Source organism: the organism of the source record quoted next, unplaced genomic scaffold, assembly GCF_019419815.1.
Source record: "Pyrus x bretschneideri cultivar Hongxiangsu unplaced genomic scaffold, Pyrus_bretschneideri_v1 Contig100, whole genome shotgun sequence".
Taxonomy (NCBI): Eukaryota; Viridiplantae; Streptophyta; class Magnoliopsida; order Rosales; family Rosaceae; genus Pyrus; species Pyrus x bretschneideri.
In genome coordinates this window covers 964,195-1,036,283 of record NW_025999392.1, presented here as the reverse complement: position 1 = coordinate 1,036,283, position 72,089 = coordinate 964,195, and the positions used below count along the sequence as shown (strand labels likewise).

Genomic DNA, 72,089 nt, shown 5'->3' with positions numbered 1-72,089 from the left:
AATTTCATTATTTTGATTCTACTTTGTCGAATAAATTTTCTTTCATAGTTGATTCAATTTGTAGATGAGTGAGTGTTGGTGCCTCTCTGCTTCATCTCCGTTCGTCCCCCTCCACATCCACTCATCACCTGCCACGTCTCCCCAACCATAGTGCGCCCCCACCATCTGCTTCAGCACCTCCACAAGTACCAGCAGCACTACCTTCTCTCTCGCTGAGCCCTAGCTCAACCCCTTCTCCGCTGTCGCTAACCTGCGCCCTCTATTGCCCGCACTTTGAATTGTAACTCTCAGCTCAAATCCCTTTAAGTTTATTTTCTCATAATTATTGTTCGACTTGATTTAAATTTTCTTTTCTATTCAGTGTATAATCAGGTGCTCCGGGTGTACGCATGAGTTCAATCTCCACCGTCTAGTCATCGATGAGGCGACAGAGTTCTTCAAGACAGTTGGAGTCTCATATTTCACTTTTAATAGTTGCAAATTGGTGCTTTACTTAACTTCTTTTGCCCCTTAATTTCGTAAAGTTTAGGCCTTTTCTTAAAATTTAAATAAAAAGAAATATCTTTCTGGTATTGGTTAGGGTTTTGATCTTGATATTATTTGGGTTTGGGGTTAATGGGGATGGCGGTGTCGTGCAAAGTTAACCGTTCATGGCTCACCTGAAAACCCCAAACCCCCTAATTGGGCTTTATCCGGAGGGAACTCATAATGTAGTAAATATTCCTCAATGCTAAGGTCCCAATCCTAATGACTTTATATTTGATATTTAATCCTTGTATTAGTGTTAAATTCTATATTTTTAGTTTAATTTGTGTTTTCTTTTCTGTTTTTGCAGCTCATCATCGAAGTACAAATGCTACTATGGAGCTGCTTAAACAAAGTCCCTTTTCGGTTACTAAAACTCAATGTTACCTGCTTTCATTTCCAGTTTTTGATCTTCTTTTTGTTTGCTTGCTGCAATTATTCAACTTATGCAGCTATAATATTTGTTTCCTTCTGTTTTGTCTTCTGCATTAACTACCATTTGGATCATGTGAATGACAACTTTCATGTATATTTTAGTAGCATCTGCACATGATCAGGACGTCTTCAACTTCTATGAAGATGAGCAACATTGTAATGGTTAAGAGGAAGTATTGACACGATATGGAGACATTGTTCCCTATCTTCGACTTGCAGGTGTTACTGCCTCTAGCCATTGTAAAGGTTAATCTGTATCTTTTTTGTTTCTTACTGTAGAACCTACATCTTTGTACCATTTATTGAGATGACCATGACAACAGTAGAGATAAAGAAAAGGAGCAAGATGATCAAAAGTAACGATCTGCAACACATTTCTTTATTAAAAATATTGAACTGATCCTAGGTGAGAAGAAGCGTTGATACACAATAATTTAGTTCCTAAGAAGGTAATGTTGAATATACTCTTAATACATGTTCAATTTATAATTTAATCTTAATTTGTCTTCAATTTCTTTTAGAAATAAGAATTTCGATTTCAATTTTATTTTGAGAATTCATATACTTACCTTTCTTTTACAGATTCCTGAAGCTTATGACAAGCCTTCCTCTTTAGAATGAAGCAACGAAGAAAATATCATCTACGGGTATTTTGTTTTATCTTTTTACCAATAAGCAGGTTTAGTACTGTGGTAAAAGTCTCAGCCCTTCTCACATTGATTTTTAAATACAATTGTCTTATCTTAAAGTGCAAATTGCTAAAATATAGGAATCCAATCCATTTCTAAAACTATTGAGAAGCATGCTATAAGACAATTTGGTTCTTCAGCCCACCATCTTCTAGGATATTATTCTACATGTATGCCCTTCTCCAGTACAACATTGTACATCAATGTCTTCTCTATTTTAACATTTCTTACATGTTACTCATTCGTATGTTGTTGCTCTCAAACCATATATTCCTCATTTGCTTTTTAACACTCTATATGTTGCATTGTTTGCACTGGATTCCTTTATATATGGTTTCTTCATGACATTAACCACATCATATGAAATTAGAGGGAAACAAAAATTTTGTTTGTGTTGAAAAACACGCCCACTAGACCTTGTTCTTTAATGTAACCAACGACAATAGACTAAACTAGCAAATATAGAAAACTTAGAAACACACAAGACTTATACTGGTTCGGCAGAACTTTTGCCTACGTCTAGTTGTGATTTCTCTAGGTTAATAATAGAGAATTACAGAACTTTTGCAAACCCTAGAACTAATCTCAAAACTCTCGACTATCTCTGGCTGTTTTCTCTCTATGAAAAATTAAGCCTTGCCGCACCCTATTTATAGGCATAGGGTAGGCTTACATGTCCCAAGGCTGATTGAATTTCTATTTCTAAGTGGATTAGGAAAATACACTTATTCAAATCCAAATAGACTTCTAGAAATCCAAACCTAAATTGAATAAGGAAAACTGAAATTCTTTCCTAAACCCTCTGGGACAAGAATCGGTATACCTCTAATTTTCCTAAAACAAACCCAAACCGACTAGGAAAATACACTTATCCAAATCCAAATAGACTTCTAGAAATCCAAACCTAAATTGAATAAGGAAAACTGAAATTCTTTCCTAAACCCTTTAGGACAAGAATCAGTATAACTCTAATTTTCCTAAAACAAACCCAAACCGACTAGGACATTCCTTCTCAGTTTTACCTATATGCCCCCCTTTTGTTTTCTTATGTGTCCATACTAACAACTCATTTTTTTCAAAATTTGTAGAAACTAGCTGAAATCGTGAACCTTAACATTATGAACATGAAGATGAGCCGGAAATAGTGAAGTAAGAAAATTTAGATTCAGTAACATGTTCATAGTCTATCTAAACATTTCAAATAATGAGCAGTTTAATGCTGTTAATCTTTTGATCACTGTATATGTTGCTAATTTACCTTCTCAAACAATGTACATGTAAACATTGATATATAATACTTATTTATATGTTAATAGTATTGTCTTAAATGTTATCCTTAAAACCCGCAACAAAAATTAAATTCCTAGGTTGCATCCTTAATTAAGCAACCAAGGAATCACCCTAGGCAGTTTCTTGCTAACTGACCAAAATTGCAACAATGGTTCATATCCTTCAAGTAAGGTGATGATACACATCGTTGACTATAGATTTTCCTCCTCAAGTACTTTCTATAATTGGTAAAAATTTTGAATTATTATTCCTATTTTGGTTACTGGGATTTGGAATTTACCTTTTCTTGCTGGGTTATCAACACTATATATATATATGCATGACAAGTATAAACAATATTTTAGGGCAAATTTAGTTGTTTAATTTTTTATTTACCTTATGGGGTTTTTCCACTTTTCGGCAAATAAAAAAAAATAGTATTGAACTGAGGCATAGGTGTAGTATTAATGACAGGACAGTGTAGTTTCTGGATTATTTAAGGAAAAATATTTATTGGGTTGAAGGAAATTGTTCATTAGATTTATCAAGTTTTGTGTTTTCCCTGTTAATATCAATTTTTAAAAAATATATATGTCATGGTTTGTTGGGCTATTTCCCACTTCTGGGTTTTTGTTTTTAATCCATATGGGTTTTTTATTTCATCTACGAGAGCTGTTAATTCTTTTTTTTATTTTTTGTTTTGATTGTATCGAATTCTGTGTGGGGGTGCTTACAGTGCAAAAAAAAAGGAGTTGAAGAACAAGCAGAGGGTAGAGGAGAGGCGCCGAAAAGAGGGGGAGAAAGCAAAGCAGGTACCTTTTGTCTTACAATGCTATTATTTTTTCTTTTAGTTATAGATTGGTGGCGCAATTCTAGATGAATTCATATATTGCGTATTGTAAATTGACATATAGAGTTATGAATGTTTAAATTTATGTTAGATAGTTCAACAATTATACATAGTGGTCAATTTGTTTTGACTTTAATTTGAAGCCAAATTTTTGTCTTGACCCTCTCTGCGGTGAAATCGGCCCTTTACCATTTTCGAATGGAAAACACAGATGGTCAATTCATGACTTACTATGTTGGTTTGATTATTACTTGGATTCTTACTTTCAATAGGCATCATCTTTTCTCCTTGGTTTAACGCGAGCTTTCAAGATTTACCTCTCTTTTTATTTTCCTTGATGAACTGGATGGTGTGGAAAATCCACAAGACAAAAGATCACTGTTTTCTTTTTAATCAACGCTCTGCCCCACTGTTTTTATCCATGACAATATGATGTTAAGGGTTTTGTTTCAACCTTTTTGCCCTTTATGTGTTCTCACCACCAACTGCAGTGTGAAATATTGATATTGGGGAAAACACAAGAGGTGTGCTTGGTTATTGCATTTCTTAATGGTGATTATTTTTTATTCATTGGTTTCAAGTATGCCGTTGACAGGTTTTTAAACACTTGCACAGGTTTGTATTTCTGTGAAAAAATTCTAGGAAAAACAGAAGGAGGTTGAACAGATCTATGTAGTGAGTCGAAAGAAAAATTAAACTCAAGAGCTACAGAATGAGAACGTTGGTCTGATAAAAAATAGAAAGTGAACACATATCAGGATAATATCACAAGGTGAGATTTCAGTATGAATTTTCCATTGCCATACTAACTGCTGCTTTTAAACCAATCGGTAGAGATTCTATTTTCAGTTTCCTTTTGCTTTATCAATTTACCTTACTTCTTTGAACCAAATGCAAGTTCCAATATCGCATTGTTAACAAAATAAATTACATGAAACTGAAGCTCTCTCTGATTGAGAAATCTCTTTTTGTTTAAATAGTGTTACAAGTTTTGTGTTTATTTTTTTCCCAACAGCTGGCCTTAAAAGGAATCAAGTACGCAGGGAAATGGCAGGTCAACATATCAAAGGTAGAGATCGACTCCTCCTCTGATGTTAAACTTCTACTGTGATGTTTTTTGTTATTAAATTTTGGTAAAATCATTGCTTATCATAAACCTTATCACTACACCAAATAACAGGGAGAGATGAAAAATAGAGAGGTGTGTATTTGAACATATGTTTACTTTGGAGATTTTGGATAATGATCATATTGTCGTGTTAGTGCATCTCTAATTTTTTTTTTTTTTTTTTCCTCGTTTCTGCATGAAGTTTTATTAATTTTTTATTCATTTTTGAACTGTTACTCTGCATGAAGTTTTATTAATTTTTGATTCATTGGTTTCAAATTTTTTGGTTCGCTGTGTCTATCTTTTTTCTTCCCCTTCAATACACCAAAAGATGTGTGCTTTTCTGTAATGTTGTTCTTACCCATGCCTCTCTTCTTATTTTCTCTGGCATGACTCTTAATAAGCTACTGAGCTATTTTGGTATGTTTTTGTGCTCACCTCCCAGGTTTTAGACATTACTTTGTGATTTCTCTTTTTCTTTCGATTCAATAAAAGAGGGCATTTGAAGCTTTTGTCATGCTTTGGTATATATGTTTTCATGAAGGGCCATGAAGAAATATTATAGAACTCATTTCAGAAATCACATCATGCAATCTGTTTTCAAATCACTACAGTTGTTAGGCATGTTTTCTTGGTTTGGAGATAGTTTTGACAGATTATATGTGTAGTAATTTTACTACTGCTCAAAATTTATTGAATTGTTTCCTTTTAAATTTTCTTATTGCTTTTCAGTCTTTTTTTTTTTTTTCTTTCTTTCTTTCAATTCGGAATTATTTCTTTTTTTTTTTTTTTTTCGAATTTATAACGTTGAGGATATAGGTGAATGATGAAGCAATTTGTTTGGTTTCGGAGACGGTGATTTTAGATTATGGGCCTTTTTATTCAAGGTGAGAAATTTCAATGTCTTGGATTATTGAATAATTATCGTGAATGATGTGGAGTTAGTTTGAATGATTTCTATGAATTTACAGTTAGACTTTCTGGAATTTGGGTTTTAATTTCAGTAATTCCAAATTTTTTCGTGGTCTATGCCCCTCTTCCTTCTTTATTGTTTATGAAGCTATTTAATTTCAGCGATTACCCAAGTTATTTAGTTTTGACTGTTTAGCTATAACATAAAATCTATGGGTGTTAACTTGGTTTGTAGATTGATTGTTTAGCTATAACATAAAATCTCAATATTTACAATTTACAATATAAAATGCACTGATCTAAATAAGAGACTATTTAATCACTTAAAAAAAAGTCCTCTCTAACTGGTATAAAACCAAATTCTTTTCCACCCAAAAAAGAAAACCTATTGATGTATAAATTAATTGCATGTATTTTAATATTTCATATTTTTCCTTGCCTAGGTTGCTTGACACGCCCCGATCCAAAAATTGGGGCTTGCTGGCCGTCACGTGAGGTGACGTAGTCAAGTGCGCAATGCGGAAGTAAAAGAGTGAAAATACAAGGAAAATAAAGTCGACAATATAATTTACAATAAGAAGATCAGTGAGTGCTAGTGACAAACATAGAAGGAAAAATGCAAAGTAGAAGTTCAAGTATCCTAGTTGTAGTCCAGAATAAACAAACACTACACAAGTGATAACTAGAAAATCGTACATGGAGGGTGCTCTGTCAGAAATGCCTCGATGCCTCTTTCATCACCCACGTCCTCGCTACCTACAACCTTGGAGGGGCGCAAAACAGAAAACATGAGTGGGTAAAAACAAAGGTTATCAAAATCATTTCATTCTTAAAAGTTATAACCCTTATTTATAAAACCTGTATACTTTCCATAAAATACCATACGTACTCGTATATCAAATCATGCTAAAAACGATAAAGCTCAAATATGTCATGCCAGAATATGCCGCATCAGAATATCCAAACAAATAGTATAAGCATCAAGTCGGTGAGATAAAAACAAATCATAATAAGCTAGTACTATCAGTACGTCAACCGGAGTCATCTAAAGTGACCTGAACGGCTGAAACTATAGATCCTTAACCACTATCCTGCACACGAGCGGAACCATCTAAAGTGGTCTATACGACAGGCTGGTGTATATAAATACGCTCAGTGCTACGATCACGTAAAGGTTGTGCGATGTATCGCGGGACACCTACGGTCAGAACCACCTATAGTGGTCTGTACGACAGGCTGGCACCTGCCTTGGATCCAAGGTGAGTGTATGGTGCAGGAGGTGAACGATCACGTGAAGGTTAGGCCCTACTCTGGCGGAGCACAATCACCGAGGTGCAGGAATATAAGCTATAACTCAATCTCATCAACACCACATTTATCACTAACAACATACTCACTTGAGTTACCTGAGTGTTCGCGGCACCAAAACATAACCAACACAATCACAATAATAATATCGACGATATTGACATGGCATTTCAATTATAAAACCATTAAAACGTAATTTCTAGAAAGATACCAATCAATATGTATATATATATATATATATATATATATATATATACTGAACACAAAAGCCCACTCACTGATACGTAGAAGGATCGTGAGCCCCGAGCCACGTGTGGCTGCGCTCGTCCTCCAGATAGTCATCACCTATAAGCAAAACAACTATATAAACGTCAAATTAACGCACATAACCAACCTTCGGTAATAACTTCTCATACATTGCTCAATTAGGGTGATTGAATATACCAACAAGCTCTACTCAACCCCACAAACATCCCCATATTTTTAAAATAATTTTCTGACCTCTCATGCGCCGGCCACGCACGGGTACGTGCCTGGCATGTGTGTGGAACCCTAACGGTGTTAAGGAATATTTCGTTAAAACCCTAACAGACGTTAACGGCCGTTACCTGACACCGTTAGAATATTCGGTTAACTCTGACGGAATATTCACCTCCTTCTCCGGTGAGCCTCGCCAGTCGCCGCCGTTTGCAACTCGAATTTTCATCGGTTTCTAGAAAAACTTCAAACCTTAATATCTTCATTTCTCAACCAAATTCCATGAAATTTGTACCAAAATGAAGCTTACAACGAGTAGAACAAAACCTTACCACTTTGGGGACCTAAAACCAACGGAATCTCACCGGAGAAACCTTGATAATCCGGCTAAACCTGCAACTCGATGAACTCGAGCTTCCCGACGTCCAAAACACTTCAAAATTACTCCCCAAGCTTCGTGAAGACATCCTAAAGCTTCCTACAACCTTAAAAACTTCTAAAAACCTCACGATCACGTGTGCATGAACAGTGCACCAAATCGAGGTTCCATGGTTCTCGGGTTTTCAAATGTCTCACATCCTAAAAATGGTATGGATGAGCTCCTAAGCTCACAAAGAACACAAAAGTAAACTCTTCGACGTCGATCCGTGAAAGATGAAGGTAGTTTGAAGAATGACTGTACCACTTATACGGACAACAGATGAAATCCGAGAGAAGGAGAGAGAAAGTCACGGGAAGAAGGAGATAGGTGTGTGGTCTAGATGGCAGCCCACCAACCAAAAGCAAAACAAACCAAACACCCTACAACAAAAATTAACGTTCAGGGGTAAACTCGTCATTTCACACCTATGGTACAAATAATTCGGAACGGGCTGTCACATTGCTTTCTTCACAATCAAGAGTATTGGAGGATACTTTAGGTGCTTCTGTGAATAACTTTGATTTTTTTTTTTTTTTTGTATGTAGAGACAAAAGTTCTACGATTGTTTATAGATTAAATCTTTTGTTTGTTAAAATCTTCTAAGATTTTTAACGTAAATAATATTAATCGTCTATGATAAATTTTTTTTACAATTTTTAATCCCGCAGCAACGCGCGGGGTACCAATTTCTAGTGTATGCTAAACCTAGCAAGTCAGGCATTTAATGCTGACTTTCCCTTCCCTGCTTGCGTAGACAACCAATGCATGAAAGCAATGGGTGCGCTACCAGAAGTAACGCCTGCGGAAAGTCGGCCTGGGAAAACTGCGCCTCGCAAAATGCAAGTCTCAATAGTGCAACTACATTACACCAAAGGGGAAATAATATGAGGGCTAGGGAGAAAGGAAGATGAAGACCAAGTCACAAAGGGAGAATCACTTGAAGTTTAGAGGAGAACCCTTCATTCATAAAAGGAGGGAGAAAACCATTGAGTATGGGGGGGTAACACAGAGAGATAGAAGGGAACGCAGGAAGAGAGAGCCATCTAGGAAACAAGCCCACATAATTCCATTTAGCCCATAAACATACTTCAAGCCTCAACAATCATCATTCATGCTACCTTAGTGATTCCCACAACCTTCCATTAAAGATACCAGCCATTAGAAGTCTTATTATCGTCCTAGGAAAGCCCAAATCATCAAACCAAGAATGATATGCAACCATGCAAACCCCTTCTCTCTCATGTTAAACCAATTATCTTCTAGCTTTCACACCACGCTTCACTTGAGCAAGTCATTATCTTGATCAATTATGCTATTTTTGTCATTGATATTACCGGGGCATTTCTTAAGACAAGCTAACTTTTTCGAGATATTCTAGGACTTGGTATGAATCCGAACCAAGGGAGACAAGAGGACGTTTTCAAAGCCCAAGTCCACTTCAACCTAAAAGTCCCCCAATAGTCTCAATGTATGATTGAACTTTTGTTTTGAGTAAGTTGAATATACATACTGAACCTGCTCTCATTCAAACATTATAAACTTTGGATTTCCTTCCAAATTTTCAATGCCACTTTCAGATTTATTTGAATTTCTCAGGTAAAAACCTAAAAAAAATGAGAATACATAAATTTCAATGCCCTTGAAAATATTGGAAGTGTTTGTAAACGAATATTTTATGAAGTAGTACTTTATATAATATCCATGTTCAAGAACAAAGGCATGCATATTTTTTTTTCTCATCAAATGTCTATAAAGGATGAGATAAGAAAATTGTACATGTCTAAACGTTTTCTATTAGATTATTGGAAGACTTTCGCACAACAGTGTCGCACTATATGTGCATTTTTCATCAAAACTTGGTCAATTTTTCAAGTTAAGATATTAAAGAAAATTAAAAGAAAAATTAAGACAATCAAAACCTTTTATTATTTTTTCATATATTATTATATACTAAAATCCAGTTGAGAAAACGCTGTTTTTCAATCTGCAGCTGCCCTTATATGTTTCATTCTCTTCCTTTTTTTTTTTTTTTTTTTTTTTAATTCTTCCTGACTTTCTCTCTTTGTGATTCACTCTGATTTTTTGACGAATTCCTGGTTGAATCTAGAGACAGCATGACTCGAGATCAACACCAATTGATTCTTATTGTACTTAGGTATGTCCTGCAACTATTACATGTGAGTTTTTATCTATGATTTTTACAGTAGATTTGAACGAGACCCTAATGACTTCATTTCCCGCGAGTTGTAGGGGTTTGGTTGCCGCTAAATCTTCGTATTACAGTTGGGTTTGTTTGCTTTCACCATTCCTCAGTTCTTCTCTTTAGGTTTTGTGTATAGGGAAAAAAAATTCTTTCTTCTTAATATATATTTCATTCGGGATTTTTAATTAGTGAATTATCTCTCAGAAACCACCACGAACTCAGGCTCGAGTTCTCTTGTAGAACCAGCTCGAAGTCTCTGGTAAAACCCATCATTGCTGCTTTCTATCACAATTTTTAACTCGATTGGTTCAGATGTAAATAAGGCTTACTGCAACTGTCTGATTGATATTTATGTGAACCTGTATTTCGTGGAGAGAGCTTTAGGTACTAGACTTGGGATCGCACTTTATAAAACTACAGTGAAAGGTGTCTCGCATATTTATAAACACATGTATACATTGTTAAACCAGTTTTAGTCAGCTAAAATTTGTTCTAATTATATCGGATTACAAATCAATATTGTGGCATGAAAAAATCGAACTAAGTGCTTATCCGACAATTGATCGCATAAGGAAGCGTCAAATTTCATCGTATGAACTAGGACATTTTGTCCTCTTTCTGTATTTATTATCATTTTATTCTGGAAATGTTTATCTGATTCCAAATTCTGATTTTCTAATCTGTTTTGTACCACTGAGTTCCTTTACCTCTTTGAAAATAATAATGTGTGGAGATACTGGATGTTTAGAAAATAATAATGGCCATTTGGAAAATATTTTAAAATACGTTGAGATACGGAAAACTAGGTTTTTTTTTTCCACCAAAGTAGTTTTAGACTAAACATATTTACTTTTTTTGATTAAGGTGCTACGACGTCTCCGGCCTAGACAAAATCTCTAAAACAAATGGATGCTTTTGTGCCTGGAAGAAATATTGTTGATCACATTCTTATTGCTCGCGAGCTTTTATAGGATTTCAGCAGAAAAAAGGTGCACCGAAGCTATGACAATCAAGATTGAAGCTAGGTTTAACAAATATTGCTTTCATGAGTATTGGATTACGTTGATTACGATGTTTGTCTCGTCCGTCTTCTTAATGAGTCTATTTATGGTTATTTCTCCCTTCTGGAGGTCCAGATTGTTCCAATCTTTAAAACAAGCTATTATGGATTTGGAGGAGTTTTAGGGCTGAAACGTGGCTGGACAGATGCAGTGCACAGATTCTCCTAGCCTAATTGGGATTTTGTTTCTAGTTTATTTTATTATTATTTGGTTTCCTAGTCAGGTCATAAGACTTTTATTAGGGAGAATTGGAATACTTAAGTAGTTTAAGTAAGGTGTTTTCGAGGAGAAGAGGATTCTTCCTTTATGCGCTTTTGAAGAAGAGGATTCTTGAAGAATTTCAGGCTTTTACTTGGTGTTTTCGATATTTTTCTTAATAATAATATTTTCTTTAGTTTTTATTATGAGTATGCGTAAATAATTCCTTTGCTAGGATGAGGCTGTAAGTCTTAGCATGAATTTATTAATTTGCTTATGAATTGATGCATGCTTACTTTAAATTATTAATCACCGTATTTAGACTATCTAAATGACTTAGTGATTGGTCACCATTAGGGTAATTAGACAAGTACTTTGATACAAATTCGGTTGGAACATCATCCTGAAATTGAGGAGGGTTTCTTGTAATTAGTAATTGTAAGTTCACTCAAGGCGAACATCACGTTCGTAAGGGTTACATAGTTTTTCAAAGGGTTTTCACAAAACTTAATGAGTCTTGCATGTTTATATTTGATCTGAATATCACAGACGGATTGCACGTTAGATATACGTTTTCGCTTGAACATCACGAGGAAAATATGTATTAGGAAAACCTAACCTTCAATGCATGTATGTGGAAATTCTTAAGTAATTGGTAGAACTGCATATGATTGTTAACAGTGATGGGTAAAAACCCTAGTCTTTCCAATAATTATTTTAATTTTAAAAAAGTTTTTCTTCTTTGCTGCCATTATTTCCAAACTTTATATTTCTTTTTATTGTTAATTTAATCTTTTAAAATTAAAAAAAATCTCAAATCTTTGATAAAAATCTGTTTTGATAATCAATTAAGAGTTGTTAATTACACAAATTAATCAACCAATCTTTGTGGAGAACGACCTTGCATGTGTGATTATACTACAATTACTTTGAACTCTTGCAAGTATTTTTAGTAATTTTAACCCTAATTTTGCAGGTACTAAAAATCCTATCAACCTCCAATTTCAAAGATCATAAATTTGTAGGTGTTACGACCAAAAATATTTTCTTGGAGCATTTCGTCTGTCCCTGGTTTCAAGTTCCTGATACTCCATCCGTTTGGAAAGGTTCTTGGAAACAATGTTTTTTGGAGGGGTAAAGTAGCTTTTGATGTCGAGAAGGGCACAATTTTAATGGTCGATTTTTTGCTTAATGGTGGGCAACGTGGGGAGTCACTTTTTGCTTCCCAGTTTGATCAATGGATCAATTGGTTAAGAATCTGGAGATTAGAAGGAGATGGTGATAATAATCCATGGGGATGGACTATCATTGCCCATCCCTCGAAATGAGTGGATAACCGTAACTTACCACCAATTGTCTCTTTTTTTAAAACCCTTTTTAAAAGAAAAAAAAAAAGGGCTAATGGCCATTTGGACTAAACATCTTTACTTTATTTAATTAAGGTGCTAAGATATCTCCTGGCCAAAATCCCTATAAAAAAATAAATAAAAGAGAGAGTGCATTTGAACCTAGAAGAAATATTTGATGGGGATTTTACCACACGTAAACGGGTTAAAAACTCATATAATACTTGCAAGAATGACAAGGATATTGTAATATAAATGCTTCTCCCAAGGTCGTTCTCCACAAGGATTATCAACTAAATCGAAGCAAACCAAATTCCAATTACTTATTGTAAAGTAGAAATTTGAGGTGATTGATTTTTATGACCTAATTTAATAAAACGAATTTAACTAATAAAAGTAAACTAATCTGCAATATTAAAGATAGGGAAAAGGAAACAGTATTGGAGAAATCAAATTAAGAAAGCACTAAGGATCCGCCGTCACCATAACAATTCTATATAGTCAACTCAATTACTTATGACTTATACATGCATATTTTGAAGGTTAGGTTTTCCTAATATATGCCTACTTGGACCCCCAACATAGAGCGTATATCAAACATGCAATCCGTCTGTGGTATTCAGATCAAATCTAAACATGCATGACTCATTAAGTTCTGTGAAACTTTTTGAAAAACCATGCAACCCTTATGACGTGATGTTCATCCTAAGTGAACTTGCACATATTAATCACAAGATGCCTTTGTCAATTTCAGGGTTTGACCTCCGACCAAAATTGCATCAAATTACTTTTCTAAACATCCTAATAGTGATCAAGTATTAAGATAATTAGATAGTTTAAATCAATAATTAATAATTCGAAAACCTGCATACATATAAGCATAAGTAAATTGAAGAGAAACTACATATTATTGCCTCACCCTAGCAAAAAGAGAATTAGTTACGCATATTCATAATAAAAATCATAAAGTTCTTTATTGAAATAATAAAAGATTGAAAACACCTAGAATGAAAACAGTCTGAAAATCTCTACACTTGGCAATTTCATCTCTTCAAGAACGCACGGAAAAGAAGCAATTCCAAGAATAAAGCCGGCCAAGCTTATTTATCCTAGCAGAAATTCAATCTTCCTAATAAAAGGTCTTCCAATCGAACTAGGAAACTAAATAACTAAAATAAAATAGGAAACGTAACCCTAAATTAAATGATAAAATTAGCCTAAAATCTGAACAGCCATGTTTTGGACCCTTAAACTGCTCCAAAACTGGCCCAATACAGCTGGATTTAAGGTTTGAAATATTCTGAACATTTTTCCAGAAGGCCACGAACCTATCAGAGTTTATCTCGAACTCCCAAAAAGCAATTTAAGCCCAGAAATGTCATTTTCCAACACTCCACACTGCTTATTTATTCCGTCGCCAGAAAATAACCACTTGGTAGAAAAATCCCAAATTTTGATACGAACACGTCAAGAGACACACAAACGTCCTCCAATTTGACTCACTCCAAAATTCGTTGGTTTGTTCATGTTTTGCTCCGGAGAAAATCGGATGTCCTATATTAGAAATATAAATCAAAGTATCAAAATTCTACCAAAATAATTACCAAAACAAACTAAAAATAGGGTAAAATATATAATATGAAATTGACTCATCAATATTGTTGACAACATTCTTATTGCTCACGAGCTTTCTCGGATTTTAGCAGGAGAAAGGTAGCACCAGAGCTATGGCAATCAAGACTGAAGCCTGTTTGAACAAATTCGGCTTTTAAGAGTATTGGATTACGTTGTTTGTGTCGTCCGTCTTCTTTAATGAGTCTATGTAGGGTCATTTATCCACTCTAGAGGAATTGATTCGTACTATCGTCACCTACATTACCATGGCAATGAATCCGAAATCTAAACAACTTTTACTTGAAGCCGAGAATAAACGTGGTAGAAACCTCGTGCCGAAAATTTGGAGTTGGTGAAACAGCGCCACGCTTGTTAAACTTGCTAGAAACCTCCGCATTGGGAGTTGATAACGCCGAGAGGAGGGGCCCTAGAGATCTTATTTGACAGAAATGTGGATGGAAAGAACAAATATGCCATATTGCCAAAATGATTATACTGTTTAATAAGGCACCAAATATACGTCATTTGACCAGTTGTATGGCTCAAACCGTAAACTGAACCAACGGAGTGACCTAAATATGATTTCACTGAAACCATAATGTTTGGCGTTGGTGAAACAACGCCGATCGAATAATGTTTTCTGCACTTAGGTTAATTCTTGCTTAAATGTATGGTCAGTAGTATAACATCCTTCTAAGTTGGGGACAGAATTAGAGAATAGAGATCATAACAAAAATGCCAGTAAGGGGTCTGCCCAGACAATATCCTGAGACTCAAGAAATTGGCAACAAGAATAGATTACAGAGATGGCAACTTCCACTACCTCACACACACTGACTCACAGTGCATAATCCGATAGTTGAGCAAAACAAAACCCATCACTAATTAAAACCCACCAATGACGGTTCGCCACATTCACAAAATCAGTTCAACACTAGAAATAAATACGAATCCGATGCTGAAACAACGATCAAGAGCACAAAACGGAAATCATCATAAGATGGCAATCATGAACTTGACATACAAAAGTAGCAGAACAGCGGTTGGGAAATTGCCCAATGGATCGATCAGTGAGCAGGCATCAGAAGCAATCCCAGCAGGGCCACCTATAGGGGCCAATCCTGCTGGACGCACCCCGGGTAACACTGAAGGTGACTTGGGTATCCCACCAATAGAACCATCTGACTCGGGAGCAGGTGCGGGTGCAAACATTGTGTCACGGATTACTGAGGTAGGTGGGGCTATAAGTGGTGGAAATTTCTGTGGACCTGCATAGTGTTTTGAAATAGAGTTCTTGAGTAACAAATTAATCACAACCCGATTTCTGGCTCCATGAAGCCTTTTTCTTTTCAGTTAAAGAAATCGCAATGAAAAATGTGATCACCCTTCTATTTTCTGGTATGATCTTATTTCAATTGAAAGTAATATACAATCTGCTAATATGCTTTATAACACCAGTAACTGTTTGACAACCAACTATTTATAATAGAGTCCATAATTTGAAATAAGAGAACCAGTTTCACACAGACGCATTCATATTATATATGATATCCAAAAACCTAAAAGTGCAATAAATTTCTATAGTTTTGTTCCTTCTAATTTAGCCAAGCAGCACAACAGATATTAGCATCTATAATTTTACCTGGGCAACGGGGCTGAAGAGATTTAGATAACCTGCAGAGGAGGACAAAATCAGATTGACATTAAAACAGAAATCCTACATTTTGAAACAGCTATAATAAGAGTCAAAAGGTAGAAGCATAAAGGATAACCATACGTTGAGACGATGCTTCCATTCACAAAACCACCATAGTTACAAGAAGTGACATTGCAACCACCACCACTCTGCTGAACTGTAACGTTCCCGACCATGAGGTTACTGTTTCTACATTGCATGCTCGAACATGAAACTGCTAATGAAGCAGGCTGGCAGTACAAGCTGTAGAAAGTAACATGATTATGTGATTAATACTCAACCCGCAGGAGAAGTTGGAGAACATGTACATATAGAAGTAAACTCAATTACTTGAGACTCCCAGGCCCACAACTGCATTGTAAACAGTGGCTTGCTGTAATGGCATAGCTACCATTGGGCACAATCAAGCCATAGTCTTGAGCAGATTTAGGAAAGTTTGATGCACAAGCTGCACCCAAGACAAACAAAATTCAAACATTACCAACTGGCTATTAAATAAACAAAATTCAAACATTTCGGAATCTGCAAGTAATACACTATCAGCGCCCAAAGGAAGCAGAGGGGCATGTTTCACCACCTATCTGACTAACATTTTCAAAGGACCTCTTTTCCAAATCAATTTGGTGTTACTTTTGTTAAGATAATGCGGTGCTTAAGATTGGTTTGTTTTCTGAGCATACTGCTTACATAAAGAAGACAGAAATCGAGCAACAGAGTATTCTCGAGGAAAGGTTGAAGATTTTCTACGAGAATTGCCTTGATATTTATATGGTGAATTAAGGACTTTGTAGTCAATTGTTTAAGTGAAACTTTTACAGAATTACATTATATGATGGTTTCTTATTTATTTCACTTGCGTATATTTCTAGTGCACCAGTATCGTCTCAAGTTGCATCTGCAAGAGAACCAACCATTTGATTTACTTTAAAGACAAAAACTATATAACGGTAATGTCTTCACTATATAATGGTTTCTTAATCAATCTACTGAGACCTATAACACGAAAGTATTTTGAAATATTTTAAAGATGAAAACTATATCCAAATCTGCGCGAGAACCAACCATAAGAAGGGCCTCAAGGATTCACAGAAACATTATAGCTATGGCAGTCAGCTAACTCAAAAATATATGATGCGGTTATTGGTTTGAACTAATTAAAACACATTAAAATGCACAAACTTTATGAACTCCGATTCTCTACGGTGAAGAATGTTACAAAAAACAAATGCAGCAACTGAAACTGAAAACAAAACAGCACAGTTAGAAACACCATATCACTCACTAATTACTAATTAACAAAAGCATAATCAAATTAGCATACCAAAATTCAACATAGAAAAACACATTCCAATAATTAGCTTCCACTATCGAAACACTTGATAAGATAAGCAAAATTACAGATTACCTGGTAATGGCACTGCAAGTATATCAGCAGCCTTAATAGCTGTGTTCCCCATGGCATTCACATTCATCAAATCGGTCAGGGTAGTCGAGTACCGGGCGGCAATCCCCGCCAGTGTATCCTCCGGGTTCACCACATAAGACAAGTAGATAGCCGGCAGCGAATTATCAGTCCCATTGAAGCAAGTGCAGGGCAGAGGCACCACAAGGGTTTGCCCCACGTCGAGCACAGAAGGGTCCGAAATCGAATTGGCCTCCCGAATCTGGTCCGCCGAGACCAAGCCGGAGTACACCGAATCAGCAATGGAGGCCAGCGTGTCGGAAGGCCGGGTCTTGTAGTGGGTAGACACTGACTTTCGAATCCCGTCGACGCAGGAGCAGATGATTGGGACTTTGAGGAAGAGCTGGGAGGGGAGGATGTGGTTTTCGACGTCGGGGTACGAAATGTCGATGGCATTGGCGGTGAGGAGAGCGATTGGGTCGACCTGGAAGAGGGAGGCGACCTCTGAGACCTTGAGATCGGTGTAGACGGTGTAGCCGAGCAAGGCATTGCACGAGTCGGCGTTCGAGCAGGGCTCGATTGTCGACTTGGAGGTGACAAAAACAGCCACATTGGCTAGGACTAGCAGAAAAACGGAGAATTGGGTTTTGCAAAAGGGTTTTTGAATCGCCATTTTTGGAAACTGTTTCTCGAAATAGGGGAAAATGGAAAGAGGGTTTATCTGTGGTTTAACAATGCAGTAAAAAGGCTAGGTTTTTTGGGTTTGAAACTGGGAGAATTTCTGGGTTTTTAATGCTTTTTCTGCTTACCCAGCAGCTTCTATTCCTACCCAGCAGAAGAAACAGAAAGATGGGTTCTTTCTTTCAATGGCGGAAGCTGGAGAGCATAATGCTGGGTTTGGAGCTCAAAATTTTCAGGTTTCCAGATGAGTTTATGGATTCTGGCTTCTGGGTGGTTAGGGTTTTGATGATTTGATTCCTATGAATCTTTAGAGAGAGAAAAAGTGAGGAGAGAGAGGGGGGAGAAAGGGAAAGTAGTTTTGAAAGCTAGAGAGAGAGAGTGAGCAGAAAATTGTTTTTGCATTTTGCATAGAGTGAAGTGTGCAGTGTGCAGCGTGCAGACACCAGTCAGATGCTTGAGCTTGGGGACAACAACTTTTCCGTTTGGACCAATTTGTCCTCGTCAAACATACCATTTCTCGCACATGTTTCCGCGTTATCCGACGTCGTATCCTAGGATTGTGGTGTTCTGGTAATTTCATCTTTCCTTTTGAGATTTATGGGCATCCAAGTGTACCCCACAGTCATGTACTGTAGGGTTTTGCTTTCAGACGTGCGGGTGAGAATACCTGGTTGGGTTGGACCTGAATACTGTATATAATATCCCACGCGCATATTAGAGAGTGTCTCTCACGCTTTCGCTTCATTGGATGGAAGAGTCGTTCTCAATCCACGACTTGCGACTTGCGTGTTTATATATTGAATTCTAAGACCTGGGACTTGAAAGTTCAGCCCGTGGGTCGGATGCACAACCCATATCATATGGGTCGCCCAATCGGAATTATTAAAATTTTAATCTAATTAAATAACGTTCGAACATAGTCAGAACGTTGCCATCCATTGTTTGACGAGAAATGTTGAGTTCTTTTAGAGCAACTCCAACGTTGCAAACGCTTTCTAAGGCAACTAATTATTCAATTCACCCAGTGAACAATAACTCTTTTTAATGAACAGTAATTACCTTTTGGATCTCTATCCTTAAACTGAATAGTCATGGCAATAGATAATAAAATATTAGTTTTTTTTCCTCACCCAATCCATCAGACATCCCCATCACATTTTCCCTTTTTCCCCTCATTTGATCGGTTTCTCTCTCTCTCTCTCTCTCTCTCTCTCTCTCTCTCTCTCTCTCTCTCTCCTTCCTCTTCAAACCTTCAACAAATCAAGCTCAAAATAATATTTTTGGAATCCCTGGAACTCAAGGAACCCAACCATGACCTTGCATGCGGCATCGGTGCATGGTGCAAGGTCCTGCCATTGAAGCCGAGAGCTTGAGCTCTCAATCTCAAACCCAGGTGATGTTTCTATCATTATCTTGTGTTCTTGAGCTTTAAATCATGTTGTGTTGCAATTCTTGTGGTTTAATTCAAGGGCTTAATTCCCTGTATGCATCCCATTCTTTTTCCAGATTTCGACAAGGGAAAACGGATGAATTCAAGCCGGATCACCCTAACATCAGCCACACATCACACAGCCCTCAGGCTCTCGGGCCACCAATTCGAGCCGGGCCTCTCGCTCGGGCCCCCCTTAGCCCATACGCCCGCATGGGTTAGAGCTTGCAGCTGGGGCGATTGGGATGGGGAAGTCACCAGTCCATCGGGCTAATGGTCCAGGTGGAGTTTCTCTTAAAAGTGAGATTTTGCATGTACTTTTTTGCTTAATTTTTTATAATGTTGGCACATTAATTGTGCCAAAAGCATAAGGTAATGACAAGTCGAGAGTTCAATTTTGAGAGAGTCCTTCGCTTGTTTGATTCAATATTTCTTAATCCACGAAAGGTTGAAACTTTAATCCGTGAACTTTTAAAACAAGATCACCAGCTTTCTCGATTAGAATGAAATTATTAGATACACTACATGCATTACTGATTCTAATTTTTATTTTGAGGTTGAAAAAGGTATACTCCTCATTCGTTTTCTTAACAATCCAAATGCCCTTTCAGTTACTGATGCGAAAATTAACTTAACATACAAATTAACCCTCTTTTGACAATTGTAGCATCTAAGTAAGTAGGGATCGTTCTTAAACCGGGGATTAGGAGGGATTGCTAAACACTTAAAACTGACTCAAATAGATAAAATTAACCTTTAAAACACTTAACTCAACTTAAAAGACTCAAAACAAGTTCACAAGACTCAAAATAAGCTAAAAACACTCAAAACTGCCTAAAAAACACAAACTGGGCATATTTGACTCTAAACACCAAATTGGACGAAAATTAGTTCTAACTTGACTCAAAACACTCAAAAACACAATCTAAAACATATTTTAACTATTTGGACACTCTAAAACAAATGGGGATTTAGTTTTGGACGAAAATAAAACAAACAAAACAAGAAATTGAACTAGGCAGATTTGGACGAAATTGATTGAATTAAGAGGATGATGGGCTAGCTAAGAGGTTTTTCTCCACACATGGCATACTTGCATACATAACAATCTCCAGTTGCTTATTCAATGAATCATGAACCTCAACACCCCAAGTTAATTAGGTACGCTTAAATTAACTCTCAGATTTCCCTTAGGTCATTGAATTGAATGGAATTAGCGCATTGCAATCAAATTATTCCTCAAAAGTTCTCTATATGAAAGCGCATAATAGAAAAACAATCAAAGATCATTAGATTCTATGGAAATCATAAGTGTTGACGAGGCATTCGTAACTATGAAAGCGCATGATACTTATGCCAAGAATTTACTTAACATGATTGTGACCAACAATCTTAACTACTCATGAATATAAGTTCCTAACGATTAGGTGAAGTTTCCTTATACCCTAGCATCAGATTTATGCATGCAAATTAAGCGTGCACTCTCAATTCATATACATAAACAAGTTTTAATTCAAATAGATAAGTAAATTGAATTCACAATTCATGAAATCACAACTGAAAGTAATCAAATCATAATGCAAATATAGCCATGGTTTTGAAATTCCCCCTAGCCAAAAAGGGGATTAGTTCCTCATACTCACAAAGCAAAGATTCTTGAAATTAAATATTGAAAACACAAGAAAGATTACATCTAAACGTTTCAGCAATTCCAGGATGAACTTGATGCACGGCTAGGGCTTTCCTCCTTCTTCCTTGCTGCGGCACTTGGTGTGGGTGGTGGTTTTGGGGGTTGTGAATGGTTTGTTCTTGTTTAGAGGGATGAAGGATGGCTGATTATGGCGGTAGGGTGCGGCAGGTGGTGTATGGAGGTGTAGGGAGTGAATGAATGAAGGAAAATGGAGAATAGGGGTTGCGACAAGGTGTTTTCTGTATAGCATAAGGGGTGGTGCGAATTTGTGGCTGATTTTATGTTTATATAGTCCTAGGATTAACTAGATTAGGGTTACACTTAACAGATTTAGTGGATTAGGGCCCTAGGGTTCGGCAATAGGTGATCAAATCCACCTAGGAGGGGGTTTGGCCCACTTAGTTTCATACAAGGATTTGTGTAACCCAAATCCATAAGGAATGAGGCCCTAGAAATCAGAATCCAAAAGGGATAGGGCCTAGAAAGGTGCGGCACACATGGAAGAAAGGGTGGAATGGCTTGCAAGGCAAGGCAAGGCCTTCTAGAAGGGATTAGGCGCCACCTTTGTAGGGTTTCTAGAAAGAATGAGTTTTGTGGCTGATTTGGGGCTTCTAGAAGAGAATGCTTCTAGAAATAGGTTCTAGAAATATCTATTTAGGTCCCCTTGCACCTAGGATTAAGACATGATAAGGTTAGGATAGGATAAGATGAGATAAGGTTTTGGATAATGTTGGATAAGGTTTTAGATAAGGTTTTGGATAAGGTTTCCTCTTTTGAGCTACTTCCTTATCCACTTTGTCTTGAGCTTAGTTCCTTCCTCTTCTCATCATATTTCTAGCCTCTTGAACTCCAAATTCGTCCATCCATGTTGGCCCATATGCAAGCTATAGTGTCCAAAATTGCTCCAAAATGCACCAAAATGCACTTTCTTGGTACTTTAACCCTTAGGACCTACAAACACACGAAAATGAGTTGAAATACGACATTAACTAAGAAATAATAGCACAAATGCACAAGAATAAGCTAGCTAAGTCGCCTAAATATGCTCCTATCAGTTACATTCTTGGTAAGACAAAGATTATGGGCTTGTTTGTAAATAGTTTTAAAATGATTAAAAGCGTAACTAGATAAAATATTTTTCAATTTCAAAAAAATGTTTCTTGCAAAAAACACCAGTTATATGCTTCTTTTAAGAAGCACTAGTTATTTAGGATCATTGTACTCCCACCTTTGCTTTAACAATAGGCCACTAGCACTCAAATGAACTCTCCAATATGGAAATGTCTATTCATCCGTTTGGTTCACTAGTGCAGCGTTGGTGATGATGACTTCAATAGTTTCTTGGCTGCTACGGTTTGTTGTTTTTTGGGCTTTGCTTTTGTCTGAGCCTAATCTATGTTTTTGGGCCTTGTTTCGTTTCCCTGTATTTCCTCTGTTTGTTTGAATGAAATGTTCATTTGACCCAAAAAAAAAAAAAAAAAAAAAAAAAAAGGGCACAAATGAAGAGAGGAGTTTATGTCTCTGTCAACGCTAATAGAGTGGAACACTGCCCATTCAATAAAAGGCAGCACCTATTGTGCTTAGTATAAAAAATGGACACAAACAGTGCCATAGAACAAAAAATTATGTCCTATGGTCATCTGTCTATTCTTCTGTCCAAAAGGTGTTGTGCGACATTAAATAAGAAAATAGCACAATTTGCAAAGAAGTGGTCATTGAAAATTAATACATTGTAAACAAGGTTGCTCGTTACATAACTAGTTTTTCTATGGAAGTTTTCAAACACAATTGCTCGATACATTTTATTTCTTTTGCATTTGATTAAGTTCTGCATCATTGAGAATGGGGGATTGGCGACATCACGGAGTTAGGTTGAAACTAAATCTCAAATATCATATTCGTTGATTCCGTCAAATGTTACAACAACGAATTCCACAACGAACTGTCCAGTTTGACGTCTACGACAACCTATTAATGTCAAGTGCATACCTCATTTTGTTGATAATCAGTACATGCATAAACGAATGACATGTATTTGATTAAATGATGATATGTAACAACCCGTCCCTAATTTTATAGTTTTTATAATTTTGATAGTGTGAATTGATGAAAATGCCCCTTAAGGAGAGATTGTTGACTTTTGTTAATCGTCATTTCGTGACGTGTATGAACTATAATTTTACCTCGAAGTACTCGATAGTACATTCAGTACCAAGGGTATTTTGGTACTTTCATGTCGCGACATATATTTTTTTGTTTTGTCTGGCTTTGGACAATGTGCCAAGGAGAGCCCACACCACTCATCCCTTGTCCCCGTGTCCCGTTTTCCCCAACCTTCTGTGATCTCTCTCCTCCTTTACTTTTCTCTTTCTTTAATCTCTCTTCTTTCTCTTTGCACTCACTGCTTGACAGTGAGCTAACTACCAGACCACCACCTCATATCCCTCCCTGTTACTCATTTTGCACCTCGCTCCCTCAACCTCTTTGTCGTCTCTCTCACCTCTATAAACACCAAATGACTGTGAGGCCGAGATCCTCACTGTGCCACCATTTCCACGGCAAGTCACATCACCACCATCTAGCCTCACTACTCATCAAGCTTACCAACGTCCAAGTACAGAAGTCGAGAACCAGATGGCAAACTCGAACCCGAGAACTCGACCTCTATATTTATCAGCGAGACTTCACGATTTTCCGACCAAGGTAGGCCTTGGGAACCCCATCTCTTGCCTTTTTTCATCTTTTTTGAAAGATTTTGAGGTAATAGGCCTATGTTTGTAAGGTTCAAGGACATAAACCACGTGGGGATGTTTTTCCCCATTTTTTTGGCGAGGAGCCTGAGTTTTGCAGGCCATTTCCAGCCAACTCTGGTCATGACCCAACACTATATTTTGCTGGGAAGGGTCCCTGGCTCGAGCACACAGCTCCCCGAGGAGTTGGCACTTTGATTGGCTGTCGGGCTCTCACTCGCTTGTCGGGCTCTCGCTCACTTGTCGAGCTGGAAGAAGAGGACAGAGTTAGTTCTAAAAGGTGCCTTTGTCGGGCCTTATGTGTAGGCCGTGAGGCTCGCAATCAAAACTAATTAAGTGTTGAGGCGTGCCACTGCCATCTTTGTATGGAAAATGTAGAATGAGTGTATTTAAGTCGATTATTTACGCCCCAAGTTATTCTGACTTCTTATCATCAAAGGATTGTCGTGGATGGGTTAAGTCCACATTAAGTTCTTTTCTATGCATTGAGATCAAGGACTTTTGTTTATCTTGTATGCTTTAAAGGGTATGGGGTTTAGATCTGATCAAGACATCAGTTTCATTTACTTTTACGATAGTAAAAGTACTAAGTGAACCAGATCTGAGAGTTAATAGAACTTTGGAACGTTAAGAGACCAAAAATGACTAGCATATATACTGAGGGATACATTATAACACCAAATCTAATCGAAAGGCAAAAACAGAAAGAGTCAGGCAAGATTTCACCTTGCCGGGCAAGGTTAAATTGTCTTACAATCTCTTCTCTTTGTAGTTACAAAGGGTTGAGTAATAAACAGGAATGATGGGTAAATGAGTTTACACAAGAGAATCGATATCACAACATTTGGGGAAGGTAGCAGAGCTTTTACATAGACAAAAAATGTCTTACTACAAGAAATCTAAGGCTAAAAGGGTGCAGAATCTAGACAAAGCGCAGCTTTCTAAGTATTTGCTTGATTGAGAGACAAGTTGTATGTTTGTTTGTTTGATGGGTTGAGTGTCCTTGTCTCTGGGTCTTCTTCCTCCTTTTATAGACGAATTAACCCAACTGTGATGTTTTTGTTCTTGCCCGAAAGTAACTGAAGGGTAGTGAATCATTAGCATTTTTACATGTTCTGCCATCCAAAAGTACTTTTGGGCCGAGAGTAGGTGGATTTCCATTGGTTGTCACTTCTCTTGTAAGCACCTAGCCTTTGCATTAATAGGGGGCCATCATTTTGTCTTGAGATGGATGACCTAGGCTTGACTCTAGGCTTTCAGGCTACCCTTCTTTATTGAGCTCATTTGAGCTTCCTTCCTTTGAAGCCCAAAGTTTAAATATTAACCCAAACACGTACCTCATGAGCTTCATTTTGATTTTTGTTTCATTAAAAATGATTTAGATTTGAGCTCAAACGGAGCTCAAGAAGTTTCCTGGCCAAATCCCTTCAGAATCCGGCCTTCTTCTTCGTTGGGTTCGGCCGGTGTAACCCACAAGCCCAAACGGGTCAACTCGATCCGATAAAAAAAAGCCCAAACCCGAATCCGAACCCAGATTCGAACCAGCCGACCCGGACCCATTTAGGAATCTTAAGGGAATATTTCCTTGGAATATTTTGTTAACTCCCAGTTAACTTTAACAGAATATTTTGTCTGATGATGGAATATTCCATTAAAGTTAACTGTTGACCGTTAGTTGATTTTTTCAAAAAAAATTCAGAAACCTTTCTTGGCTAATTTCAATTATCGGAGTCCATTTTTGGCATCTATTTAATGAAATTCCAAAGTTTTAACGTAGTTGACCGTTAAGGCAGCTCGATTGACTTTTTGGTTGACCATTGACTTTTGTTGACTTTTTATAAAATTTATTCGGGACTCTCCTTAAGGTATTTCGACACCGTGATTCCAAATATGCGCTCTATTTTCCCAAATTTAATCGTTTTAGTTGAGTTTTACTAAAGGGTCCCCTATTATGCTTAGGTGCAATTATTATTGAAAACTTCGACTTTCCTAGTTCGAACGACTGCGATCTCCGAAATATTTGTGAGTGAGTCTTTTCTTTTATATTGTATATATATTTGTTTAATTTCCATACACACACACACACATACATGATAAGAGCATATTTATACAACTTAGCTTGTTTTCTTGCATTTACATAGCTAATTTCTACTTATTAGAGTGTGTTTAAGCTATTTTCGTGTGTTTTCAGGTTCAAATGACAAAGTTGGCAAGAAAGTGAAATTTGGAGCATTTTAGAGGAGTTTTGGGCTTGGAATGGATAACACATGCGTGGAGCGAGGTGGATGGACAAATTTGAAGTACAAAAGAGGCTAGGAATGTGCTTAACATCTGGAAGAATTAAATTGAAGACTTGGAAGATAAGGAATCAGCTATAAAGAAGGAAACATTATCCAAATTACCTTATCTTATCCAAACCTTATCCAACCTTATCTTATCTTATCCTATCCTAATCTTTTGCTACCTTAATTCCAGCTGTCAAGGGGACTCCTCTTCACATTAAATCACCTAAATATCAGTTTCTAGAAGACCTATCCCTTTTTAGAAGCCTGAATCTGTCGCACCCCCTATCCCTATTCTCTTTCATTTCTGATTTCTAGATGGCCTTTTCCTTGTGGATTTGGACTGTTTAATTCTTCTCCAAAACAATGACTCTATGCCGTGTGTTTTAGCCCTATAAATATTACATTCTGCCGCATAAACCAACCATGACCCATCTCTCATCATAATTCACAACACACATCCATCATACACAGAAATCTCTCATTGTGCCGCAACTTTGCAAGGAGAAAGGAGAGGAGACCCTTGGAGCTGTGTCCTGCCATTCAAGCTTGGATTGCTGGAATGTTTCTAGATGTATTCTATCTTTTGTTTTCAATGTTTAATTTAATTTATCTTTGTTTAAGTGCAAACATGAGGAGCTAAAATCATTTTAGCTAGAGGTGGATTCAAAGCCATGAACATGTATGTGATATGAATTGATTTCCTCCAATTATTGATTCGTAAAACATGAATGTGATTTACTTATCTGTTTGATTGATAACTTATTCTTGTATGTTGATTAAGGATGCATACTTAGTTTACATGCATGAATTTGATGCTAAAATATAAGGGAATTTCACCTAATCATTATGAACTTATATTTATAAGTAGTGGAGGTTGCTAGTCACAATCGTGTTAAGTAAATCCATGGCAGAAGTATCATGCAGTTCATATTTATGAATGTCATGTCAATGCTTATGATTTTCACAAAGCTTAATGATCTTTGATTGTATCTTTATTATGCTGTTCATGTAGGGAACTATTGAAAATTAATTTGGTTGCCGATGTGTTATCCATCCAATTTAAAGAAATTAGGAAAATCTGAGAGTTAATTTGTGCAGTTCACGGTTAATTTGGGGCATTGTCATTCATGGTATATAGGAATAATAACTGAAAATTGATTTGTATGCATATGTGTCATGTGTGGAGATGAACCCTCTAACTAGCCATTCACCCATATTTCACCCAATTTCGTCCAAATTGTTTAGAGTCTTTAAATATGTTTGTTTTTACTTTAATTTCGTCCAAATCAATCCCCTCTTTAATTAAGTGTGTTAGATTAGTTAGAAACGTGTTCAAATCTGTCCAATTTAGTGTTTTGAGTTTTTAGTGTCTAGTTAGTGTTTCTCAGTCTAGTTATGTGTTTTTGAGTCAGTTTTAAGTAGATTAGCAATCCCTCCTAATCCCCGACCTAAAACGATCCCTACTTACATCTTTACTACAATTGTCAATAAGAGGGTTTAATTTGAGTGTTAGTTTATAACACATCAACACACACACACACACACACACACACACACACACACACATATACATATATATACAATGCATTTTCTACGTGATTCCATAATTAATTTAACGTTTATAAGAAAGGTCGTAATGTTGAGAATTATGAAATTATTCTAAATCCTACGAGATGCATAGGTATGCGTACTATTATGGGATGCCTTAATTATATTTAGGACCATGAATAATATTATGTTGACTAGAATTATCAATTTACTGCTGCAATATCATATTTATGTTATTTGCTCATCATGTGCTACACTGGTGTTGGTACTCATCCCGGGCCAGGCCAAGTCTTCACGTGTATGTTCGCATCACACCGTATGCTTACTTTGGATCCATTGTAGGTGTCAGTCCTGTCCTAGATTGCTATAGGGAATTAGGACTTGTATGTGATGTGCATAGCACCAGTCTTCACGTGATTGTAGTACTAGAGCATTAATTATTATTACACTCAATCATGTTCATGTCAAAATATTTCTGCATGAACTCGTGTGTCAGCATATGTCGATGAGCACTCATATGATATGTTTGTTTATTGGAGTTATTATGATTACCGATTATTATGTGTTTATTTACGAAATATTGTGAAGTATTGCATTCTCGAGATATTACGTTTTACAGTAAGTATTTCCATACTATACGTAGTATGCTATTTTTGGAAACTATACTTATTTTATGGCGAAGGTTTATTACGTTTTCGAAAAGGTTTTACAAAGCTTTATTTTTGGGCACACTCACCCTTGTTGTTCGCCCCTCCAAGTTATAGTGGAAGAGTTTTTATGTCGACCAGGATTCTTGGCAAATGTTGTTATAAAAGATTACCTTCGATGGTATAATTCTTATCCTACTTTTACTGTACTTTACTTATACTCTAACATTACGTGTGAAATGGGTTCAATCCCACTCACATGTGACTTTTGCATTTAGTCACTTTTAGGTTTAAATTTACCCACATTTTTCACATCACCACACTTTATGGCTTCATCATCTGCCAGCATAACTTGATTCGGAGTCTAGGTGAACATTCCTGGTTGGGATGTGTCATGATATATGTGGAAATGGGGGCTTTAAAAGATTATATCTTCAAACTTTTAAGGATTTTAATTAGTTATGATATACCAATAGATTTATTATCAAAAGTTATCTCTTATAATGATAAAAAATTAAACTACAAATATTAAAAAAAAAAAAAAAAAAAAATTAATGTAGCTCAAAAAGGCCCAAAATGGTTTCATACGGAGCCGAACTCGCGCATAATTACATGCAAGTACTAGCACTTGACAACTCCCCTAAGACAACCTTGTGAATTATGTTCACACTCATTCTATATGTAGTACCTTATAAAGGTTATTAAAATTCATGGGTCTCTAAATTGGGGGCCTTGAGCGCTTGCACGCCTAGCACCCCTTAGGGCCGGCCCTGGTCAGGATAGGCATACCCAAGTAGGACAAAACAATACCCTGTCAACCACCAACATGTAAATTATGCTCATTTTCCACCATACACCTGTCCACCTAATGGAAAGCCTTTGTCAAAAGTGAGACACAAAAAGAGATTGTATTTGTGCTTGCCTCTTTGAGCACAAAATACCATATTCTACTGTAACACTTGGAATATATATATACATATGTAAATTATAGGAGTAAAATTATTTTAGCTTTTAAATATTAAATAAGTAAAAAAAAAAAAAAAAAAAAGACAAAGGATGAGCTATACATGCAGACATCCCAAACTTTTCCTCTTATTCCCAACCGTCACACGGTGGGGAACCAAGAGAATATGATTTTGTTCATAAATTTTGGGGTGATGTGGGTAGTCTAGAGGGGTGAGTAAGCATTCTAAAATAGAGATGTAATGATGGGGTTAGAGAATATTTTTAACTCTCATAGAAAAACTAAAGGAGAGCAAGAGGTTTTGGAGAGGGAAAAGTAAGAAAATGGAAAGAGGGGAGCATAGAGTGTGCCTGGTGTGCTCTTCAATTGGTACAAAAGGTTAGCTCAAATTAGTTAATTTTCTATTTTCTTACCACTGCAACTTTGATTTCTAGAAAACTGCAGTTCGTGAGCCTCACTTTGGCTCTTGCTTTCCCTCAATCCATTACACATTTTTAAAAGTCTTCTTATATATTTGAAATTAGACATGACAATGAACAAAGCCCAATTTATTTCACCGATTTTGGTTAAGATCTTCTATGGAAAAATATGATTTGAAAATGTGAAAAGAATTTAGAAATCTGCAGAAAAACTGTTTGTGAACTCAACTTTGGAGCTTGATTATTTTCTCCTCTTAAATCCGTTTTGAGAAACACTTATTAGATTAGAAACTAGGTTTGTTAAGCTTTAAAATCCAAGTAATTTCATCCTTTTTCCATGGAGTTTTGAGGGATGAAAATGGGGTCACAATATGGGGACTTAAACTTGGTTCATCACGAGGTTGCGATAGATGGGTATATTTGGGTAAATTTTTGATAGGCTAAAATCGAATCTTCATTTCAATTTTATACTAAATATTATTATTATTTATGTTATTTTAGGCCTGGGAGTGACTTCGGACACTTCGGAGGCTTCGAAAGGTATTCTAGTTAGCTGGACACGATGTAGGGACTCTATTTCTCGATGAAAGGTCTACATCATGTTTAATCTTTGTGGTATCAGTAATTATACCTAATATAGTAGTAATGCAATGCTTGTATGAAATTGAATCATTTGATTGTCATGGTTGTGTTATGGGTTGATAGTTTCCTCTCCGGTGTATTTTATATATCGACTATGTTAAATGTTATTATGTTTTGATAAATGGTTGAGCTATGTAAAATTGTTGGATTGAATATGTTGAGGTTTACAATTGTATCTATGAAATTGAAATGCTCAGGTTGCATTACATGATACAGAGTCAAGTGTTGGGTTGTGTAAAGCTTTGGTTAAACAAAGTGTTGGAAACTTATATGTGTTCAAGCATCGGGGGAAGGGCTTGAACATATAGTTGGGCATTGGGAGAAAGGCCTATATTAACGAAACTAAAGCTACTAATAAAATTCGGGGTTAAGGGAGGAATGGGAGTTAACTTATATTCTATGGTGTTTGAAACCAAGTGGTATAGGCATGGTATGGGACGTGTGGGTTTGGATGCCATAAATATAGGTTCGTGGAATTAGAAGGGAGTGAATTCATGGGTACTTCTTTGTCATATCATTTGTATTTTACCTTATTGTTTGATGCATGACACTTTGATTAACTATGATAAATGAACTTGAAGGGTATATGGTTCCTACTGGGCATGAAATGCTCACACCCTATTAACTATTGCAGGTGTATTGAGGAACAGGATGATGACTTGTCTCTAAATGAATAGCCATATCATATGTGTGTTGGTTCATAGTTGTACTTAGAATAAAGTGTCTTTGTAGCTTAAGAGTGTGTTGTAAGAGTTGAACTGTTTAAACTCAAGATGTACTAAATAAACAGATCTAAATGAAAATTTAGATGGCTCTGGTTTCGTCATATTTTTGTTGTAATATTACAATTTTTATTTTAACTAAGATACTATTCATGCCCTCTTTCGATTATCATCCTTATTTTCGGATTGGAGTGTGACATCTACCTTTTGAACTAAGGGCATGCTCATAAAAGGAACACATAATATTTTAGTTGATGCACCGTTGCTATTGTTATAAGGATGCATATGTTGGTACCTTTTGGCCTCATAGGCACAAATAACTTTTTGTGCATAATGGGCATATTTTTTGGAGTGTGCACATAACATATGGTATGATTCTACAAATTTATGAGACTTGATCAATGTGTCTAGCAATTGTGTGGGGCACTATAGGTAAGATGAGATGTTTGACAAGATCAACGATTATAACAGGTTATTGTATCCTATGTTTCTAAGCAAGGTCCATCAAGTTTTAAGTTCAAGGATGAAGCTGACATCAAATAAAGGTACCTATCTTTTCATGGTTATATGTGTAAGTGAACATGTTATCAGATATTGGCTATAGACTTGTGACTATGATGAGCTTTCATTTATGCAAACAAAATAACTCTTTTAAACTATTAGAGCATATTTATACATACTTTTCATCATATTCATTGATATCTTATGGCTATGTTAATTTGATATTCTTTACTAAAATAGCACTAATAATGTTATAAACAAGTTTGCATATATTTCATAAAACTCAACTGTTTCCTTAAGTTATTTTAAGGACGAATTTTTTGTCGGTTTTCACTATATCCAACTATAAGAAGTCTTGGAATTGAGTGTACTAATAACTTGTACTCTTGATTTTCTTTTGCTTAATGAGTTTTCTATAGGAAAAGAAAAGAAACAATCAACATGGAGGTTTGCTTTTGCTTTGGCATCGAAGTAGGGAGGTTGTGGAGGAGAGGGGGCTCTGTAATATGGTTGGAAGTCTGTATTATTACTTTTTGAGATGTACTTGGCCATGTCATTTTGAATGGATGTGTTGTTTTTGCTTGTGAATTTGAGAGAAGAGTTTGGGATAGTGTATAACTGTCACTCAGTTGCCTTTTTGGGATAATATGCTAAGTTTTAGGTAATTATTTTTTGGGTTAACCTCAATTTATTATTCTGAAGTTTCGTAGTTTTTAACATTTGATGCATAAAGTTTTTTTATACTAGAGTAATACCTCAAGTCTTAACTTTAGGACAGTCTCATACATTCATTAAGCTGGTTGTTAAGTTAGCTGTTAACTGATGACGTGATGCTTACGGGGACAATGATTGGGCGCCACGTGTCAATGTGGACCTACGTGAATATTAAAAATTAAAAATTAAAAAAATTAAAAAAATACTAAAAAACTAAACCTAAATCTAAACATGAACCCTTCCCCATTGCCCAGACCCCTTCCTCATCCTCCGTCCTCGCCGACTTGGTCAACATCCTTCATCCCTCTTGGGTATTTATCAAATACAGCCAAATATTAGCTCATAATTTAAAAAATGTTAGTTTTTATAAAAACTTTCAAATATGTTCAAAATATCACTTAAATAGACACAAATACCCTTAAGCTTTAAACCTAATAAATTTAAAAACTAAAACCCTATTAGATGAAGAGTTATCACGACTAAACCTAAAAAATGGTGGAGACCTAGTAAAAGCATTGACTGTTGGTGGAGACATGTGCACCCCTAAACAAAGGTGAGTGTAGATGGTTAATTTTTTTGCATTTTTCCTCGTCTATGTTTTCTCCTTAATTTTGTAGTTTCTTTCTTCAATTGAATATTTATGGAATAATGAACTGTCAATTTTGTAATGTTATTTATCTCAATTTTCCTTTGAATTTTATGTGCTTCGCATTTAATTTCCACACCTTTGCATTATTAAGGGTGTTGTTCTTGTCCAAGTTATGTTTTGAAAGTTATAATTAATTGTGGTAGTGAATCGAGAGATCTGTTGTGTTCTTAGAAAATGCAAAAAACATATTTTTAAGGTTTACGGAATAAAAATTCTTCTGGTGCATATTAGAAAAATTATGTTTCTTTTGTCAAGGGAAGATTGACAAACCTAATACCATTTGCCGATCTATTAGAGGAAAGCGAATTGAAATTCCTTTAGTGCATATTAGAAAAATTAGAGTTTACAATATAGAAAATTTTCTTTCTTTGTGTTTTTATTCTTCTTATTTTGGTCTACATATTGTCAATTAATTTTACTAATTAAAAAAAAAATTAGGGAATGCACCACTTGATTATCACACAAGAATCTTTTAATCAACAACTAGTTATTTGTATGAATTAAAGGTATTTGTGTCTATTTAAGGAAGATTTTGAATATATTTGAAAGTTTTTATAAAAAACTGATATTTTTGAAATTAGGGGCTAATATTTGTCTATATTTGATAAACATTCGTCCCTCTCCTTATTCGCACTCGCCCTTCCTTCACCACCGTCTTAACTAGACCCATCCTTCCCTTAGTCCATCCATAGCCAACCCGACCCATCCCTCCCCTAATCCTTCCATACCCAACCCAACCCGACTCAGTCTCCCTGCAACGTGTTCAAAATCGAAGAGGCCCTGGCCTTGCTAAGGAAGATCACACAAACCAGAGAGGATGCCCGAGCCCGACTCTGCACCCCACAGTGTGTGTTCCTTAGATTTGGTCTGCTATTTCAATGGCAGAGAGCTTCATTGGTGTGATGTGTTGTTTTGATGTAGCTAAAGGTGATGCTCAGTGGAGAACATAAGGGAGGACTTTGGGGTTTTTTTTTGTAGTTGCAGATGTCCAGAGGCCTATGGGCTATGGCTTTTTACTCTTGTTCGGAATTGCTACGATAAATGCCTCGTTGTTGTTGGTGATAGAGAAGACAGAGAGAGAACCAGGTCATGGTGGTGTTGATTTTGAGATCGGCTTTGGTGGTTGTCGAAGAGAGGAAAAGGAAGGGGTGGTGCAGTTGGAGGAAAGCGAAGGCCTACATCCCTAGGCCATTTTTTATTTGTTTAGTTTTTTTATTTTTTGGAAGTTTGAATTTTTTTGAATTTTTGAATTTTTTAATATTTATGTGGACCACATATTGACATATGACGCTTAGTCATTATCCACAAGAGCGCCAGTTAACACCTGATTTAATAGTCAGTTTAACAGATGTATGAGACTGTCCTAAAATTAATTACTCTGGGATGAAAAAAAACTTCATGTACCAAATGTTAAAAATCACGAAATTTCAGAATAATAAACAAGATTAACTCTTATTTTTTTTATACTATTTTTATTGTCAAACAATTATGAAATATAAATATATAAGAAGAAATTCATTTTATTGACTGCAATGATGATAAACATAAATCATTTACAACCGTAGGTTTTAACACTTGAACCAGAAAAAGTTAAAATCAAAGAGCATAATACCTATATGACAATAATGGAATAAAGACACATTAAGCAACGATTTATACTATTTTTGACAAGTGAAACAACTCTTGATGTAAGTTTTATTTGGAGATCACTAAAAATATATAGCTACAAACATACTTAACAATTTACTAGGCATGTGAAAATAAGATACCGGTTTATACACACCTCCTGGTTTTTAAGCTACATTCTAAATAAAATGTTGCACCAATCTATTTATGCATCTCCTCTCCTGGTTATTTAGAAGAATTTTAAGTCTCACTACCTAATAGTGAGTTCGGTTTCAATCGGTTAGGTTTTTTTGCCAAAATCGGCCGAAATTACTGTTCGACTCATTTTTTTTTAGTAAAACCTTTTTTTCTTTTATTTAAAGTTATGACAGCAGGTGGATGCCATCTCATGTGAAATTCAATAAATCCCTCTCATCCTCAATAACACAAATGTGTGCAATCCATATTCGTATACCTCATCAGTCAAGATAATCGTATTTTGAAAGACCTATGAGCGACTCCGATCTATGCCAAAAGAACCAAACAACGATAGGTAGAGTGCATGCTTCTTAGTTCTTACTTTGCTTTAGGTCTCTGAGAAATATTGAATTGTAGAGACTTGCTGATGAGCAGCTAAAATTGCAGAGAGAAGGCCGACTCTTGAGAAGGAAAAGAAAAAACTATGTTACATAAAAGCAACAAATCAAACATTACAGACTTAAGAGAATGAGCCACCGTAAACAAAACATAAATCATACTGCATCTTCTACTTAGGCCTCAGAGCAAACTAATTGATTAAACATGCTCGTCCAGGTATTTTTAACCAGTGAATGCTGAAAAAAATAATGAAATCGAGCTTCTTTGTTTGTAAGAGCACATATTTTCCTCAACCATCGAGCTTCTTTGATTAATGAAATCGGGCAATCCTAAATCAGATCTCTGTACCTCCTAAATCGAGCTTTTTTGATTGTTTGTCATGTGGAGACTGCATACTAAATACTTGAGTGAGTTATCTCTCGAAGCCACTTTTGTTCGTGCAAACTAAAACTTTATTGTTGCAACATACTTTTAAAAGAGTAAAAGAGTGTAGAACTCTTGCAGAGTCTAGAAAGCTATATGTGTATATGGCGTGTATTTGCCATGAAGTCTAGTAGGATGCTTGCATATTTCTAAGTGTATATTCTTTTGGTATTTCTCTAATTTTGCAGGAAAAAAAATGGGCTATTGTCATTCAGTTCTGATGACTCCCGTATTTCCCAGTGTCAAGTCTAATTATTTCAAACTTGTTAATGATGACCAGTATAACATAGGCATCATCAGGGAGACTAACATACCTTGACCTGACATGTCCACTTGGACATCAAATCGAGATATGATGGACGACATTTGAAAGGTGATGAAGTCATTAAGTGTATTGATGTGGAAAAATGTGAATAAACTAAAACCTAAAAGTTAATGTTACAAGAGTGCACATGTGAGCAGATTGAACTCATTTTACACGTGATGTTAGAGCATAAGTAAAAGTAAAATAATGATTATACCTTCAGGAGTAACCTCTGACATTTTAGAGTTTGCAAGAAATCCTCGTTGTCATTAGAGTTTTGTCACTAAATCCTGGAGGGACGAAAAACAAAGGTGAGTGGGTCAAAAAGCAAAATTTAGTAAAATGTTTTCAAAAAAGTTGTAACCCCTCACTGTAAAACAAATATTAGTTTCCAACATATCATACTACATATAGTATGAAAACAATTTCCGTAAAAATCAATAATTTACTGCTACGGTGAATCCCAATATCTCGCATATAAGAACAAATAATATCGGATGCTCATCGACATATGCTGACACATGGGCTCATGCAAAGATATTTCGACATGAACAAGACTGGGTGTAATAATGATGTACACTCTAGTACTACAATCACATGGAGATTGGCACTAAGTGTGTCACATACGAGTCCTAGGTACCTATAGCAATCTAGAACAGGACTGACACCTACAATGGATCTACAGTAATTTTATAATTCTCAACAATATAACAATACTTCTACAACATATGTATAATCTTGGTATAACCATATGAATTACCGTAATGCGTGAAATAACCTTTTCTTATAAGCGTTAGTAATATCGTGGCATCACATAAAAGTATGCATAATCGTGAATCCCGTAAAATTTAATCAATATTTACAGAAACTAAATAAACATATAATATATAAAAGCAAAGACTCGTTCATAAATTATGTAGTTGGGTCAAACCCTTCTCACTGGCTTCGAAGGTTCTTGCAATTCGTTTCACCTAGAAGCAAAACCATTTACCTAAATATATAACGTACTAACGTAAATTCGCATATTCGTACAAAGTATAGTTAATAAAGGAACCATATTAAAATGGTCAAATTTGAAAAAATGGAAGGCGGATTTGGATTCAGCATGTCGAGAAATTTGAGGATGCACCTCAGGCTCCTCCACGTGCTGCGTCACGTGCAACCACAAGGTGGCTGTTATGGCTACCACGCGCCATCCACCATGCGTGCTTACCTGTCCACGAGTACCACTGTACCTTCCTCGCGAAGCCAATGAGCTAGCTGGTTTTTGGTCCAACTTCCAGAGCTCTTTTCGAGCTCGATTCTCCACCATTTTCAATGCTTTAAAACCAAAATGAAGCTTAGATGGTAAGGAACAACTCTATACCAAATTGAGGTTGAGTGCTAATAGATGTTGGTCAGAAAATAGGCTGGAAAGTGGTGGGTCAGTCGTCGAAAAACTGGAGAGAATTTCCCTCTCGCTGTTTCTGTCATAAAACCAGCCAAAAAATCACTTATCAAACCTAAAATTTATATTAAATGATGAGATGAGATCATGGAAGTGTTGGGTAAGGAGTGGGCCCTGCTTTTTCCACATTATCATTTAACAGCCAAATTGATAGAAAATTTAATAGAGTTTGACACTGCAATGAATTTATAAGTTGATGTATGACATTGTAATGTTTAAAACATGAGGTATGAGATTGTGGTTCGAGGTAGTTTTGTATAATTCACCCTTTGAATTAACAACAATTTAATGCGTAATTTGAATTAACATGGAATTTTTTTTTTAACAAAATTAACATAAATTATTAAATTTCAAATATCTAAACTCCAAATCAATTTTTCCTTTGACTGGATTGAAATCCCTAACAAGGTTTTTATCAAAGCCCGTTTATGCACCGTATCCTCTATTTGTACGATTTCTTCCATATTCAATAATGAATGTCGTACTTGACTTCAAACAAAAAAAAAAAGGAGTAGTATCCTCTCCTCTTTCCATTCTCTTCTATTCTCTCCTATCACATTCTCTATTTTGTCTTTCTCTTTCCATAAGTAATTAATATAAAATGTTGACGTGGTTTAACAGTAACCGTTCAAATAGAAGATGAGGGAAGGGGAGGAAAAAAAAGAAAAGAAAAAGAAAACTAATGAAAAAGGTTTGAAAACTTTGAGTTTTAATGATAAGAACAAAATAAAGGGTAAATAGAATGATACATGGATTGACTTTTTAGTGCAAAAATACAATTTTTTGTTAAAGTGAACAATACTGCAGATTTTTCGTTAAAATTCCCTTAAAAAAAAAAAAAAAAAGGGAAAGAATCATACTAAAAAAAAAAAAAAAAAAAAACTCCAAAATTTGGAGTCTAAATAGGTTCTCTCTCCCGTAAAGGCGGGAAGTACGTCCTCGCTCCCTCCATAATTTTCTTTTCTTTTTTTTTTTTACCCCTTGTTTCTCAATTTAAGTTCACGATTCCGTTACACACTCAAACTCTACCAGTCTTTCTCCCCACATCCCTACAAAACCTCCAATTTCAATTTCACTACCCAATTCCAAATTCCCAAATTCCCAATTCCCAATCCAATCCATGGACGATTCAGTTCAGAACGAGCCGCCGGAGACGCCTAAACAGCAAGTTGTTCGCCGGAAACTGGTCCAGACCACATTGTTCCCTCTCAAACCCCAGCAACAGCTCCAGGTAAACGGCGATCTGAAGGCCGAGAGATGGAATGCTGGTGACGACGAGGGCAGCAACAACGAGGACTTCTGTGGGAGTCAAAGCAAGACGAAAAGGAATTCAAAGGGAAATAAGACGCCTCCGATTAAAGCCCCTAAGAAGGTGAATTTTGTGCATTTTTTTCGGTAGTTGATGAGCTTTGTTCTAATTCTTATTGTACATTATGTGTTTGGAATTGATTAAGAAATTAATATTTTTTATGGAATTGAACTGTTTGGAATTATTGTTTTTGAAATTAGAACGGTAAGCGATCGGAGAATAGTACACCGAAGAGGAAGAAGAACGGAACTGAAGTGAAGAGTGAAGATGCACCTCGAGTTATCAATGATTTCAGGCTAGAGGCTAGATTGAAAGCTGAGGTCACTACTTCTGCTTTTTCCTTCTTCAATCGTCTGATATGCCGGTGTTTCTGCTATATACAATGTGCTTCACGCTCTTTCCGATTGAACTTTGCTCAATTCATCTCCCCTACAATCTGCATATAATCCCAACTTAATGTTTAATTTAATTTTTATTTCTATCTTTGTTATTTTATTTGTTGGACTGTTCGATCGTTCATTGGGTTAATTAGCCTCGATTTTGTGCAAGCTTTGGTCTTTGGTTTGTTGTTCTAAGTGTCTTCTGTTTATACTTGATCAGGAAATGTCACGGGTATTTTCAGGAATGTTTTCTGGAAAGCACATACATCCATTTTTCTCAATTTGTAAAGCCGGAAAGTGAAGACGAAAGGCAACTGAATTTGATGGCGATTTGAGCTTCATTGGGAGCAAGGATGAAGAGATAACTAGTGGTCCAATTCATGTGTTTGAAAGGACTCAGGTATGGTTCTTTGGTTTATCGACGTGCACAATGTATATCACATTAAATTTCTTAATTTTCAAATGCCTAAGGATTAATTGAAGTGGTAGCCAGCTGCCTAGCCGCTAGGCATGGCCAGGCGACACTAGGCGGCGCCTAGGCAACAGTAGGCAGGGATGTTTGGAACAGTGTATATAGTCAGAGACTCAGCTGTTCTTTTAATTAGAGATTGCCTGCTGTTAGCAATTTTTGCTGGTAATCACCTTGATAGTTGGTCTCTATCATTATTGGTGACTGATTTAAAAATTAATAAACAATATTTTTTCTTCTTCTCTATTATTAATTAAATATGCTATTTCTTCAGATCAGTGGCAAATTCTAAGGGTTCACAGAACAAGTCTAGTGAAATCCCTGTTTGTCGATGCAAATGATGTGACAGACCATGAGATGGACGATGATTCCTGTTTGTTGATGGCCATATCAGATGAAGATTCTCATGAGGCAATTGAAACCTCTGTAAAATCTGACTCTTAAGGACAATCATAACAAAGTTAAATATCTGGTACTTTTTGACAATGTGGACATCATATTTCTTGAAGATCGTGGTTTCATTGCAGCAATTCAGCAGATAGCTAAAACAGCCAAGGGGTCCATAATACTGACTAGCAATAGTAAGAGGGTTACTGGTTGAAATAGTTGCACTCTTGAACGTTTGTGTTTCAAAATGTGCAGAGTCTTATAATGATTGTGTTAAATTGTAGGTGAAAATCCTGTCCTGCCAGACAGTTTTGATAGATTACAAGTACGTTTCATGTTGCCATCACCAAAGGAGCTGCATTCTCATGTGTATATGGTATGTGCTTCTAGTGCATCATTTTCTGATTCAAATTTCCCATTATGGATCACTTGAAATCTATATGTTTCGGAAGATCCTTATGCATCTTCAGTTTCTGGTGCCAGGGTGGAAGTTTTAGAAAGGGTTAGGCGTACATGTTAGTCGTAGTTAGATCTATATTTTCCACATTATTCTGTTAAGGTTTTGTGCAACTTTTGTTGATCAAATCACAATACCTGTGGAATTTCAAATAATCTGCAATGGGAAGGTTGGGCACATGAATTCACATGTTTAGTGCTTGACTCGACTTTATTTTACAGATGACATCGAAATTGATGAGTTAGACCAAGGGAATTATTTAAGGAAGAACAATATGATTCACACCTAGGCCTAATGATAGCATCACAGTCCTCTTTTCAGAAGATTGACAAATTCGTGATTTACCTTCTATTGAAAATAAAGTGATTATTTGGCTTTGAAAAATCATACAATGCAGATTATTGGGGGCTCAAGAACAGTTAAATTTTCAGTAATAATTAATAGGAGGTCATGTCGGAGATTTCAAACTACTAGAGGCATAGACAGGGAACCTGTTTTCCCATTTTTTCCTTCACTTTAGTTTCATGTTTTGAATAGATTTTCTTGGGAGAGACAGAGAGTGTAACATGGTTGACAACCTTGCAGTGCGCAAGGGGAGTGGCAAGTGTCTCACGATTTGCGAATGACAGTTTTTTTTTTTTTTTTTTTTTTTTTTTTTTTTTTTTTTTCACTTTTGTGGAGGAGGGTTTTTGTATTCTGATAAAAGAATATTAATGTCTATGGATTAGTCTTGGGTGTGAAGATGATTTTGTTTAAAATTGCGTTGGTGGAGTTAGTGTTATGGATAGGAAACTGATGCCCCTAGCTAGGGAGATGGGCTGTGAGACGGGTTGGCCTATTCACAGTTTGGATCTTCCTTTAAGTAGTGAGCGAGAAACGAATTATTTATGAGAAAAAAAATATGATGTACCAGTTTTAGGCTGACCAGCTCTAATTTATTTAGCTTCTCAGAAAACTAGTTGTAATGTCAAACTATGTAAGGTTACTAAGGTATACAATGATTGCCCGAGGATGGATTGTGACAATGAAGAATAATGCTAGCGACACCAAGTTGTGCACAAAATGATGTGTCACCAATCAAATTTTTACTTTAGTTCAAGTTGGAATTTGATTGATAATTGTAATAAAATTTATAGTGTAGAATGTGCCAAGTCATTTGGTGTATATACCCAACAATGAAGTGCATTGCTTTTATCATTTTTTGTCTTGTCAACTGCTTTTCTCATTTATTTAAGCCAATAGAAGTTTCTTTCTTGAGTAATCTTTATTTGGATCATAAGTCAGACACTATAATTTTTTTTCTTTGCAACAGATTGGTATGCATATACACACAATTTGGCCCTTATTTTATTTTTTATTTTTTTGTCAATAGAAGTTTGTCTTGAGAGTTCCATAGAGAAAAAGATAATCGTGGATTTGTCTCTGCAGATACCAAAATGCAAGAGTCGTATGGTTTCCTGCTATTTGATGTTGAGGCTGGCCATCTGATACTGCCAAATATATTACCATGGGATTTACCCTCTCAGTTATCTGATCTAGTAGAGAAAGAGATAACAAAGGCATTATTCAGGATGGAAGAAAGTCCAAGCTCGACGGAGGTAATTGAAGAAAACCTTCACGAGATAGAAGTGCAATACAGGTTGGACATGCCTTGTAATGGAATGGAAAGTTTAGAGGCCAAGAAGGTAGAAATGCTGAGCAGGAATGGCTCTCTTCATGACTGCAGTCAATATAAAGCTCAAACTGATATTGCTTCTGAGTCTTCCAACGATTTAGGTGCCCCTTTTCCCTCATGTCGGCGAAATGTTCGGAGTATGCATGCTGTTGTAATGTCTGATTCTGAAGACGAGTTTATGACCAATGGATATCCTACAGTTACAGATAACAATGAAGTCCTTGGAGTTAAGCCATTAGCTGTGGAGTTACCTAGTTTTGGAGCAGCTAATATAGATGGATCTTGTGAATGTTCAGAAACTGCAGATGAGATGCACATAAGTGAGACTTGCTACTCAGTTGGTATATCATGTGTACCAGAATCTTCTTTTCTTCCTGAAACTCAAATTGACAATATGCCAGAGTTATCATCTCAAACAATGTCTTCTGACCATGTTCCCAACGCCATTAAAAGAGTATCTTTAGGTGATGAATAACGTGGTGAAGCCAACAATCTTAATAAACTAATATTAGCACAGGCAAACTCTGATAAGTGGGGAAGTAATTGTGCCACAAATGCAGAGTATTCTAACCAGGAGTTGGATAATTCTCCAAAGGAACAAGTGGAGACTGTTGCAAGTGCTTATCAGTTGATGGAGAGTGTAGCCGCGTGGACTTTAATAAGGGCTCCCAGTTTATACAGGGGCAAAAGTCCTCAGTTGTGAGTCCAGATTTAGTACAAGATTCATGGGACAACCTTGATGGCTACCACATTGATCTTAGGCAGTATGTTGCATCCGAACAACCCAATGCCTCTTTGATTGTCATGCTTGCTGATCGAATGAGCAGAATTTGATATCAGAAACTGACATGTTTTCTAAAAGCCAATCACTGATAAGTGTAAGTGTCAATACTTTTTGGGTTGGATATTAGACGATTATTTGTATTATATATCTTTTATTTCATATTGGCAATTGGTAATTTCTTCAGGATTCTTTGGAACCATCAGTGATCCCCTTGGAGGAGTCAGATGCATACAGCTGGTGTGATAAGCGATTATTGTTGGTGTCCACAATAGGGCAGCATGGGTTTTGCTTCTATGCAAAACGCATTTTTTTTCTGTAGGATCAAAAAAAGGTTGTGTAGGGAGGGTGGATTTGGATGGGGAGATGCTGGCTAACACACCCAGTATGATGGCATTTGGTAAGCTAATTGGGTGGGGTATGAGAGCAAGTATGGCTTCATCTGCCAGAAGAAATTCAGAGACGTCCCTGCCAAATGCTACAAGGTATTTGGCTTAACTTCCTTGCTGTGGAAAAATGTCTGAAAACCTGTGACATTCATAATGTTGTTTTGAAATGCTTTTAATAGTCATTGTCTTGAATGAATTTTGAATTCATAGTTTCAACTTTTTATTTGTTCAATATTGCCAATGTTCACGTTTGCTGACCACTTTTTTGTGTAACACAACGCGCATTCATTGCAATGTTGCAAATATTTGTCTTTTAACTCATCTAAGGAGCATGCCAGATTTACTGATATCCATTTACTCATGGTGTCTGCATTGCAGTGAAATCCAGTCACATGTATTTGATGTAATTCAGTCAATTGTACCTTCAAGAACGTGCTCAAATTTGAGAGGTGGTGCACACCATGAGTACCTTTCTTCTCTGCACCACATTTCCACATCAGAAGCTTCTCATTTATCAGAAGGAGCTGATAAGACCATCAGAAGGAGGAGGTATGTACTCTTGATGTCAAATTGGCTTTGTTGCAGCCTTGTCAAATAAAAGTTGGTAATTCCCATTCACCCATTGTAAAGTTTTCCAGTGACTGTTTTTTGTTTTAAATTTGATCATATTTAGTTCAAAGATATGTTTAATTGAGAAGGTAATACCCAATTTTTTTTTATGAGGTTCAGTAGCACTTTATACGTTATTTCCAGTACTCAAATGTATGCTGTTATCTCCTATCTGACCTCCCCGGTCTCTGATGATGAGATAAAAGGCAGCGGCACAACAAATGGGAGGGTTAAAGGCCCGGGTCTTGACGGCTTCAAAGGAAATTTCTACCACTCTTTCTGGGATACTATTGTGGAGGAAGTGAATGGTTTGATTTGTGACCTCATGAACGACACTAACAGGCAGTTTCTTACATGACATGGTGACATGACACAAAAATGACAAAAATAACGGGTTTTGGGTCAACACGATAATTAATCGGGTCATTATCGGGTGACTTGTTAATAATGGGTTCTTAACGAGTATACACACTGGTAACACATGAGTAATCTGTTTTGACCCGTTAAGAAAAATATATTATAATTTTAAAGTTTAATTACTAAATTTTTTTATTATAAAATACAATAGCCATATTGTATATATTGATATATTCTATATTAAATATATATTTTTGTATTATTATTCTATCTAAGTTAAAAAAAAAAGTTTTATTCATTTATTTATTTTTATTATGAGAGTTTCTTAATATCATTACTAGGATAAATTTTACTTAACATGTTGTCCAAATTTAAAATCAACTAGTATAGTATTAGTATAGGCAAGAAGACACGCCTACAAGTACGAAAAATGTGAAAGAATATATAAACATTTGTGATTCATCATTCTTCCATGAGAAGACAATGGTTACACGTACATTATCATTTAGATTTTTAAAACCCTCGAGATCATCATGAATAGTGTTTTTTTATTTGAGTGTAAAATTAATAAAATTAATAATAATCATTGTAGAAGTGTAAGAAATGTGAAAAAAAAATATACAATCACTCGTGGTGACAAGCTTTACAACTTTCGTGAAAGGGTCAACTTCGAAATCTAACAGTATAATCCATAAACCTTAAATTTATATTTAACCGTCGATTGTCGTTTACGCTTTATTATTCATATTGAATTTTATTTTAAAATTTTATTTTTTGAAAACATGGTCTTTTGGGGGATGTAGGAAGATGAACGGTTTGAATCATCGATATCACGTCCTGATATTTACGGTTAATTGAAATATGAGTCGATGTTATATATTTTGTATAGGCTTTATAAACACCAAGTGATAGGAGCATATTTATGCGACTTTGTTAGCTTATTTCCTTGCATTTACTCAATTAGTTTCTATTTATTAGAGTGTTTTAAGTCATTTTCATGTGTTTGTAGGTCCAAATGACTAAAGTGGCAAGAAAAGGCAATTTGGAGCATTTCAGAGCAGTTTTGGGCTTGGAATGGATAACACATGCATGGAGCAAGGTGGATGGACGTTTTTGAAGATCAAAAGAGGCTAGGAATGTGCTACAAATCTGGAAGACATAATTCAAGACATTGAAGATAAGGAATCAGCTAAAACGAAGGAACATTATCCAAACCTTATGCAACCTTATCTTATTTTATCCTAACCTAATCTTATCCTACCTTAATTCTAGCTGCAAAGGGGACTCATTTTCACATTAAATCACCTAAATATCAGGTTCTAGAAGCTCTATCCTCAGCCCTAAATCTCTGCCGCACCGCTCTTTCTAGAAGCCTAGAAATCTGCCATGTATCCTATTCCCTTTCCTCCTAGGATTGTGCTATCCTTCTCCTTTACAAATTATGCCGTGCAATCCTTTTTCCTTCAGAAGTTGTGCCGTATCTAGCCTTATGAATACTACTTAGTGCTGCATAATTCTAGGACCACACACCAGAGAGCCTTAGAGAGAAAAATCAGAAAAATACTTTGTGTCGCAACAAGGAAGGAAGGAGAGAAGGAGTCTTGTGTCGTGCCTTGCATCCAAGGATTATGCAATCTGCCATTGGAGTGCTGGAGCGTTTCTTGGTTCTTTCTATCCTTAGTTTTAGTTCAATGTTTAAATTAGATTGGTTTTGTTTAATGCGAACATGTGGAACTAATTTCGTTGAGTTAGAGGTGAATTCAAAGCCATGAACATATATGTGATATGAATTGATTACATCTAGTTATTGTTTCGTAAAACATGAATGTGATTTACTTATCTGTTTGATTGATAACTTATTCTTGTATGTTGATTAAGGATGCATACATAGTTTGCATGCATGAATCTGATGCTAAAATATAATGGAATTTCACCTAATAGTTATGAACTTATATTTATAAGTAGTGGAAGTCATTAGTCATGATTGTGTTAAGTAAATCCATGGCAAGAATATCATGCAGTTCATAGTTACGAATGCCTTGTCAATGCTTATGAATTTCATAGAACTTAATGATCTTTGATGTGTATCTTTATCATGCACTTCATATAGGAACTTGATAAGAATAATTTGGTTGCGTCGCTGAGTCCAATTCAATGAAATTAGGAAAATCTGAGAGTTAATTAGTGCTGTTCACAATTAATTTGGAGCATTGTCATTCATGGTTTATTGGAATAATAATTGGAAATCGATTTGTATGCATATGTGTCATGTGTGGAGAAGGACTTTCTAGCTAGCCTTTCACCCTTTAGTTCACTCAATTTCGTACCAAACTTAATTTGTTTTTGCAATTTACTTAGTTTTAGTTAAATTCGTCAAAACAACCCTTATTTAGTGTTCTGAGTCTATTTAGTTTAATTTTCGTCCAAACTTCTCTCTAGTTCTTGTTTTGAGTCAATTTAACTTAGTTTTGTGTTATTTGCCTTTGCTTGCTGATAGATTTGGAAGGCTAGATGTAGCTTTCTTTTCAACCAACAACCAATCAACCTGCGGTAGGTTTTAGCGGCTATTTCCACCACTACTGGAGCTTTCGCGAAGGCTTCTCACTTGCCAGCCTCGACTAATTTGTCCAACAGCGATGCCACCTCTGCGCTGGCTTGTTAGGCTCCACCTTGCCCTTAGTTCGTAAACATCAATATGGATGCCAACTAGGTGGCTGCTACGGCTGTTGGGTTTGTTTGTGTTGTGGCGCGGGATTTGAATGGCAGTTTCAAGGTAGCTTGCAGATATCACATCAAGGCCTTCTGTGTAGCAATGGTAGAGGCGCTGGCTATTCTCCATGGGTGTAAGTTGGGTATCTCATTGGGTTGGAATTTAGTTATCATCGAGTTTGACCCGTCGGAATCAATTTCTTGCCTGAGGAATGCGCTAACAAATAGCAGTTGGGAAGCCTTTCTCGCTCTGGTAAAGAGCAAGAAGTGGGAGATTTTTTCAAGACTGTCGCTGGTCTTGGATCCCAACATCAGCCAATATAGTGACTAACCAATTGGCGTCGCATCGATGCAAGGAGATGTGCGACTTCACCAAGGCCAATCGACCTCCATCCTCCCTTATTCATGTCCTAGGCAATGATAGGTTACCTTGCCCTCCTTAGTATTTGTTGTGGTAATGTAAGGGGTGACATGTTAGCATTGTTTGAAGCATCAGGTTTTCTTGTACCTCTTTTCACTACTCGGCTTTGTTTTACTTAAGTTGTTTGCTGGCCTTTGTGTAGGCTTTCTATGTAATTTTGGCATATTTGCCCTAGTAATGAAATCTTCAGTTCACCCAAAAAAAAAAAAAAAAAGGTCTGCTGTTTTATATACAATTTCACCAAAATTGAAAAACAAAAATTGTGAAGTCATGAGTAAGTAATATGAGTTTCTTCAATTGTAGGGCTTAGCCCAAATAGGATATATCTTAATACTGATCGATAGGCTACTCACATCCCGTCATTATTCGGAAATATTGTCCTGCGTTGGAGGATTTCTTAAGTGAGCGGTTAAGGGTGGAACTGTGGGATCAAAATGATTGTTGGTAAACTTACAGTAGTTTTGTTTTGTTTGTTTGTCTGTTTGTTTTATTTATTTATTTTTTGTTTTTTTTGTCAAACAAAAGATTTGTCAGATTAAATGTTAGATTAGGGAGCTGACAAGGTTTGAACCACACTCATCTTCATCATTGTGGTAGAGGGTCACTTGCGGTAAACTTATAGTTGTTCACCAAGTACTAAAATTTGGTACTCTCTTGTGTCATCTTCCCTTTCCTTTTGTTCAAAAATCTGTTGTTCAATCCAACATCTTTAGCATTTAACAATTGTTACCCATTAACGTTATCGTTTGTCAAAAATAAGAAGTTTTAACGAAGAAATTTGAAATTATTACTAATAAAAAAATCAAGGTGAAAACCCCAAATCTCAGTTATTACATAGCTAGGGTTTAGAGTCATATATATAGAGAGAGAGAGGCTTTTACTGTTTTGCAGCAAAAGTGAAAGTTAGATTTACATTATGTGATATTATTGTACAGAGACTTCATGAGATGCAAGGAGGCTGGTGCTCAATGCTAACTCCTCTCTATTACATAGTTTTGATGGACTCCAATAAGCAGGCCTGGCCCAGGCCTAGTGCTGCCAGGGCGATGTCCGGGGCCCAAAATAATTTGGGGCACCAAAATTATTAGGGTAATATATTTATATATGTTTGCATAAGAGTATAAATTTACAAAATTTGGTTTAAGGACAAAGAAATTTAACTAGAACTGGTGATTTTGTTGTTTGAAATTAATGAGAAGGTCTTGAGTTCAAAACACCATGTTGTAAGTTTGAAATGCTAAGTGCATTTTACGAATTTTTGTTTGGTTGTTAATTTATTTTTACGGCAAATCGGATAAACGATCCCTGTGGTCATAAGGTATTCGGAAGATAGCCCATGTGCTAAAAAAACTCGGATTTAAACCCTTGTGGTGTACTCCGTTAGCAAATTTAATCCAAAAGTGATTTTTCCGTTAACTATGTATTAAAGGTGATTTTTTAGGCGCTCTCTCTCCTAAAAATGTAAAGAGAGAGAAAGGAACAGACTCAGAGATGGATATGGGCATGAGCTCGACCCTTTCTCTCTCCCTTGTTCTTTTTGTGTAATGACCAAAGTTTTTCTTCTCTTCTTCTCCGAAGAAGATGACTCTGCAAGAAGAACCCCAAGAACTCCAAAACCCTCCAATGGCGTTCGATCCTTTATTATTTTGCGAAGAAGGATTTGAGGAAGATTTGGAAAACAATGGAAGTGAAGAGGAGAGCGAGAACTGTGATGGGTTTTCAAAAAAGCAATCATCTTTCCCTTTGATTTTCCTGGAAAGTGATATGTTATGGGAAAATGATGAACTTTCCTCTCTAATCTCCAAAGAGGAACAAACCCATGTGTGTTTCAATGGAGAAATCTCAAATGGGTCTTTGATGACGGCTCAGAATGAGGTGGTTGAGTGGATTTTGTGTGTAAAGGCACACTATGGCTTCTCTTCTTTGACCCCCATTCCGGCTGTGAACTACTTTGATAGGTTCATTGCCAGCAGGCCATTTCAGATGGGCAAGTCATGGATGAGTCAGCTCGCCACCGTCGCCTACGTCTCCTCCTTTTAGATTTGCAAGTACGTGTAAATTTACATTTGTAATTTGAGTGTTTGTGAAATTGCTGGACTGTTGTGTTTTTTGGATTTCTCGTGATTGTGATTAGGTGGAGGAAACAAAGTACATTTTCGGAATGGAGCTTTTGGTGCTATCGACTCTCGGGTGGTGGATGAATTCAGTGACCCTAAATTCATACTTTGATAACAGAAAAATCACTTTTGGACTAAATTTGCTAACGGAGTACACCATAGGGGTTTAAATCTGAGTTTTTTTTTAACACAGGGGCTATTTTCTGAATACCTTATGATCACAGGGATCATTTATCCGATTTGGCCTTATTTTTAATTAGTAACTAGTAGCTATGACACACCCCGATCGAGATCAGGGCATGCTGGCCGTCACGTGAAAGTGATGTAACCATGTGCACAGTGCGGAAGCTAATAATATAGTAATATAAATGGTACGAATAAATAAAAACTAGCTTTACACCAAGTAATAAAAACAAGTGCAAGCGTAAGTGCGACACTAAGTTCAGAGCATAAAGCCTAATGCAGTCCAAAGGGGAATGACGACACAAAAGCACACCCGAAGGTGGTCCTACGCTAGTGGTGGTCTGTTAGATATGTCGGGAAAATCCTCAGGCAAGCCACCAAACATGCTAGCCAACTAGAACCTGGAGGGGCGCAAAATAAAAGCGTGAGTGGGCAAAAATAAAGCTTTTCGAAAACCAATTTAATAAATAAGTTCTAACCCCTCGCCGTAAAACCTGTATACTTCCCAGAAAATAGTATATATATATATATATAAGTCATGCTCGAAAAACGTGCCATGCAATATGTCTCGAAGTAATATGCCAATGCTCAGGAAACATCAGATCAATACTATGTAACTGTTAGCCGGAGTCACCTAACGTGACCTGTACGGCTGAATCTAGAGCTCGAATCTCCATCTCACTAACTATACCTGCACATGAGTCGGAACCACCTAAAGTGGTCTGTACGACAGGCCTGGGTGTAATATAAGTACGCTCTAGTGCTACGATCACGTGAAGGCTGGGCGAATAGTCGCGGGTCACCTACGAGTCGGAACCACCTAAAGTGGTCTGTACGACAAGCCTGTGCACCTAACTTGGATCGAAGATGAGCGTGTGGTGCGGGAGGTGAACATCACGTGAAGGACTGTGCCTTACTCTGGGCGGGAGCACTAACACCGGGGTGCAGGTTACGAGCTCTCTAAGTCTCTAGAATCACTACTGAACGTAAATATAAATTATACTCACCTGGCACTTACCTGTGCGTCCACAGCACCAATACACATGTATATATATATATATATATATATATATATAACCAATAATGCATAAACAAATGGCAAACAATAAACATGGCATAATAATGTAAAAATATTTTAATTCATTTTCTGGGAAACGTATAAGTATATAGGTATATACGGAAAACCAAAAGCCCACTCACTGGTTAGTAGAAGGGTCGTAACCCCCTGCCTCGAGTGACCACGCTCGTCCTCGAGATACGTCTCACCTATATGCGAAACAACTATAAAAACGTTAATTTTAAAGCACATAACCAAACTTTAGAAATAACTTATCATACATTGCTCAAATGGGGTGTATGAATACACCAACGTGATCTACTCAACCTTAGGAACACCCCCATATTTTTAGAAAAATTTTCCACCGCCGCACGCGCCCCCACGCGCCGGCCACGCGCAGGCACGTGCCTGGCACGCTGACGGCGTCAGTTGACGCCGTTAGGAATATTCTGTTATCCCTAACGGTAACCGTCAACGGCATCAGGAATATTCCGTCAGATTTGACGAAATATTCCGTCGTCTTCTCCGGCGAGCCTTCGGCACCGTCGCCGGTGCCAAAAAATCGGGAAAATTTCAAATTGCGATATCTTCTTCGTTTTTCAACCAAATTTCACAAAATTGGTACCAAATTGAAGCTTACAACACGAGGAACAAAATCATACCACTTTCAAGTGCTAAAACCCATGAAATCTCACCTGGAAAACTCCTCCAATTCCGGCCAACCTCGAAACTCACTATCCCGACGTCCAAAACCTTCAAACGAACCACCCCGAGCCTCCTAGGGACCTCACCAAGCTTCCTACAAGCTTGGAATTCCCTAAAACATGAGAAATCACGTGTGCATGAACAGTACCTCAAATCGGACATCACGAGTTCGACGTGAAAACGAAGGTAACCTTACCTGAAATGGGTATGGTTGGACTCCTATAAGCCTCACGAGCATGGATAGGTACTTTGTTACTTCGATCTATGACGATTTGGGTGGTTTGTGTGTGTGTCCGTACGTTATAGGGAGAATGGGAAGGGAAATGGCACGGGACAGGGGTGAGGGAACAGGAAATGGTGAGGGTGAGTGTGTGGGGGAATGTGTGTGGCCCAAAACCAGCCACACCAAACCAAAAAGAACAACCACACAACGAAAATCACGCTAGGGGCAAAATCGTCTTTTCACGCGTACGTTTTTAAAATTTCCGGGACGGGCTGTCACAAGCTATGTGGGTTGTTATTTTTAAACATTTGTTTCAATTCAAGTCCAATCTTCAACAAAGAGTAATGCGTTGACCAAATTGCAAATCATATGACGTGTCATCAAAAAGTTTAATTTAGTACCCATTTATTACTTATGCATATCAATTAAAGACTCACAAACATCATTATTTTTTAATCCCATATTGACAAGGTTAGTAAATAAGAAAAACCACCTCATGATTTATACAAAAACACTTTAAAAGTTCAGATGGAAAACAAAACTCATATCTATCTACTTTAAACCGTAGTGTTTTTGTTTCCTTCTCACGATACAAAATAAATTAGTTTTTCCGTGTTTCTAACTTATTGAGTTTGAAGTGATTTTCTAAATATAATTTTATTGATGTCTTTTGTGTGAAAACAATGAATTTTTTTATATAGAGTGAGGGCACATTTTTTGGTATCGCCCCGGGCCTCAAAAATCTCTAGATCGGCACTGCCAACAAGACAATGGTAGATTTGCAGTTTATTTTTATTTTTATTTTTTACTTTTCATATTAAGATTTATGGTAAGGGTGAATTTTGGCGCAATAGAAAGGTTGTTTTTTTGTGACTGAAATATTATGAATTCGAGTCGTGAAAATAGTCTCTTTGCAGAATAAGGATAAAGTGCGTACGATAAATGTCTTCCCGACTCTCTCAAATCAATGAGCATTGTTGGTTTTATATTAGGGTTTATGGCCATTTTATGGTTTTACTTGTTAACGTTTCTTCTCTACCATGCACAGCCCAATTTCCCGTGAGTCATGACCACTTGCTTCAACGTTGAAAGACTGAAGTTATATACAACCCAAAAAGAAAAAAAAAAAAAAAAAAAAAAAAAAAAAAAAAAAAAAGAGGTGGCAATCATATATGTTTGCGCACCAATTTCATGCAAAATTTTTATAGTATTTCAGAATACAAAATATTATAGTTCTTTTAATCATTATATCTTTGATTTTTACGTGTTTTAATCGAAGATCTAACAATTAAAATGTCATTCCAACATAAGCATGGTAGAAATTTCCTTTCATGTGCACTCATAATTCACATTATGCTGTCGGATTTTTAATTTTATCCCGTCATATATACGAGGGTTGAGGTGATTGGCCAGGATGTTCTAATTTTTTTCACATTGCCTTCTAAAATATTGATATTGCGTTAATTTGCACATTTTGTATATTTAAGCGTCTAATTATCTATTAAATTGATGAGTTATTTAGGCTATGCGACGCAAAAGTGGCTTACAGGTCAACCCAGTTACAGATTTTATGCTCATCATAGTGGCGGATCTAGGATTTTAAACTCGGGGGATCCCATTAATAAAGGTCAAAAAATTTATAGACAAAAATAACATTGAAAAGTTAAATATAATACATTTCATTCAAAAATCATACGCAAAACAATATTACAAGCTATAAAATCCTAATTCAAGCGTCCACGACAAGGTTTCATAGTCTGAAAATGTTCTATGATAGCTTCATTACCAATACATGAAAAAACATTTTTCTTAATGTAAACAACTAAGCTGTCACTCAACCATTGATTCTCCATTTTGTTGCGAAGTTGACCCTTAATGATATTCATATCGGAAAACGCCCTATCCACTGAAGCAGTTGCAACCAGTAAAACCAAAGCCAACTGAACAAGCAAATATACGTACGCAAATGTTTAATGCAACCCTTTCTCCACCATTTTCTTTGCAACGTCATTAATCTTCCGCAATTGAGAAAAATCATTATCATAACACACAAAATGAATATAAATATCAGGTTGATCTTGAAGTGCTGATCTATCTCGATCCATGAATTCTTTAGGATACAACTGAGCAAGGTGGACAAGCTTTTCTTTAACAAAAGCTACAAATGAATCATTCGGACTTAAACATGCCAAGAAAATAAGCAATTTGGTGTTACCTTCAGCGAAACGATCATCTAATTCTGTAAGTTGGAAATCAATGACCTCAAAAAAGAGTTCCACTTTATAATGATGATGATTGGTCGTTTTTGGAACCTTACGTAATGACTTCCCTTGAATGACATATGAATCATCCATATTAGGTACCTCAATTTCATGTTTGATACAAAAAGATGATATTTTATCAACCAAAAGATCAATTTTTTTATCATTCCTCATGCAACGTAGTTGTTCTTTACATGTCTTGACTAAAGCCATTGCATTCACAATCTCTTGATCTTTCTTTTGCTATGCTTGTGACAAATCATTAGTAACTCCCAATATGGATTTCATCAAAAAGAGAAGGAACACAAACTCAAAAGATTGTATATCTTTTAATAACCTTTTTGCTTCACCAACACTATCATTGTAGCATCTTCAACAATCATGTCAAGCACATCCACCATAGATGAGAACATTATAATCAAACTAATCAAAGCACCATAATGTGAATTCCATTGTGTATCCCCAGCACGTTTGAGACTAGTTTCTTGATTTAATCCTTGCCCCATTTCAAGACACTCATTTTCAATAGCTTTCATGAGATTTTCTTGTTGTTTCTCTCTAAGTGCATCATAACGCTTACATGAACATCCAACAACATTCACCAAACTATTAGTTAATGTGAAAAAAGTGGCAACATCGAAGTTTTTCTTTGCTACAGCTACAAGAGCTAATTATAGTTGATGAGCAAAACAATGAACAAATTTTATTTTAAGGCCATTGAACTCACCTCTCATATTACTCGCGCCATCATAACCTTGACCTCGTAGGTTGGAGTAGCTCAAATCATGTAGTTTCAAGAACTCATCAATAAACTCCTTTAGTTTACTTGAAGTTGTTTCAATAACATGTTGGACTCCCATGAACCTTTCAATTACTTGACCTTTGTTGTCCACATAACGCAAAACCATTGCCATTTGCTCCTTTGTTGAGACATCACGTGATTCATCTACAATTATAGAAAAGCATTTACTCTCTTTCACTTCCTTCATAATAGCCTTAATGGTTTCATAGGCACATGAATTGACAATATCTTTTTGAATTGAAGAAGCTATTAGCTTGAGATTTCCCGGAACATTTTCTAGCACAACTTCCTTTATTTTCTCATCATGATCCGCAAGGAATTGCAAGAGCTCTAAATAATTCCCCCTATTATTTAAAGTGTCACTTTCATAGTGGCCACGAAAAGGAAGACCTTGTCGCAACAAGAACTTAGTGCAATCTATTGATGCATTCATGCAACGATGATATTTCATACACTTTTCTTCTGATTGTTTGATCACAACTGCTTCAAGATGTGTCTTTTGGTTCATTAGATAACTAGCCGCTTCTCTAGCTTTATTGTGGACATTACCAATAGGACCAACATGTTTGTCAAAACATTCTCTTGCATTCTTCCATTTCTTAAAGCCTACTCCAGTGAAGGCATCACTTCCTAATTGTGAAAAGTTGATTATAAAGAGATAGCAATGAAGACAAAATACCTCATCTTTAGATATACTATATTCCAACCAATCATATTCTTCAAACCACAAACAACAAATCGTCGCTTTTTCTTTGCATGCAAAGTGTATGGGAACTCATGCTTTGTAGGCCTACAAGGTCCCATTTGCAAATATGCTCTTCGGACCTCATCTTGAATATTAGGAGGATAGTCCTTCATTCGAATTCTTAATCCCGGGTCTCTCTCAAGATTATTAAAATCAATGTCACACTCATTTTGTCTTGAGCTCGAACTACCCTAACAAATAAATGGTCCTATTGGCTTTGCCTTGAAAAATCTTTCCATATTTCTTATTTCTAAACTACACATATAACAAAAAACGCAAAACATATACCAATTAACCAATAAACAAAAATTTCATCTAAATTCTAATGATCAAATGAGTATAAACATAAAACATATGAACAATCATATCAATAATAGACCAAATCTCCATCAGTATCTAATATAATTTAATTGAGATTATGTTAGAATACCAAAAAACTTACTTGAATTGTGAACAAAATAGTGGTGGCCCAGAGATTTGGAACAAGTGGAGGTATGATATTGGAGTAATAAAATTATAATACGGGATTGGGTGGGATTTAGAATTTTAGGGTTTTGAAATCTGGGGAGTTGGGGATTGGAATTTCGGTGAATATGTTAAACCTGGGCATTGGGGAAGCATAAGAGTGGGGAAGGGTGGGACAGTGGGGAAAGATGTGGGGTTGGGGTTGGGATTAAAAACAATGGACAAATGACAGTGTTTTGCCCATTGTTTTAATTTTTTTTTTAAACAATTGGCCAAAACACTATCGTTTTGGGCCAATTGTTAAAAGGGGATTTTCCTTCTTCTCTGCGCGTGATTGTCTTCTCCAATAAGAAGGTGCCGTTGCAACCTGCAACTTGCATTGCACATACCTTGTGTTCAAGTACGAGGGGTCCCTAGAAAATTTCTAGCAGCAATTTAGGGTTGTTGAGGAGTCCTGGGACCCCCCAGGTCCCTCTATAGATCTGCTACTGCTCATCATGCCATCAATTGAATGAAGATTCAAATAATTCATTAGATAAAAAGTGTAAGTTGATACAATTTCAAATTAGGTAGCAATGCGAGAAAATTAAAACTTACTTGCCCATTTTTGGAGATCACCTCAAACTTTGAGAATGTAAAATGTTTAATCTTTTATTTTAAAAAGTGATGGTATTAAAAAAAATAAATAAAAAGATTTTTCATATTTTCACCCCATAGTCTTATTTTTTCACACATTATTTTATTGAAAATTTTATACCAAATGTAATTATATAAGAAGACTTCAAAATCTTGTTAAGAAATCGATCCTCGTATGTATTCTTTGTAGTCAAAGAAAAAAAGAAATAGAAAAAAAAATAAAAAAACTTAAAATTAGCAACGATTCAAGCAACCCAACAACAACCTTGCTATTTCTCTTGATCCCTTACCCCCTTCTAACTCTTTTGTCCTCTTCTATCTTCTATCTCTTCCGTCCACCCTACTCATCCCAAATTCTTTCTCTTCTTTTTCTCCATCTTTTCAACCTTTAATTTTGAATTGGAATTCAGGAAAAAAATATGGATATGAATCTTAAATCCAGATGTGTTAAGGAAATTCTCTCTCTTCTTTTCTCCATCTTGTCAACCTTTAATTTTGAATTGGAATTCAAGAATAAATCTGAATATGAACCTTAAATCTAGATGTATTAAGGAAATTCTCTCTCTTCTTTTCTCCAAGTGATATGGAGGAACAGAAAAAGGAGAAGAAAAAGAAAGGAAGGTAAGTTCCCCAACGACAAAGAGAAAATGAGCTGTCACTGTTATATGTGATGCTTAGTTGTGGTTGCTTTGGATTGAATTGGCCTATTTCTGGGTGTTTGTATTTGATTTTTTAAACATTTTATGATGGATAAAAATATTATTTAAGTGAAAAAATAAGACTGAGATGAGCATAATATAACACTCATTTAAAACAGTCTATTCGAGTTGTCAAATTGCCAAATGTATTGGAGCATTGATGTTATGTGTAGGACATTGTAAGATGGATCTGGTTGCCTATTGGGAACTTGGGATGCCACACTAACTAGTAACTAGTATTTTTTTTTTTTGTTACGTAAGACAAGAAACGCGTTACAATTAGAAACATACATTATTGTAATTATGTTACGTGACGAGTGCTATAAAAATAAAAACAAAGAGATATACATTCTGATGTTATAAATAGACAAAAGTGAGAGAGATAACCTTTGCTAGAGATCGAAGTAGAAGGATGCAATGTATCACACTATTTATTTTCGTAAGTGTATCACACAAAAGAATGCAGGTAAGGAAAGGGGTGGGAGATTGATATTATTACTTTCCCTTTTCATCTCGTTTTGTTGTATTGAGGATACAAACATACCTCTATATATAGAGGTTTTGATTCGACAACACCTTACATGTATGAAGAAAATTTTTCGTTCCCTTAAGACTTTTTCACCTAAATCTTTCAATGGTTGTCACCAAAGTCCATTTTGGTCTGCTTCCTCATACAATCATATATATGGCATTCACACTATATTTCACAGCACTCCCCCTTGGATGCCCATATATCAACATCAATTGCCTCACGAAAACCTTGCTAGGAAAAACTCAGTGGAAAAAAATCGTAGCGAAGGAAAAAGAGTATAACTTTGTTTGGATTATTAATATAGTGTTAAGTATGCTTATGTTGCCTTGTTAAAACTTTGATAGGAAAAACCTAGTGGGAAAAATCTTAGTCGAAGAAAAAAGAGTCCAACATGTATGTATCATGGATGCTCCCTCTGATGTGTATCTCCCCCTGACTCCGCAATCTCCAATCTGATTGATTAATAAGTCGATGTAATCCGATACCATGCACCAGCTTCTGAAATGTACACTTCAGTAGAGATATGGTGAACAGGTCCACCAACTTGTCACTGGAACAGATTTGTTTAACTTCAAAATAACTTTAACTTTTTGAAGCTCATGTGTGCTGAAAATAATCAGGGATGTGTTTAGTCTTATCACCTTTGAAGATTCATTCCTCAACTTGAACAATACATGCTACATTATTTTCATGAATGATAGTTGAAGTGTCTGTCTTTGACAATAGACCACATGAGTTCCAAATATGATGGATCATTGATCTTAACCAAAAACATTCATGACTGGCTTCATGAAGAATAAGTATTGAAGAGTCATTGGAAGATGTAGCAACAAATGTTTGATTCATTGAGCACCATGAGATTGCTGTATTTCCATAAATGAACTCATATCCAGTTTGTGAGTGGGTTTTATGTGGATCAATGAGAAAACCAACACCGACATATCCAAGAAGGTTCTGGTCATTTATGGGTTTCTCAGAGTAGAGAAGGCCCATGTCTATTATCCTACGAAGTTATCGTAAAATATCTTTGACTCATTTCCAATGTCGAACTGTTGGAGCAGAATAATATATTGCTGACAAGTTGACTAAAAAAGCTATATCTGGTCTAGTACATTGTGCTAAATACAATAAAACACCTATTGCACTCATATAGGGTACTTCTAGACCAAAGACATTTTCATCATCTTCTTTTGGATGAAACGGATCTTTCTTGATGTCAAGAGATCGAATGACCATTGACGTGTAGAGTGGATAAGCTTTATCTATACCAAATCGCTTTAGGACATTTTCAATATAAGCTGATTGATGGACCAAAATTCCATTAGAATAATACTTGATTTGCAGGCCGAGACAATATTTTGCTTTCCCAAGGTCTTTCATATTAAATTCGCTTTTCAAATATTTAACAGTTTTGTTAAGCTATCAGGAGTTCCAACTAAGTTCATGCCATTGACATATACTACAATTATAGCAAATCTAGAGTTTGATTTCTTAATAAACACACAAGGACAAATGACATTGTTGGTATATGCTTCCTTGATTAAATACTCACTAAAACTATTATACCACATTCGTCCAAATTGTTTCAACCCATATAATGATTGCCTTCATTTGATTGAGAGCATACCTCGTGGTTTGTTAGTCGTTTTAGGCAACTTAAATCCTTATGGGACTTTCATATAGATGTTAGTATCTACTCTCCTTTACATGATAGTATGTCTCCTCATAATCAATTTCAGGCCTTTGAAAAAAACCTTGTGCGACGAGTCGTGCTTTATATCTTGCAATCTTGTTTTTCTATTGTGCTTTCTTGTGAAAACCCATTTGTAACCTACAGGATTCACGACAAGTGGGGTTTGAACTACTAGTCCAAAAAAAAAATCGTTTTTCAAGGAATTTAATTCTACCTGGATTGTGTAGGAATATATCAGTGCACTTAAATTTTTTTGTCTAGATTGCATCTTTCCACTTGGGCTAATTTTGTCTTTGTTTTCATTCATTAACAGAACTAGGTTCAATACATCACTTAATATGATCTTAGTGGCTACTACAAATGAGAATATGTCCTCGACGATCATTTCATTTTGATCCCACAATTCATTATTACATGAATAATTCATAGAGATTTCTTTGCTTTCATTTGCTTCTGTTTCTTCAGGTCCATGTGTCTCATCAACGACATTTTCTTTTTCTGGAAGTACAGAATCATGAATTGTAGATTTGTCATTTATTTCATTTTCACTCCCTTTTTAAAGGGGTTGAATCTTTTGAACCTGGGGGGTCTGCTTAAGGAAAGTTTTTGAAAAACTAAGTTCATTAAGCAACACAATACATGCATTTAATGATTAGATGGCGGAAGCATGTTTCTATGCACTTTAAAACAAAACTTAAAGCATGAAATTCAAAGTCTAGTAGTTGTCGTGAACCAAGACTCAACTCAAAACACAATGATAGTTGAGAAAATTTTATATCTTTGTTGAATCCTCTTTGCATCAGCAAAGGCTAATCACCCAAGAGAAAGGGTCTTCATTCCTTGCTTTTTTGCTCCATGATTTCTTGGATAAGAAATGATGAATGGATTCTCCAAAAGTCTCCAAAGTTGGAGACCTCTAAGTTCCGACACCAAGGATGGTGAAGGAAAAACATGAGTGACTATGGATGAAGCAAATGCTAGCAATCTTCACCCAAAGTGGCCGGCCTCCTAGAGAGAAAGAGAGAGCTTGTGTTCTCTTATCTTTCCTCAAAGAAGCCCCTAAAAGAAGAAAAAGCTATAAATATACTTTTATACCTATCTTTAATGGACTAGCAAACTTGTTGTAAGTCCAAAACCACTCCCTCTCTAAGCAAGGCCGGCCTCCTTATTGTTAGTGGGTTAATTGCCCATTTTGTTTTAGTTGTCATACAACTTAAACCTTATGTGCCTTGTGGACCAAAACCCTTTTGAGTCTAGTAACCCGAAACCAACTTAAAGCCTAAAATGAACCTTCCGTTATTTTATTTTATTTTATTTTTTTAATTTTTGTATTAATTAACTTTTGATTAATCCTTACCATATATAATTAAACTATTTAATTGTCCTTACTCATCTTACATGGTGTGCGATCCATCAGGTTCCTTTTAGCGAGGCAGTGGGCGATTATAAGTCTTACTAATCGATTGTGAATTGAAACTTACATTCAATTCTCCCTTTAGTGATTATACATCTTTAGAGCTTCCACAAGTTATGAGTGACACCTAGCAGTATGTCATGGCTACCCAAGCTAATCAGAAGAGGTTAGAGAACCTATTCAGTTTGGGATTACAAATGCAATACGGTCTTTCTCTAATACAATACACTTGACCACATTGTTTAGTTTGATAGTTTATTCATGTTTATAAACCAATGTGATCCTCTTACTTATATGATTACCGTAAATGTATTTGGAATGGCTTCCTAAATCTCATTCATACTCTGGCTACTCTGGCTAGAGATTCTTAATCAGATTATAGAGTATTCTTCCTCAAGGGTTTGAAGGTTAGAGATCTCTTGTTGTGCATTCACCTACCTCTATAGTTAAGTGGCTTAACGTTAACTATGCCATAGACACCCTCTGATGGAGTTCCTTTGACACAATCAATGATCAAGGACTAACCGTAAGACAACTGTGGAGCCAAAAATGATCAAGAGGTGACATGTGGATTTTTGGGTAAAAGGACAAAATTACCCTCGAGACACACCAGAATTCTTACTCGCGAGCAGTGGACAATCATCCCTCCATCAAGTCAAAAATGCCCAAATAGGTATTTATTTTTAAACTTGTTTCATCCATCCTCATCAAATCCTCTCCACAAGGTAACCCCAAATCATTCATTTTTAATTATATTAATTAGCTAATTAATTGATTTATTATTCAATCATTCCTAATTAGCTACAAATCATGAACCTCACCCAAAATACCAACCAAGTGGCTGGTCTTCCTCTTCCTAAAAGGGCTGGCCATACCCTAATAAATACTACCTTATTCTCTCTAAAACCCAATTCCAATTCTCTTGCTAAATTCTCTAAATTCTCCAAACACTTTCCCTAAAAATTCTAACTTTGGCATCAGAGGTTCTTCAGCCAAAGCCTTCACCATTCATTGTGGGCATGTGAGGCTCTTGGCCTTGACCTAAGGTGTTATTTGTTTTGTAGATACAATTTTGTCCAAGAGCAAGGAGGAAGAAATTTACATCAACAAATTGGTGTTTTCATTGAAAGTTAAGTCACACGCTTGTAAAGACTCTTGCATCTAAAGTTTTTTGTTTCTTTGCTTATTTGTAGATTTTTTGTATGTTCTTATTCTTGGAATTTTTATTTCTACAAATTCTTTAATAAAACGTAAAAAAAAAGTACAAATGGCAAGAGATTTAGAAACCTCGATAAACAAAAATTCCTACATTCAAAGATTAGGACTGCGACAATCTTCAAGGCTCAACATAACGATGGGTGGAGTAACACCCCCTGAGGCACCACTGTGGCAACCACCACGGCCCGAGCCGTGCCACTTCAACCTCTAAGGGCCCAAGCCCTAGCTGAGCTGGTCCGTGCCGTCGAAAACTTGATGCGAACCCAATGCATTGCCAAGCCGAGCCCTAGCCTCGCACCTACGTGCGCCACACGTCGAGTAGCCCACTCTCGTGGCCCAGCTTGCTCCCACCGAGTAGCCTACTCTCGTGGTTAAGCCTGCTCTCACGGCCGAGCCTGTTCTCACCGATCAACCCACTCCTATAGCCCAGCCTGCTCCCACAGAGTAGCCCACTCTTGTGGCCTAGCTTGATCCCACGACCCAGCCTGTTCTTGCTAACCAGCCTACTCTTGTGGCCCAGCCTGCTCCTATGGCCTTCCAAGTAGCCTAAATCGGTCCAAGATTAGTTCAACCTTCCCGGCTCCAAATTTCAAGATAGACGATTGAATTGGGAGCATTTTCACCACATTTTTTTTTTGCAAATTTGACATTTTCCAACTTAAATCTCGTGCCTGGAGTCTACCACACTTCTACTGCTCAAGCAGATACATTATTTCCACACCCAGAGTCACTCAATCTGGCTTAAGTTCAATTGGCAGCCTACGAGAAATTCGCTCGTTTGCTAGAAACGTACCACATGCACCGTAGCCATGGCATTGAAAAACTGAATACATAGAAGAGCAACCTAGACTAGCAGGTCATGACTACAGGTAGCTGCCCAATAAAGGCAAATTCAGGAAGAAGTAGAGAGACTTTTGACCAAGTGATTGCGTGATTTCCAATGTAATGAGGTCACCGATGAAGCACTACGACGAGACATACGAACATAAGTAGGCTACCCTTCACCGATGAGATCGAGCAGGCAGAGCAACTTTCCAAAAAAAATTTCAAGCAAACCACCCACTGTTCGAAAAATTGATCATCTAACTCTGGCAGATTCTTTCGCTTTGACAAACAAGCATGCACTTTGGGATAAGGCTTGTAGATCAAGATGCAATGACTTGAAAAAAAACCTGACATCACCTCCCCATTATCCAAACCGAAAGCAGCGAAGGACTTATTCGCATGTTTGACGTTATCTAAAGCAGCAATAAGCTCTACCATCATACGAGAAGAGCTAGAAGCCTGACTACCTGTATTCCCTAGTTCAAAAGCTATCATTGATGCTACCAAAAATTCAAAAGTTAACTTTGGCAATAGTTGCTGCAACCCTGAATCTTAAGTTTTACCTTCAGGCACACGCAGTCATCCTCGTGACGCACTATTTTGCCCAATCCAGACGCGCGACGATAAAAGGCGTAGACACTGGTGGATGCAAAATTTTCTGATAAACGCCACAACTAGGCCCAAAGGCGCGCCAAGGGCAGACGAACACTAGAAGGACACACTTAAAAAGCAAGTTTTGTCCTCGTCGCCCCAAAAGATTCTACATAGAAGTAACATGTACTGGCAGTAGGATACCACCTCCTGCTACGTGTCACAGGCCCCAGTCAACCCTTGCTCTACAATTTAACTTTAGAGTGGCCCAATACCGGTAGTTGAGCATCTCTTACTGCGTGTAGCATGGCCCTAGCTCCACAGCTCTCTACCATGCATTCATGACGCAACAGAGTGGCCTAACAACGCTGCGAAGGTAGCCGAGCATGCCTTAGCCACGCCTGTTCTACTCGATGGAAACTTCTAGAGATCACTTTAGGCTTCAAAGTATCTAACAACTAAGCAGAGTATGAGGTCCTACTAGCAGGCCTCCAAATGGCAAAAGACTTGGCGATGAAATAGCTCGCAACTCATTATGATTCCCAGTTAACCACTAGCCAGACTACTTGAGGTGTTTCATACTAATACCCTCACTCAAGTTTTGCGGACAGACAATGCTCACACGGACGCACTAGTCGGCCTAGGCTCTATTCTTGACCATCAACTTAAACGCTCTATTCCGGTGAAGTATCTAGACAAGCCAAACATAGAAACGGAGCCAGCAGCCGAAGTGTTACAGATTAGTACAACTCCAAACTGGCAAAGTTCTATTATAGACTACTTGGTCAATGGCACATTCCCCATGGAAAGGTTGGAGTCTAGAAAGCTTCAAATAAAGGCAAAACGCTACTACATGTGGAACAACATTCTCGTCCAAAGATCTTACACTGAACCATATCTCTGCTGCCTAGCACCTCATGACTACCTAAAGGTTCTAAGCTCAATCCATAAAGGTGTTTGTGGAAATCACTCTGGAGGTCAATCCTTAGCACAGAAGGTTCTAAACGCAGGCTACTACTGGCCTACCATGCACCAAGACGCTAAGGGGTTAGTACAAAAGTACGACTGCTACCAATGCTACAAGTCGGTACCAGCACTGTCTACCAGCAAAGCACACTTGCAGACGAGTTCTTGGTCATTCATGCAGTGAGCAATTGACTTGGTAGGGCCAATACCGCGCGCTACTGGGGGTAAATGCATGACGATTGTGACGATCGATTACTTTACCAAATGGATAGAAGCAAAGCCCATGACTACCATGACATAGATGGACATATAGTGCTTCATATGGAGGAACATCATTTGCCAATTTAGCATCCCTCAATCCATCGTCACAAATAATGCCCCACAATTTGTAGGCAAAACTTTGGCGAAGTTCTTCTAAAAGTATGGTATCAAACAGCACATATCCACGCCGAGATATCCTCAAGGCAATGGGCAGGCCGAAGCATCCTATAAGATGATCATTAACTGCCTCAAGAAATCCCTCTTCAACAAGAAGGGAAAATGGCCAAATGAACTCCCCAGATATCTGAGGGCATATCACACCACCAAACGATGAGCCACCGGTGAGACTTATTTCTCTTTGACATTTGGTTCAGAAGCGATCATTTTTCCCAATGTTATCGTGCCAAATATCAGCACTCAACTGCCTAGCATCAAGTAGAACAGTAAAGAGATGGCCACAATCTTAAATCTGGCAAAGGAGAAATGCGAGCAGACCATCACCCGCATCGCAGCTTACCAACAGTAACTCTTTTCTAGCTATAACAAAAGGGCCAAGATCCGGTAATTCTAGCCCGGAGATCTAGTCTTAAGGAAAACCATCATCACTGCTAGCAGAGAGGGCTCCAAAAAGATGAATCCCATTTGGGAAGGTCCGTACAAGATCAGCAACGTAGGCAGCAAAGGAAACCTTCGCCACCATGAACGATAAAGAGATTGAAAAGTAGTGGAATGCCTACAATCTGAGGAAGTACCATGTGTGATCTCTTGCTACATCAAAGCCCGAAGACTCATGCAGCTCGACAGGCACCACCTCACAAGCCGAAGACTATCTAGTTATTATGCAGTTCTTACCTTATAGCTAAGTTTTCGTTTGTTTCACTTGTTTTTCAATGAGGAATTTAGAATTAATCTGCAACTTGGCTCAATTGCATGCTTACGACAACTGATCATTCCTGCACTTCAAAAGAAGACCGCGCCCTTCTTAGGGACTAACTATGCTTTCCTGTGTGAGAGGGTAAACGAATTCCCCGACACCCACATGGGTTTGCTCTCCAATGCAAAAGGATAAACTATGTGCTTTTTAGTGTTAAAGGGTAAACCAATTCCCCGAAACCCACATGGGTCTGCTCTCCAAGGCGAGAGGATAAACTTACACTTCAAATATCCAGACGTGGATGAGCCGGGCTACCCTGGAATAACTAGGTGCATGATGGCTTGCGCCAGGATTCTTAGAAGTAGCCACAATGGCCTTTTTCAAGGCTTAACTAGCTGAAGAATTTTGGGTTTCTTGGCCTAATCGGCGGGGAATCAGGCCTCAGAGATGGAGGGGGTACATTACACAGTAAGCTTTATAGGCGGCTGCTTTGGAACCCTAAAGCTGCTACTGAGTGCATTAAGGTAGCCTACGGATTCCAGAAGACTGCCTATGGCTTGAACTTTGAGCAGTAAAGCCACATTAGACTTATACAACCGCACTTTCTTATGAAAGGTTAAACAAGCTAGCGTGCATATACGAAGCTTTATTCATTGCCGACATGCTACGTAGTCGATAAGCTTCACTTCTGCCAAGCGCGGAATGACTTACACCAATTCCTAAAGTATTGTGATACCTGCTACGTAACCTACAGAACTGGAGAAAGCCAAGGTTAACAACTTAGTGATCACGCAGACTTGTCTGCTTCTGTAAGTAAGGTGTCCGGCTGTCGACCTTATGGCTAACAACTTTGCAAAGTCCTACACCAACACCTACGGCTGCATCGGCTACGCGAGCCTGTCTGTTTATAGAAAAGTAGCATGCCTGCCACTAGTCTATAAAGTCTAAAGGTTAGGGCATGAACAAAAGAAACGAAGATGGAGAAAAGCGAAGGAAGCAAGTTTATTAAATTTTCTAGCAAAATTGATAAAAAAAACTAACAAAGATCAAAGGAGTTCAAGCAAAGCAAAAGGCAATGAGGGAAACAAAGAAAATCTTAAAGACTAATTTTCAGCAGCTTGGACACTCCACAACTACTCAGTCGCCACACCTTCAGCAGCCGGGACATTCTCAGTAGTTGTACCTTCTAGCTTTTCACCCTCGGCTGCTTCAACCTAGGCACCAATATATCCGACTACTTTACCAATGTAGGCCTTAAAAGTAAAGGCAAGTAAGTCTTCTGGAGAAATAGAAGGTTTTGAAGTCTCTCCCAGCAAACTTGAAGTCAGACGACCTACCAAAGAGATGATATACATAACCTAGCTTATAAAAATCGGCCTGAATCTGAACAAGCGGAGCCTCGAACCTAGCGTTCTAACCTTTTAGCTACCCGATCTCCTTGAGCAGACCAACACGGACACGCTGCATCTTACCACTTTTTTCTTCAAACTTTCGTTGATCTTCAGTGCACCTTGGAGTTCCAACACTTAGGGTTCAAGCCTATCAACGACCTTCTTAAAGTGGATCACTTGGTTATAAGCAGCAATCAACTCTTCATCTTTTGCATAAGCAGCGGAACGAGGCTAAGAAACGGCACACTCAAGATTTTGAATCTAAGGTATGTGACATCCAATCTCCTTCCCTACACTTTCATACTTAACTTGGATCACGCCAAGCCTAATCTTCAAGTCAACGATCTTTTGGCGAGCGGTCTCAAGTTGCAGAGAAGTAGGGGCAGAAATATTAGACCCCTTCAAAGCGACGAGCTCAGATTCCAACCTCATGATCTTTTCGGCTGAAGAATAAGCTTCAGCTGCCACAACCTTTGCCACCTCCGTGGCAGCCTTGGTATCCTTTTGGTCAAAGAGCATAGACTCGGCTGCCAAAATTGTCGTCTTCTGCATTATGGCAAGTAGGGCGATCTTCCTATACTCGGTCGTATGCTTTGCAAATAAACTTGGGCAAACAACCCTTCTAATGCCATCGACAAACTTGGCACAAGCCCCGATGTCTTTAAATAGATCTGGTTTCAAAAGCTCACAAATCTCAACAACCTTCCCAGAAACAAACTTAGTGGATTTCTCATAGCTGCCCATGCAAGCAGTCTTTTCTTTTCCAGTAGGCGAATCAGTCTTAGCAACAGAGAGAGTGGGCCTTGGCGCCATTTTAGCAGCAGAGTCCACCTTATCACTCTTCATAACGGCAGGCTTCTCCAAAAGTGAACCGGACTTAGCTCCTAACAGACATCTTGGTACAAACTTCGGCATTGGGGGAATGACAGCACCTCTATCCTAAGCAATCCTATCAGTAGTTGTACTAGCCATTTTCTAAACATGGTAGGTGCTATTGGCTTAGATCTAACAGCCTCATTTTTCTTCTCATTGGAAAAAGTCATGTCAATCACAGGCCTCTCGGCAGCAGGCAAACCCTCACGAGCAATGAATGAAGTATTTAGTTTTTTTCTTAACCGACATCTCTTGAGTAGGTGGGGAAGATCTCTTCTTTCCACCTTCATTCATAGTAGGCTCCGCGACGGTAATCAGACGAGCCAATGCTCATTTTTACCTTTTCTCTCCAAAACAGCCTTCATTTCTCCTGGCGAAGAAAACTAAGCAGCCAACGCCATTCACGGTACTCAGTAAGAGAGCTCAACCCAGACTAGCTTTTCTCTCAGTTTTTCTTTTAGATCAACAGGCAGGAGGCCTGCATGCCCATCATTTTAGCAGACCATGAGGCCCGAGACCTCCTCATCCCTCTCAATTGCCAGCCTGGCCCCCTTAAGGTCCAAGAGCCTAAAGGACATGAGCTATGCAGCTTGCCTAACACTGCACCCAAACGCCTCAATCCGCGACCCCAATCGCGCAATCTACCCTTAGCTTTAGCAAGCTGACTTCTAGCCCCTACCAACCGACGTGCTGCACCACCCCGCCAACTGCCCCGCGACAACGCTATCTAAGAAGAAAAGGAAAATTAATTTTTTCTTACCTCGATGCGGCGCAGAGAAGAAAAAGAAAGCAACGAAAGACGGTCTTTTGCATAGGCAAGATGTAGAAGATTGCTAGAGGAGGGCGAACAAATATCCTCTAAACTTTCTCTCTCTCTCTCTCTCTCTTTTGTAGGGTAGAATAAATCGCTCTCCAAAGTTGATTTAATAACCCACTTAAGGTGGACTTAAATAGGCTTCGAGAGAAATTTATTTCCTTTTCCTAAAAGGATCTAATTTCTTATTAAAGAGGGAATCAACATCAAGATAGGAAACAATAATCAAGACAGGTGTGGGGGCATTTGTGGAACCAAAAATAATCAAGACGCAACACGTGGATTTTTGGGTTAAAAGGACAAAATTACCCTCAAGGCACACTAGAATTCCTACGCGTGAGCAATGAACAATCATCCCTCAACCAAGTCAAAAATGCCCAAATAGGTATTTATTTTTAAGCCTATTTCATCCATCCTCATCAAATCCTCTCCACAAGGTAACCCCTAGATCATTCCTTTTTAATTATATTAATTAGCTAATTAATTGATTTATTATTCAATTATTCCTAATTAGCTACAAATCATGAACCTCACCCAAAATACCAACCAAGTGGCTGGTCCTCCTCCTCCTAAAGGGGCCGGCCATACCCCTATAAATACTACCTTATTCTCTCCGAAACTCAATTCCAATTCTCTTGCTATATTCCCTAAATTCCCATAACTCTTTTTCCTCAAAATTCTAACTTTGGCATTGAAGGTTCTTCAGCCAAAGCCCCCTATTCATCGTGGGTGTGTGAGGCTCTTGGCCTTGACCTAAGGTGTTATTTGTTTTGTAGGTGCAATTTTGTCCAAGAGCAAGGTGAAAGAAATTTGCATCCACAACAACTATGATGCCTCATGTCGAAGGACTACTTTGCATTATCCCAACCTTGAGTTTTCATGTGACATGAATATGAGAACTCCTTGTTGATCACGTTCAGTAGACTTATTCTTTATTCAGCACCTACATACTTATCTTGGTGTCAGTCACACTAATAACTCGAGACCAGTCATTCTCCTGAAGAGAAGACATAGCATGTATTGATCTTAACGGACCATCAATGCCCAATTGGCAATCCTATGATCAGGAACGTTTAGGATATGTAGTGAAAGAAAATGGTCTCATGAATCTAACTTCTTTAGATCACATTCTCCTAATTACATATTCATTGGGCTTATTGTTTAAGCATATAACATTTATATGAGATGACTTTAAACAATAATCTTATTGTTCAAACAATATTCCTTATTGATCACTTTCAGTGGACTCATTCTCTATTGAGCACCTATATACTTGTCTTGGTGTCAGTCACACTAATGACTTGAGACCAGTCACTCTTCCTGAGAAAAGACATAGCATGTACTGATCTTAATGGACCGTCAATGCTCAATTGGCAATCTTATGATCAGGAAGATTTAGGATATGTGTAGTGAAATATAATGGTCTCATGAATCTAACTTCTTTAGATCACATTCTTCTAATTACATATTCCTTGGACTTATTGTTCAAGCATATAACATTTATATGAGATGGCTTTAAACAATAATCTTTGCCCTTATATTAAACTAGATTAGTTTAACATGTGAAATGTTCGTAAAGTATCATCGTATGATTGCCTTTAGGGCACATTTTCAACAATCTTTCACTTGCATTAAAGCCAATCAGCTATGTCATCAGTGATGATACCTCTTCTCAATTCATTTAAAAAAAATGTTGAGTAATAGGCCTAGACAGTGGATATCTATATATTATCCATAGAAGCAACCTTGAAAGTAACGGCGTCACCATTATACATGATTCTTAATCATGTGGTTCAGTCTCTAACTTGTGTTCAGATCTTGATGAGACCTTGATTCCTTAGCTTGAACTATCGCCTCATTAGTGTCGTAGTGTGGGTACACTAGTGATACTTTCTGGTTGGAACCAGATGAAGAGTTCATACATGAATCTTCCCATCTAAATAATATTGTTGTAAGCTTCTATTTGGCGATATATTTTGCATGCATGATGGAACACAATAAACTTTTAGCGTGTCCACCTGAATATCTCTTTAGTCATAATAAAGAGATATCCAATGATGGATAGATATTAGATTCATAATCTAATACGTTTACGCCTCCATTCGTTACTCTAATTCTTCCTTATTCTTGAGGAATCTATCCTTTAGTATTTCTTAAACACGTAATGACTCACTTGACAATTGCCATGGTTATGAGCCTGGGCTTGCATTGATATCGTCTTGTACCGATTTTGGTACAACTCATATCAACGTTTTTCATCCAATATGAAATACGTAAATCACATGCGTATGCATAAAGGATTCTATTTACGAATTATGTTCCTTTGGGAGTCAAAGGGTACACTCCCTTTTACAAGAGCAATTTCCCAGTCTGACCGGAATTGTTCTTCCATTTGAAGTTTATCATTTGAGAAACTTCCTACATATGTCGTCTATAAATAGGGATTATCTCTTGAAATCTATCATTATAGATTTCAATCCCAAGTATATAGACTATGTCTCCCATGTACTTTATATTATAGAACGTTTAAAGTCATAACTTTATCGAAGAAGAATTCCTTTCATTTCTAAAATTAATATATCAATATCCATTCAAATTTAATAATATGACTAACTCCCACTAATCTTTTTTAAACCTAGTAAACAAAAGATTCACTTACATCTTTACAAATCAAACAATTTGAACTTTTCTCATGAGACGCTTATAACTCTTACTAGCTTGCTGAGATTCATGATGGATGGTTCTCTACAACTTACACATCTTGTGATTCCTAGTCTTAGACATATATTATCAAGACTATGTTGATAATGGTTTCATAAACCCATATTATGTCCAAACACAAAATCACCATTTAGTTGTAGCAAGCAATCTTCGAATTAATTGAAACCAAGACTATGTTAAAGATGGGTTCTTCCAAGTCAACCAATCTCGTTAATTGTAGTCACCTTAGGCTACCAATTAGCTTTGAAGGTTTCACTATTTCTAGTCAAATGGTATTACACCATTTCTTTGAGTATATGTCGCGCGCGCCCACACACACACACACACACACACACACACACACCACACACACATTTAATGTAGTCATAAGGATCTTCATTCTAATTCTTTCGAATTAAGAGGTGTAACTCTATGACATAGTCATAAAGTTCAAACCATTCAATTGAGATGGTTTATAGATTCTTCTCGAGTATCTTGGAGCTCATGGTGTAGGAACTAGGTTGTTACATTTGTTGAGTATCATCTCGTCTCTCAAAGAACTCATCTTTGA

The 72,089-nt window shown here is 37.0% G+C and overlaps 2 protein-coding genes, 1 long non-coding RNA gene and 1 pseudogene across 5 annotated transcripts; 2 read left to right on the top strand and 2 right to left on the bottom strand.

Annotated features, from left to right (window-relative positions):
- Positions 1–15,126: 15,126 nt before the first annotated feature.
- Positions 15,127–18,621, bottom strand: LOC103938075 (lysM domain-containing GPI-anchored protein 1). The gene is made up of 5 exons (XM_009348078.3): positions 17,518–18,621; positions 16,443–16,560; positions 16,194–16,355; positions 16,059–16,090; positions 15,127–15,684 (listed from the first exon to the last, which is right to left on the bottom strand). Exons 1-5 carry the CDS (start codon positions 18,185–18,187, stop codon positions 15,410–15,412), a joined length of 1,257 nt encoding a protein of 418 aa, XP_009346353.2. The 5' UTR covers positions 18,188–18,621; the 3' UTR covers positions 15,127–15,409.
- A 19,674-nt stretch (positions 18,622–38,295) lies between these two features.
- Positions 38,296–45,410, top strand: LOC103938076. 3 transcript variants are annotated; one of them, XR_007252847.1, is made up of 9 exons: positions 38,296–38,903; positions 39,041–39,160; positions 39,441–39,620; positions 39,964–40,270; positions 40,361–40,452; positions 41,962–43,086; positions 43,177–43,474; positions 43,757–43,927; positions 45,354–45,410. It is a non-coding gene; the product is annotated as an uncharacterized LOC103938076 (long non-coding RNA). The 3 variants fall into 3 exon arrangements; XR_007252846.1 differs by lacking the exon at positions 45,354–45,410 and adding an exon at positions 44,108–44,579; XR_665885.3 differs by lacking the exon at positions 45,354–45,410 and having other exon boundaries at positions 43,757–44,072.
- Positions 45,411–48,934: 3,524 nt separating this feature from the next.
- On the top strand, positions 48,935–49,761 carry LOC103938078 (annotated as a pseudogene).
- A 3,722-nt stretch (positions 49,762–53,483) lies between these two features.
- LOC103938079 (zinc finger MYM-type protein 1-like) lies at positions 53,484–58,891 on the bottom strand. Its single transcript, XM_048569474.1, has 6 exons — positions 58,752–58,891; positions 58,384–58,448; positions 54,748–55,452; positions 54,358–54,687; positions 53,811–53,917; positions 53,484–53,699 (listed from the first exon to the last, which is right to left on the bottom strand). The coding sequence occupies exons 1-6, from the start codon at positions 58,889–58,891 to the stop codon at positions 53,484–53,486; spliced, it is 1,563 nt and encodes a 520-aa protein (XP_048425431.1).
- Between the last annotated feature and the right edge of the window lie 13,198 nt (positions 58,892–72,089).

What these genes read in the sequence shown, in the direction of transcription:
- LOC103938075 (XM_009348078.3), bottom strand. Translation starts at nt 18,187, where the DNA reads ATGGCGATTCAAAAACCCTTTTGCAAAACCCAATTCTCCGTTTTTCTG. An exon ending in ACTTGCAGTGCCATTACCAG is followed by an intron (nt 16,561 to 17,517) that starts GTAATCTGTAAT and finishes TCTTGGGTGCAG; the next exon opens with CTTGTGCATCAAACTTTCCT. An exon ending in AATGGAAGCATCGTCTCAAC is followed by an intron (nt 16,091 to 16,193) that starts GTATGGTTATCC and finishes CCTCCTCTGCAG; the next exon opens with GTTATCTAAATCTCTTCAGC.
- LOC103938079 (XM_048569474.1), bottom strand. Translation starts at nt 58,891, where the DNA reads ATGGGCCTTCTCTACTCTGAGAAACCCATAAATGACCAGAACCTTCTT. An exon ending in TGGCGCGAGTAATATGAGAG is followed by an intron (nt 54,688 to 54,747) that starts GTGAGTTCAATG and finishes AACTATAATTAG; the next exon opens with CTCTTGTAGCTGTAGCAAAG. An exon ending in CTGATATTTATATTCATTTT is followed by an intron (nt 53,700 to 53,810) that starts GTGTGTTATGAT and finishes TTGCTTGTTCAG; the next exon opens with TTGGCTTTGGTTTTACTGGT.